Genomic DNA, 72089 nt, shown 5'->3' with positions numbered 1-72089 from the left:
GCCTAATAAACACTGTAGTAATGGTAGCTTTGTTTAAACAGTAAAATAAGTAAGTAAATAAATAAAGTTGCAAGGGTTTCCAGCAGAATTATGAAGTAATCCTTTTTCCAATGACATAGAGATGAGATGGAATAAAATGGAATGATATCAATAAGCAAGTATTTATAAACAGTGTTATAAAAAGGGGATTTAAAATGTCTTGTAAATATTGGACCAGATCTTTTTCTGTCACAGGTTTAAATTAACTTAAATTAATTAAGCAAGTTTATTCCAATTTAAAGATCTGAATTGTCTGTGAGATTAGAATAACTTTAGTACCTTTCTTTGTCATTGTTGATAATAATAGTTGTGGTGGGAAGGAAGGAAAAATTTTGGAAAACTTTAGAGTTCAATATTCGTATATTCTTAATAAAATGGTCTTACCTTCAAGAGAAAAATGCTCAGTACTGTTGAAAAACATTACTGTTTTTTTAGGAACATTAGTTTGCTTTGCTTAGGAGAGTCTTAAACACATTATAATTTCACAGAAGCTGATATTTATGTGCATCACTGTTATAGCTTTACGACAGTAGTAACCCTAAGTATAATTATGATCCCAATCCAAAATTAATAATATCTGAATGGATCCCCATAGATACCTTGGAGCTTCCCACAGTTGACAATATAGCTGAATGGGGCTTAATAGTGAATTAATGATTTAACTTAAGTGTATATATAAAATGTGTTTTCACAATGCATTATAATCTTTCTTCTATAATTTTTTAAGAGAACTTCTTACAATATGTTTTTGTGTGTGTATTGCATTTCTTGTTGCAGAGCAAGTAAAAGTAGGTGAAATAAATGCATTTTCAGGATTTATTAGTTCTGTATTCTGTAATATTTATAGAGAAGTCAAAGTACTTGTGGAGCTATCACTGGGAAAAAGGGTAAGGTCAATAACATTTTGAAAAATCAGCATTTTACTTAGGTTTTTTTTTTTTTTTTTTTTAACTACTCTTGTCAGAAATTTCCTGGTGAGTTTTCCCAGGGTTTTATTGTCTATCCAAAAAGAAAAAAAATATATATATTCTTGCTAAAATTTTGAGATTACGTATATTGAAGGAATAAATAAAAATACGGGGGATAAATCAATAGTATAAAACAGTCTGGGTTGTGCATTGAGGTAAGTTTATATGTTTTGTAAGCTCCAACTGAAAGACAATGTGTCTGCTGTGAAGACCATAGCTTTGTGGATATGAAATGGAAGAGTAAGTAATAACTGCAGAAATTATTTGAGAACCACGGACAATCAGTTAAATATCAGGTCCCAACATGATTAGCTGGTGTCCTAATCTGGTCTTTGAATGTATGAACAAAAGAATAGTCACGGACATAGCTAAAATACAATATGATTATAGAAATGATTGATGAGTCCCATTGTGCTGTCGTGGCTTGAGCTCAGAGGGCAACTGAGCACCATGCAGCTGCTCACTTCCTCTTTCCCCCCCCAGTACTAGGAAGGACAAAATAAAGCACAAGGCTTGGGAATTGAAAGAATGACAGGGAGAGGGAGACATGACTCACCCATTACGGTTACATAAAAAGGTCACAGGCAAAAGACAGACTCCTTAGGGGAAGGAAAAAAGAACATAAATTTAATTCAGACACTAACAACAACACTTAACAGACAGAGTATGACAGTGAGAAGCATTACCACATTTTCAAAACACCTTCCCCATCTGCCTTCTTTCTGGGCTCAGCTTTGCTTCCAATATCTGTACCTTCTACAGTGCAGCAGCACAGGGGTCAGGGGACAGTGGGTGCAGTCAGTCCTGCTGCTCCTTCCTCCTCAGGGTGGGGGGAACTCCTCACATTCTCTCCTGCTCCAGTGTGGTTCCCCTCTCACAGGAGACAGTCCTCAAGAAACTTTCTCTGCCATGAGTCCCTCCCATGGATTGCAGCATTTTCCATGTTGCTTTGGCATGGTTCACTCCCATGTGTCACAGTCCTCTCAGTGCCAAACTACAACAGCAGGGACTTCTTCCCATAGAGTCCCAGACTCCCCTGGGCTCAACCACCTCCTCTGGTGTGGGGTCCTCCACAAGCTGTAGGCCAGTCTCTGCTCCACCGTGGACCTCCCTGGGTGGCAGCAGGGTCAGCTCTGCCCTCTCACCACAGGCTGCAGGGCAACTCTGCACCAGCACACCTCCTCCCTTCCTCCTCCTCTCTTCCACTGACCTCAGTGTTTGCACAGGTATTCTCACAACTCCTCCTCACAACTCCAGCTCCTGCTCCCAGGTTCTCTTCTTAAATATGTTATCACAGAGGTGCAGCCACTGTCGCTAATTGTCAGCTCTGGCCGGGAGCGGGTCCAACTTGGAGCCAGGGGGGCTCTGAGAAGCTATTGACAGGGGTCACCGTTGTAGCTCCCCTCCTCTGCTACCAAAAACCCCACCACACACACAAACCCAGCATATCTGATCATTTGCAAAGCAGTAGTTTCAAAAGATTGTCAATAGATTATAAGGATTCTTCCCCCCTCCCTCCCCACAAAGAAACAAACAAACCCCACTGTAATCTGGCAATTACCTGTTTGCATAGTCAGCATGTGCAAACGTTCATACATTTTGACTTGTTTGCCTTAAATTGGAAGTAAAGAATTTTGAACTACTGAGTTTATCCAAATATCAAGCCATCTGACCAATTAAATGGGGAGCAGGCTTCTGATCAAAGATAATTCCTTAACCTGTCAGAAAAAAAACAACATAATTCAGAGAAGATTAGATTCAAAGATTGAAAGTTGAAGCTAAAAAATGGGGACAAAATGGAACACAGATTTTTAATGACAAAGGTGATTAAATTGGAGCAATTTGTTCAGAGATCTGGTGAATTTCATGCAATGTAAGCATTTCATATCAGGACTGTAGAGTTTTATGAAAGATGTGCTATAGACCAAAGAGAAGTTGAGGGCATGATATTGTAAGGCTCATTATTATTTTGCATACAAGATTTGCTATTCTCTGTTTCTAGTATTTGAAATTTTAAACCTGGTATTTATTATGAGTGTGGTATTTAGAAGAGAAATATGGCCCATACAAATAGCCATAGTGCTGTTTTGGCACTCACAACACTTCTCACAAAACAAATAAATCCTGAAAAGACAGCAGTGACAATGGCAACAGAAGGAACTCCACCTACATAACAGAAAAAAAAAAAGAAGACACATCTCCCAAAAGAGCGGCACAGTTCCATAGCTGGACACAGCATGGAAGTGGGAGGGTGAGCGGGGTGGAGAAACTGAATGTTGTTTACTTCACAGTATCTGGGCCAGATTAGAGAATCTCCCTGTGGATATCAGAAACGCCACACAAACACAGTGAGTAATTTGAGAGTTTGGCTGAGCTGGAGGCAGTCTGTAACTGCTGAATTCCTCCAATGTGTCAGCTCATCTGGAAACACCCAAGCGTGAGTGATAAGGGTGGGTAGGAGCAACAGGTTGCTTCTGAAGAGTGATGGTATCTTTTTAGGGGCCATTATTGCAGCTAATCAAATGTCAGTTTCTTTGAAAAACTGGCTCTGTGTTGGAACAAAATAATAGGAATTAAAAAAAAAAATACTATTGTAGGGAAATAAAATACATTTTAAAATATTTTGAAAAAAATAATGTAGTTAATTCAGGAATACCTAGATGTCTTACTGTCTTTGTTTTTCACTTTTTAGGAAGGACCCCAGGGTTTCTTGCCTCTTCACTGTCACCCATGCAACCTTGTTACAAAAAAATGGTACAAATCATACAGTTGTTTCTCCATACTAATTAGGTTAACTGAAGCAAGACAAATATACATTGGGCTGTTTTATATAAAATTAACATTTCACATATGAAGGTGCTTTTTCTAAATGTATATTAACATCTTCTACACCATCTGGAAGATTCATCTCCCTAATAGGCTTGATAAGGAATTTTAGAACTGTTCAAATTTCAAAGTATTGGGCTCACCCTTTTCTATAAGTATGCTGTCATTGTTTGCACACTTAATAACACAGATCCTGAAAAAGGAATAATTCTTGGACTTGATTTTGTGTTTTATCACAACATGTTATAAATACAGTTTCTTTCACTTCAATTATGCCCTGCAAGCACCAGGGTCAGAGAAGGAAGGGGAGGAGGTGCTTCAAGTGCTGGAGCAGAGATTCCCCTGCAGTCCCTGGAAGAGACCATGGGGGAGCAGATATTTCCCTGCAGCCTGTGGAGGGGACCATGCCGGAGCAGGTGGGTATTACCTGAAGGATCTGTGGCCTGTGAAGGACACACACTGGAGCTGGTTTATCCTGAAGGACTGCAGCCCTTGGAGAGGACCCATGCTGGAGCAGGGGAAAAGTGTTAGGAGGAAGGAGTGTCAGAGAGAAAATGTTATGGACTGGCTGCAAACCCCCTTCTCTATCCCCTATAAGTAGAGAAATCAGGAGTGAAGGAATGAAGTTAAGCCTCTTTTTTTTTTCCCATGATGGTAACTGGTAAGTGATCTCCTTGTCTTTATCTCTGTCCACAAGCTTTTCAATCTTATTTTCTCCCTGGTCCAGTCCCAGAGGGGGAGTGAGAATGTGGCTGTGTTGGCGTCTGGCTGCTGGCCAAAGTCAACCCACCACTCACTAAAATGTTGATCGGACTCTCGTATAAGAACAATTTTTTCCTTGAAATGTGTTGGGTTTTTGATAGGTGGGTAATTATTATATTATGACTGCTGATCTTACATTAAGTCTTATCAGCTCACTTCTATATTGTGTTTCCTACATTTGAAATGTGGCAGCTGACTACATGAGCACTACTACTTGTATGTAATGAGAGCTAAACCAGGTTTACTTATTCACTATCACAAAAATATCATCAAACCATACCTTTATACTTCACCTTTAGATTTAAGGCACAAAATGTTAGGCAATAAATTTTTATTAGTAAGATCCCCTTGCTTTCAACCTGTTTTTGTATATTATTTTTCATATTTAATATGTCTTATTATAAGCATCATTTAGAAACCATCCTTTAATGAAATACTATATTGATGACTTGCATATGAATCATGCAAGTGATTTGCCTTCAATGAATTTGTCATACAAAATAAGACATAATTTTTTGTTAATCCAATGAATGTAAATGAGTAAATACCTGTTATTGGAAAGTAATAAATTTCCTCAACATGAACGAGCATAACAATGTCTTTCTATGGTATGGAAATAAAGACTGTAGTATGCTATTGTGGTAGAGACTATATTTGAATATTTCATTAACTTTTAATTTCAGACAGAATAGTTGGTTGCCATGTTCTTTAATGCTATGACAACAGAGTGCTGCACTTCTGGTAATAAAGCCAAATGAAAATGGTTAGAAATCCACCATCTAAAATAACAATATGAGAAGCCAAAGATATGTCTAGACTAGACAGTGACACTTACAGTCAAATAAAGGAGACTTGCCTCATGGTTGGAGCAGAAAATATTAAGCTGGGCACTCTTTTCATGATGATGTATATACCCATATTATTTTGGAAACATACTAGAAACATGGTCCAGTTCCTGTCTCTGCACCTAACACAAGACTTCAGAGGACAAGGTGCACTGTTCTGAGTGCATACCATTAAGCTGGATGTGTTTCTCAGCAATCCCTTCTCTCTCTCTCTCTCTCAAAGCTGTTCCTGATACAACTGAGTGGTCCATCCATCAAATCCGTGTATTTCTAATTTAGAGACAAGGATGTTGTGTGGGACAGTGTCAAATGCTTTGCACAAGTCCAGGTAGATGATGACAGTGGCTCAAATCTGATCAGTGTCATGTCAATGAAGAACTAATGTCAATGAAGAACTAAATTCCGCTGGTTTTCTTTGAGAGGAGCTGTAGACTGTCAAAACATTCGGACCTTATTCTATAGGTATTTTGTTCCTTGTTGTTGCTCGGGACCACAGCCAGTTCTGTAATGGGTTTTGCTGAAAAGAGTATAAAGGTTTGTTCAGTGTCTGTATTTTTCACTACCTGCAAGTTCTTGTAGGCCTATCACCTGATGTAATTTCTGTTTTACACAGAAAATTTGGCCAAAGGTTCTGCTTACTCTGTGTAGGGATTATCCTTAGCTGTCAAATCTAAACTGCTGCAGCCCTTTCTTTTATATTTTGAATGAGAGTCAGGTGGAGGAATCTTATCTCCCCTGAAATCAGTATCCGTTAAGTAAGCTAGAACAGGAAAACATCTAGGGTCAGCTCCTCTCCCACCAAGGAGCTCCTGTGATTAAAACAAATCATCCTCTTATTTCTCATGACTGATAGAAAAGGCATTTTTTTTTCTGTGACCAAGAAATTTTCTAGAGCCCAGTGTAAACATCATCACAAAGGGGAATCTGAACATGCAACACTGAAATTCCTGAACTACCAGTTTGATTTTTAATTTTGAAAAGCAAATAATCATCTCAAACTGAGGCTCTCAATGTTTCTGAAGTCCCCAGTTCCAAAGGGAAATGCCATGGAGGAGTTGTCTTATAGATCTAAAAATCTCTGCTCTCCTGCGATTCACCGGGCAGTTTGGCAAGAATACTAGGAAAGGTTTTGTTGCATACTTTCTGTGTTTTGGCAAGCATTAGCTGAAACAGATGTTTATATACATTTTTATTTCTGAAACATGCTTCACCTTAAAACTAGTTTGTTTTATTGCCCTTGCTACTCCTATTGGAAATCTGTTACAGAATATTCTGGCTCTGAGGATTACAATTTTTAATTTCCAACCTAAGTATATCTATGACCCATCTAGAAGTATTTTTATTAGGTCAACATTTTAAATAGCTTTTCTTCCTCTCTTGTGTTTACTCCTAACCTCTCCATCTATTTATGTAGAGCAATCTTATTGCATCTCAGTTCACTTTAGTAAATTAAACAAGACAGGACTTTTTTGTCTTATTTCCTATGGCTTGCTGTACTCTGGGGACTTCATCACATACATCTTAGAAGTACATTTGCTATTTGATGGACACATCATGTTATTGTCAGCAATAACCTAGCTGAATCATACTGTGTTTCTTCTCTTCCAACTGTTTAGAGCAGAATTTACTTTTGTTCCTCCTTAAGTGTATCAACTTGCTTCAGTGTTGTTCACCGCCATATTCCTCCAGTTACTTCCATATCATGCTCTGGTCCGCTTCACATTATATTACTCAAATTTTAGCAGATAGCCTTTACTTTTTGTGTCTGCATGAAATGTAATGTAATGAAAATATTAAACAAGATCTGTACCATGACTAATCCTTGACTAACGCTATTAGTAGTTGATCCCTGGCTTGATTATTCCCTTCTCAGATCTGTCAGTTGCCAGCTGTTTTTCAGTCAGTTCACTATCTGATGCACAATTCTTGCATCAGCTCTCATGTTCACCCACTTGTTAATTCCCATAGGTGTTCTATCAGATGTTTTACCATATGCCTGATAGATCAACTATATTGTTATTTCCTCACTTATGTTATAGGCTATAGATACGAGGCTAATCTGATTCAATGATTATTGGATGACTTATTCTGGGTTTTATTCCTTTTCCACTTACCATAGGTTCTGTATTACTTCTTTAAATAAATTCATTCTTTACTTAAAAATAACTTGGTTTTAACCTGTAATTTATGAAATACCTTCAGATAAAGAGTGGATTTAAGTAGAGTAGGGAATTCTATGGGGCTTGTGGGAGACATATGCTGGAATTCTTTTTTCTGTCAGGATAAAGACTTCAGATATGTTTTCTTAACTCTTAAATCTGTCAGGTTTTTTACACAGGATATGCTAAACAATGAATCTCCCATTTCTCTTCTTCTGAATCTCCTGCCTTTCAGATAATGTACCTAAATAGTCAGTGGAATACAGAATGAGAACGTAGAATGAGTCCAGTCTGACACTCTTTGGAAAGAGGAGGCACCTAGCCTCCATGCCTAGCCATAATGAACATTGAATTACTTATACAAAATAAAACAGACTAGACAGGACAGATTAAGGGGACTTCCTCTCTGGTTTCCCAATGTATTTTTAACTTGTTGGGCCTCTTGGGAAGTGAGAGCTGGAGTTTTGACACTCAGAGGAAGACAAAATAATTGAATTTGAGTGCTCTTACTAGTAAGCAACTGATAAAAAAGAAGTGTAAAATAACATTTCATCCCCTTTTTCTCCTAATTTCTCAGAAAACTTGAAAAAAAAAGGTACTGTTGTAGATCTAAAACAGTTGACTGTTTTACTTCATTTATATTTGTTTAATCATGAAGGGAAGTGACAGTGAAGTGTACGTTTGTTTCTTTTGTCAAAAGGTTGATAAATAGAAGTGGTTCATTTACCAAAATTGAGAGTTAAGGGGAATGTTTTATTTTGGCTTGTTCACCTGCTGAAATGAAAAATCAGTTCATACATGGCTACAAACTACAGATTTTTGTTTCTTTGTCCAGCTTCTTGGTTTTCATAGAAATATCTAACATGTTGAATTGTATTAAATATTTCTTAATTTAATAATCTTGGAAAATATATAAAGAGTGGTTCAGGATTCTCATTGATGCAGACACATATGTCAGGATCTGTATGCATCTATGGATCTATATACATTACTTACACTATGTGCACTTTCAAGTGTTATATTTTAGTCATCTTGATGTTCTTTTTGAAGTATAGGATCACCAACAACCTTTTAAGGACAAAATCTAGTTGTATCTATGAATATAATTAAATGGATTAAGCTTTATATATGACTTCATATTCCTGAATTAAAAACAAAAGAGATGTTTTCAAAAATAGCCAGGAAACAGTTTACTCTTATATGTATATTACAGGTATATTACAAGTTCAGTTTGTCTATTTATTAATAATAATACTTGTGATGTAAAAAAATCCTTACCTCATGTTAATTTACATGCTGAGAATGTTCCCAAATTGTACAGTATTATTTCAACATTCAGTTACTACTACTTGGGGAAAAGATTAAATATAAATAAATTAAGATAATAATAGGAGGGTATAAGGAAATCATTACATTGTAATAGTGATACATTCTTTTAAAAGATGTCTTACCTTTTCCCAATTATGGAAAATTAAATTAACAACTTGATGTTGCCTTATAATGAACACAATTACCAACTTGTCAAAAAGAATCTGTATTTACCCTTCAGAGAGTAATGATTCACTGTATTTTTGTCTTGGCTTTTCATGCAAGATGGAACCCACACATGAAACTGCTATTTCCTTTATAATAAACTGAATAAGCAATTATTACATATAACATAATCTGGTTTTTCTTCAATCTGTAATTAAACAACCCTTTCTCACCTTGGAAAAAAAAATATGTTTTCAGCCTCTGTTCTTAGAATAATAACCAGAAAGCTCTGATTGCATGTATGTGACAAAATAAAATCTTATCACACAATATGGATCTTCAGTTACCAGCCGCTAAAGGATGCTGCAATTAGGCCTGAACACTTGCAAATTATCAAAATGTTGCTTATAGCCTTGGACTCCTTACTAATAACTGGCCTTATTTTTATTATTTCATTGAAAGCTCTGAATTAACATTGTTTTTTACTGTTTCCTTGCATAACCTTGGAAGAGACAAATTGGACTTTTACAAAACCTTTAATTAGTGTGCTGCATTTTAAGATGGCAGTTTAATTGTTTGAAAAGATATGCAGCATAATTTCTGATTTTTTTTTTTTATTCCACTACTTTCTTGTTCATTTATTTGAAAGGTTATACTGTAGAGTTAGAAGCATTGGGAATATATTTATGCAACAGTTAAAATTGCACAAAGGAGACAGTGTACAACAGGCAAAATTATAGGTAAGACTGATATTTCTGCACCTGCAAAAAGGTTGATGAGTTACATTCTCTTCTGGTGGAGAATTTGGTGAGGGAAGTGTGGTAATTTGGTCAATGAGGAGCAAAGCACTGTAGTTTCCTATGGAAACAACTTCCATCTAGGATCTGTAACAGCTGGAGCCTCACCTCAGAGATGAGTGTGAAGTGTTGCTACCAAGTAAACCTACATAAAACCCAATGTGAGCTTTAGTCTTTTGAACTGGAGTCATCTGTTTTATAAAGAAAACAAAGCAACGTTCCTTGACAATGTAATTCCTGAATAGTTATCCACTGAAATCCGCGGGTGCTGTAATGGCTCTGCTGCATAGATATATAGAGCTTTTTTATTTTTTTCTATTGCCATCACAGGTGCCAGCATTATTAAGCTGGATAATGATATTGACTTCATAATGCTGTTGTAACATTATGTGATTCTATTGTTCCCAGCTGAGCAGTTACTCTCTATCTAACTATATGAAATACAAAGATGGGGAGAAAAATATTTTTTGTAATTTCAGGCCATTTGAATGCCACTTTCAAAAGAAATGCTTAAAATAAGAGATTATTGTATACCTTTCCATGAAAAAGAGGCTTTTACTTTCTCAGATTCTCAAGAGCTCTTTGGGAAAACAGATTCTGATTTAATATAGCTACTTTATCCAATGACAAATAGAGGAGCTTTACTTGTTGTGATAGAAAATTATGTGCCTGTAGACAGTGCCTGGAAAATGAAGAAATGTTTACATCTTTCCTAAGGTTCCTGGACAACCTTTTGTCACAGCAAATCCCACAGGTCCCTTAGAGTTTCAAGGAGCAGTCAACCAAGAGACAATGTGTTTTTGAAGAAAATATTTTACTATTGCCTTCAGTATATTTTTTTCTTAACTTTCTGTGCAACAAAAAGTCAGAATTTGTCCTACACTTGAACATGGAGAAGAGCATGCAAATAATGCTTGAAAATATATTCTAAAATTTTATTCAGTATAGAACTGACAATTGTACAAATGGTCCTTATTTTGTATAAGAAAATCAGTGCTGTGCTCTTTAGAGTTGTGTGTCGGTTTCTAAGCATTTGCAGGTGTCTAGAGTTTTCATGCATTATTTCAAGAGGGATGAAGTTACATTTACTATATAATTACTAGAAATGTCTACTTTTAGCACCACACTTGTTACACTTAATTTGTCAGGCTCCTCCCTAGAGTTGTTCAATTACTTTTACTGATGTTTTCCAGTAACTCCCCTGTTTTATCAATATCGGAGATTTGAGTCTTAATCCTCTAGTTATATGTTTCTAATTCAGTAAAACCATTAAGAATGCTAGTACTCTGAGTCAGCAGGGTTTTGTTACACTTCGAACAAAGTAAATGACTATGTAAATTACCAGACAGAAAAGAAACAGATTACTTTTCACTTGCACCCTTCTAGCTACCTATTTCTAAGATGGAGTCAAATATGAAAAATAAATTAATGGTAATTTCACAATTTCTTTTTCTTCAATGTTAAGTTAATTTTCTTTCAAAGAATTTTGATGCTTTTCTCCTTATTGTTTAGATTTCAAAACTTCATAGCATTCATCATTTCTCCAGAATTCCTTTGAGGATCCCATATGACAGTTGAGCTTCTCTGAAAATCTGCTGTTGAATATCAGACAAGATTTATATGTGCACTTGAAATATTGCAGCAAACAGACCTAAGAAATCAGTTTAGGTGAACTGGTCTGGAATTAACCCCAGACAAATGCCTGCTGACCTTGATTTGTTATTGCCAGTTCTTACAGTTGAACTGTGGACAGCACTAGCTCAGCTAAATTGGCTGTGAAAATAGATCAAGGATGGATAAGACTATGGACATTACATTCTTTCCTTTTCTCATTCTAACTCAGTTTTTCCGTAATTTGTCAAAACTACTGTATGTTTTGTGACTGCTTAAGACACTCATCGACTGGTCATCTTTTCTCCCTTCCCTTTCCTCTTTTCCCTCTCTTTCCCCCTTTCCTTCCCCTTCCTTTTTCCTCCTTTCTTTCTCTCTTGCTCTCTTTCTTTCTTTGCTTCTTTTTCTGTCTCTCCTTTGCTCTTGTCCCAAATAATCCTACATTCATCTGTGAATTGCTAGCTGCCTAAGCTATTACTTGGTTTGATGGGAATTATTCCATTCTCCATGATGCTTGAAATTAGAGAAGAAAGCCTGCATAAAAGATTTTGCTTCATGAATGACTGTGTTACAGATTCATAGCAAGAAACTTCACTTAGATTCTCAGCTCCTGTTACCTTGTAAAAGGTAACTGGGTCCCACAAACTATTGACCAGATATGTCATGACTGAACCAAAGGTAGCAGGCCATTATGGGAGCAATTCTTTCCCTCCTCCTCAACCAGTAATATGCATTGTTTTTTAAAAGTATATAAGGGTTAACTAAATAAGGTCATTAACAGCAGAGACTCACATTATGACCACTGCTTTCACATATAAGAGAAAATCAGAAACTTCCTGAGTTTCAACTTTCATCTTGTTCAAGAAGAATTGTGGGTGGGAGGGAAGGAACTGTGGCCTTGTGAATCTGGAAAGATGAATCCACAAGAATTCTGACTTATATACAAAGACATTTATAATGGAAGCTTGACCCAAAAGCCATGGACATCAATAGAAAGCATTATGGGAAGTAGCTTGAATCCCTGTTTCATAATCTGTCCAGTTTATTGTAGTTTCACTTCTTTCAGACAGCATTTCCCACACATTCTTCAAAGTCCTTTTTTAACATCTTTGGCTGATTTCCAAGCCTGTTTTTTAAAACAGACAATTTTCTGTAACCACAGTGAATTTTGATAAAATAATATTTTCACAGGAAATTAATAATCTAAACAGTCTCTTTAGTCAGCTATACCAAAAGGGAAACACAGTTTTATTTGAGATTATACAGGGATATGGGTTAACATGATGGAAAATGCAGACAATGCTTTGAAAGGACAAGCTCTATTTCTTGAACTTATCATTGTATTCAGTACTTGACAGGTTTAATACCTACAAAAATATCATCCAGGCAGGCAAAACTGGAATAAGTGGTATAATACAAAATAAAGCATTCTGTAGATATATCAGGTGAAAATAGGATAGATGGTCTCTTCTGCAATACAGGTTTTGTAACTCATTTAACATCTGTAATTTGGTTCTGTATGTAACCCAGATCTTCTCTTGTAGACAGTAGCTCTTAATAGTAAGTGTAGGAGATAAGCATGACAACCAGACTCTTTCTTCTCAGTGAACTTCTGCTGTATTACAAATAACCTTTAACACAGATTGGAATTTTTGAGAAACAATTTTTTAGAAATTTTTAGAAAAAAATAATGTGTTTTTTTTTTTTTTTTTTCAGATTGTGGCAATTTAGCAAAATTTTCCTCTGTCAGCACTTTATATTTTTCTAGTTGAAAATTTTGGGGATTTTTTTTTTTTATGGGAAAATGGAATAATTACAATAGAGAAAAATATTAACAAACACAATTAAAACATTCTTGAACATTCTTATGAGAGAGGAAACTTCTTTTTCACCCAAGTTCACTACAACTCCATTGACTTCAAACTACGACTTAAGGTTCATAATTATTATTCAGGAAAACTTATTTTGTATAAGGTAAGGTGTTAATTTAAACTAGTTTAACTCATCTTGGTTAAGTCCATCTGCAATTTCTCTGAATCTAGAAAATGTCTTATTCCAATTATTTCTCATATTCTGGAAACTGAGGGTTTCACACATGGAGTTAATCAGGAAAAACAGCTGAAGAACAGCTGTTCCAGAGTAACCTCTCAGGTGGAGAGTCCTTAAAACAATGCCTGAAGGTAATAGGATTGGGCTGGTGGTAATGGACTCAAATCCATCAAATACTGAAATCCAACTCATTCTTTCCAAGATACACGACTCTGTAGTTCTGGCTAGGGAACAAAGCACTAACAGCTATTTTTATGACATAAATTGGTAGCTTTTGCTCTGTGTAAGCAATAAGAACATGTCCTGGTTGGGGCTGGCATAGCGTTCCCGTTGGTCTGGCAGCAGGAGGAGCTGCAGCACCCTGAGACCCCAGGGGCTCCCCAGGTCCCAGTGCCCTCACCTGTGTGCGGGGCGGGGGGAGCACAGCTGGAGGGCTGGGCCCCGATTGGCCGATATGCCGTGTCACGTGACATTGTGCTCACTATATAGAGGCAGGAGTGGGGCAGGAGGGGCTCTCACTTCCGGGGGTGTGGCTGTGGGGCCTTTGTGTTGGGGATTGCCGGCTGGGAGCAGGTGGGTGTCGGTGGGTGGGTGGTGAGCAGCTGTTTTGTACATTACCCGCTGATACTGCTGTCAGCGTGTTGTTCTGTCACTGTTATTAAACTGTTTTTATCTCAACCCGCGAGTCTCCCTTTGCCCCTCCGATTCCCTCCCTGTTCCCAAGTGGGGGGAGGGTGGGTGAGCAGCTGCGGGGCGTTTAGCTGCTGAGCACAGGCTCAAACCATGACAGAACAGATCTGTTCTTCTTATGTAAGCACTTCTTTAGGCTACAGTGGATGAACCTGTTGCCCCAGGAAAACATTCCGTATGCCTCCTGCTCTGTAGTAGCTGTATTTGTACATACTTGGGACAGGAGGAAAAGGAAAGTAACACAAGCTATGTTATCCCCCAGTGATAACTGATGTTATAGTATATCAGTGATCCAAATCTCCACTTTCTTCATTTTATTTGAGATAATTAGTAACGATTCCTGAAATGTGCAGAGTGATTTAGTAAGCAAACCTACATTTTTAGTTACCACAAGTTTCCAAACCCTGAAACATTGCAGTTTGGACAGAAGTAGAAACTTTAGATCAAGTACACAGGTATCAAAATTTATGTTGTGGTGAAATTGTTCATTAAACTTGCTCTGTATGCTAACATTTTAATCTATTCCTATATAATAAAAAAGCAAACTAAAAAAAAATACCTATTGTGTAAAAGCTAGAAACTTTTCCAAAAAACTGTCTGCAAAACGGTCTGCAACTGTAGGAGAAAAAAAAGGTCAAAATCCGTGAGTAATCTGTAGCTTGTTTGTGTGTATTCTTACTCTCAGTAATTTACATATAGAAGCTTATCATGGTTAAGTGTGGTTTTGATACTGTTCTTGCCTGAGGCCTTCTTGGCAATTGGCTAATGATCAATCTGATCTATTCTGCCACCACCACAGAGAACATAGTCAAAAGTCTTAGTGATGTGTGAAAATACAGAGTTTTTCCCTTAATGTATTTTTTTTAATTCACTCTTACTTAGTAATGCTCATTTGTGCTGTATAACAAACTCACAGAATTAATATATGAAAGGTTGTCTACACAGAAAAGTATAATTATCATATCTAAAGCAGAGAAAATTTTAGTTTTACTCAGGAAAAATGGTGATTTAATACTGACCTTTCTGACAGGAAGATCCTAACAATATTGGGGCTCACATATATGGTCTGTTTATAGGCCCTCATGTTTTGCACTGAGGTGGTACTGGTTCTTTTTGGATCTCAAGAAGAAAGGTGTGGACACCCAAGGTTAACTAACTAGTTTATTGAGCAAAACCTAGAAATAGTAGAAAAGAGGATAGCAATAAAGTGGTACAAAATGTGATAATAATCATATGTCCATTCTTATGTTAATAGGAGCAATAGAAAAGGCAATAGCGATCTGATGCCCCTGGTGATTCTGGGAACACTGGTTGCTGCAGCATCAGATAAGCCCTTTCGTGTTGATCGTGACACAGTGTGCAGATCCTGTCCATGATGAGGGGCATCACCATTGTGGTGTTTACAGATTTACAGGATTTTATAAAGGTAAACAAATCTATTAATAATTTCTGCTGTCAGGTTAAGAATTTATGTGCAGGTATGCTGCTTAATCTCAGGGTAAGGCAAGGTTTCTAGATGGTGTCATCCACATGTATTAGCTGGGAACCACATACAGGCTTCGCCATTAATCAGCTAAGTTCATCCAGCAATCACTGAGGTTCACTGAGAGAGGTATGCTCCTACACATTGTCATAGGAACAAATCAAAGATAGTCACAGTACACAGACTTTTTTCTTCTTGATAACATGAAGGACCTTATTTCTGTTGAGATTTGTTAGAAACTAGGACAGAAAAAGCAAAGAGAGGGTGTTTGTTTGCAGTCTCAGTTTAAATAGTATTTTTTGATCTGGTGATATTAGGTGAATATGAAGAGCTCAGCTGGTTTTGCAACTATTACCCATGTCAGCTTTAAAGCTGAAAAACACTAAAGGGATCGATTAGCCTGAGAGTTGCATTATTTTTTTTTGTTGAGTGCTTTGCATGTATGTCTAAATTGGTATTGCAAAATCCATATTTTCTTCCTAAAACCAGAAAAAAAATAGGAAAAGTCCAGACTCTAGGCAGTAGATAGAAAGATATGTGTTTGGATAATTGATTTGAATTTAAAATATCAAAATGTTATGTAGACAACAATAAGAAATAAAGCAGTAAGGATTCTCCAACTGAAAAAATTGGAAATGGGAGTAGGCTCAATCGTATTGAAGAATCCTGTATATTGACAGTGCTGTCTTTGACTACACTTTTTACATCAGTATCAGACATGCTATTGCAATAGTAGTAACAAAACTAATTGAAAGGGGTCTTGTACATGTACAGATAAAAGGAATTTAATGCATTGTAAAAGATTAAAAACACAGTGGGTAAGATCAATAACAGGAATTTGCTGCAATGGATTGTGTCTGATAAATGCTTACCAAGAGTTAATAAGTGGCCTAAAAGCATTTAGAGACAAGGTTATCAGTATGTTGGCTAAAGATATTTGATAATGTGTAACTTTATATGAAAATTCTATTGCTTTTCTCATTTCATTGCATGTGTTGCCCTGTGTTTTCATATATTGTCCCGTTACTGGTCTTGCGATGTAAAAAACAACACAAAGATGAGTGTTGGGGTAGAAATCAAGAAATCTTACTGGTTTGTAATTCTGTGCATTTTAAAAGGACTTTTTTTTTTTTTTTTTTTTTTTTAGCTTAGCACAATATACTGTAATACATGATGTGCATTAAATAAAAATCCAATTAGGGATGTTGGCATTTAGTGAATCTTTTTCATATTTGCAACCTAAGACAACAGAATATCAAGAGATCTTGGATAACAAGTTGGAATGTCTGTAACAAAGGATAAAAAACTTTCTTCTTCTGTATGTTCAAATATTTATATTGCTTAAAAGAACTGGAATTATAAATAGACCATTGAAAAAAAGAGTATCTATCCCAAAAATTAATGTCAGTCTCTAAGACAGGATGTTTTTTTTACCATGTGTGTTCACAGTGATACGTACATTGGGCAAAGATTGGTATACAATGGATGCAGTTTCCAAAGGGTAGGGAAGTTCAGAAGTAAAAGACACAGCCACCCTTTAGTCCCCGTACTTACACATACCTATGAGGCTAATGAAGCTACAGGCCTTCTGAAGTCATTGGGAGTACTGTCACTGATTTCAGAAGACAATACTTCACCATGTGACTTTTTCTATGAGGACGACTGATCTGTCAGTGAATATAATATATACTAGATCAACATTTCTCAGTTTTCTAATATTGATATAAACATTATATTTTTTTTTCTTTTGCACATGTTTTCTGCTGAACTTATCTACAGAGTGAGTGTCAGACCCTAATCTTATGAAGCATTTTGTAGGTAATCTTTCTGCAAAGAGAATTTTTTGTTTCAGTTCAATTACTTGTAACAGCTTTCATTTGCTAGGCCTCTGGATCTTAAAATGTAAGTCTGATGAGAAATGCAGGCAGCTACCTTTCCTAATAATATAATGCGCTCTCCATGGTTTTTCAGGGATGCAGTGAAACTAGTTTCAAAATGGGTAGAGTGGCTGTTTGTAACTCAGGATGACATCCTTCCATCAGTGGATGTTAGTAGATGCTTTCTGAAGAAGAAAAAGAAACTACATACTTCAGTGGAGGAAAAAGAAATGCCCTTGTTGCCAGTCATTTTGGTTTTTTTAAGGGTGATTAGAAGTAATCAGAGTTTGGATTATTTTAATAAATCTTTCATGACGCATTAGTGAGCAAGAAAGATCTAAGAGTACAGGATTAATTCCTTTTGCTCGTAGTATTTTATCACTGCATGTCCATCCAGCACATGCAGTGGTGATACACAGACAGAAAATACCTATGAATAGCATTTTGAACAGCAGTATTAAATCAACTGAGTAAGACTGCAGGATAAAACTATCAAGGAACTTGCAGATAACATTAAAACAAGCATGTAAGGGCATACTTTCAAAACCTCACTGTAGAAGTTCTTATATCATCGAAACCAAATGGTGTTTTTATATGCAAAAATATGTTTCATTTAAGAACTGTTCAAAGCAGTACAAGAAGTTCTAAACCATGGTGAATTTTTACTTTTTTTCCTTTTGCTTGTCTATACTAAATTGCTTCATTATTGCTACTACTTTTTATTTTCTCCCATATAAGAAATGGCAACATAAGTGATATTTACTTTGAAAATATTTTTGGGTGGGCTGGATTATTATCTTTTTCAACTTGTAACTATGTTGACTATATCCCAAGTCCTGTAATCTACTGATGATGTATTTTTTGTACTGGGAAGATTTCTGTCATAGAAAAGCAGCTGGCATCACCTTCACAGAATAATTTTTAGTTCTCAAATTGTATTTTTTCCTTTCTATGGTTACAATATTTTTGTGGTTCACCCTCCTTGATTATCTAAATCTCTTGGTCTTGCACAATTTAAACAATTGGAGTTTGTTGACTTCTAAAGACTAGAAGCAGCGTCTTTCATCTTTCTGCAATTTCATTAAAATTAACATTGATGAGTAGGATCTGGTATAGTGCTTTTGTCTTTTAACAGCTAAGCACTCAGTGAAAAAGGTCTTTCCAACGACATCAGGACTTCTTTTGTTTTTGAAGTGTTCATACTCATTATAGTGAGTAACTCTTTTGCCATTTGAAAACAGGGATACTGCCTTTTTTAAGGACATTTTTTTCACTTTTTCATCTGGATGGATTCCTAGAAGTCATTTATTATTTTTCAGTGGAATGCTAGTGGGTATTTCATATATATGCCAATTATTCTTCTATGTTTAGGTTCTTTTCTAGTCTTAATTAATCTATGAATGAAATAATTTTGTGCTGCATGCTTTGAGACCCTTCTCTTTACTGCCTTTTTGTAGAAGGGAAACTATACTTACATTTTCTGGACTAAGTTTTCTTCTTTGTGTTGTGCTATTTAATTACTGAGAGCTAATGAATGGATTTTATTCTGCTGATTGAAGAAAAGTTGTTGAAATCTGCAGTACTTTCTAGATTTTGCTGAGGGTTTTTCTCCATGATGCTAAAAATTTGTCATTTGTACAAGAGAGCTTTACTTCTGAAATTAATAAAGGTTACTGTGCGGTTATTGTTACTTGAAAAAAGCTTTATTTGCCCCAGCCAAAACTTTTATTATTTTTTTTTTTAATGGTACGTTATTTTAGCCAGAGAGGTAGAATTTTGATTCATTAAATGTCTTTCACTGTATGAGTGATGGGAAATGGAAGGTGAAGTTCTTACTAGTCGGTCATCATTTATTGAGGAAAACAAGCCATCTTGTCAAAAGTTATAGTTACAGAAAAGGGTACGCTCAGGCATCATTACAAACAGGTAAGAATATGGTACAGTATGTGCAAAAAGGAAGACTGTGAGGTTAACCAGAGCTCAGCATTTAGTCTGGTTCTCCAGGTACAGAATTTGTCATAAAATTGCCAGTACTTTGCACTCACAAGCATTTCTTAATGATGGGGTTAGAGCAGCATTGCAGCCTCAGAAGAGACAGTCAGACCTTTTGATCTTAGGTTAGCACATGTAACATGTGGCAGTGAGTTACAGAGAAAAGCTGGTACTTGCAAAAGAAAGGGTGAAAGCCCTTTGGCCTGATCTGCCTTGAGATAAACATGTTCTTGAAATCCTTCCTTCTGAGAAATGAAGTGGTTCATGATGTGTGTTCTGGATGGCAGTCCACCCACATTGGGTTCTCTGGGTAAACGTCATAAAGAGACTGAGAAGATGCTGGCTTTATCTCACCATTCATACTGCATAGCCTGCTCAACCTCTGCACCATCCATTGTGTACCTACCTGTCTGCAGTTCAAATGGGACAGTGCATTCTTGTCTCTAGAGGAAAGTAATGATAATCTGATAAACCCCAAATAGCTTGGCTGAAAAGCATGACTACTGGTAACCTACAGTTATGCAATAGAGTCATAGAACATCCTGTACATAAACATTTGTAAATCTCTTTTCCAGGAGCAACTAATCTCTCTGTCACCAGGGAGATGACCTCTGCCAGTGTGATTGAAAGCCAGAAACCGATTGCTCTGCTCAACAGACCTATATCCTATATTTCACTTCCTTTGTGGCAATCTCTATTCTTAGCTACTCTCTACTGTATTATAGGGCAAATCAGTCTATTTCAGTGTTTTGGGGTTTATTGCTTTATGACTTTAGAAGTTATAAAATGAAAGATCCAGTCTTGCAGACATGCACACAAGTAAATTAATTTTCTTCATGTCATTTCATTTACCTCCATTGGAAAACTAGCTCTCATAAAGCTCTACGTGCCTGTTCATGTTTGCAAGATCAGGCCCTGAGCAACTGGACAGTTTTCTACAGTTTCTTTACTGTTAGCTGTCTACTTAATGCACCTAGAGCTGTAAGTTTGATTTAGAGTGAAGTGCTTTACGGAATGACTCTTGGACAAGATACCATTTTCAGTCACATTCCTTTAAAATGATAGAAACTCTATAGTAACAGAGACTTTTCTCAGCTTTTTCACTTTATCTACCTTTTATCTTATAGGTGCCTGCCTATGTGCATATGTCAGAAGTTACATTAAGAGTTTTACAGGAAATATTTCAGAGTTGAAAAATAAGTGGGGTTTGTGTCATTTCCAAAGAAATTTAGGGGTTGATATATCCACTGTACAAGGGATAGCCAAACCTTCCTTAAACTTTGGAGAAACAGATGAAGTTGACTCTGCACACATTACAGTACTACTTTTCCCTGGCCCCTGTGGGGAATAGGTGGGGTGTGTTGAAGAGTTTGCGTCAGCAGATTAACAGTGTAGGACCATAATTTGTTGTTGTAATAGCCTAATAGCAAACGACTGCTAGTTTTCAGCCTAAGGAAGAGTCTTTTAGGCTGCACCTTAAGATATAATGTTATTATACCATCATTACAATAAATTGTGTCTCATGGGTATAGTATAGCCCTTACACTTAAAATTATTTTTAAAGTAAGTGCTATCTTCATGCAAAAAAATACCAAACCAAAACCACTGTTTACAAGAAAGAATTTCAGTAAGAAACAGTAAAATTCAGTATTTGGACCTCAGAATGGTTAAAATAGACAGTAAGAAATGTGTCTTGGAACTGGTTTATTTAGACTGTCTTTATTTTTAATCTTCTTTTCTTCTTAGGTTTAGATCACGTGACTCAAATGCTTCTTCTTCAAACAGCTAAGACAATACTCAGTAATATCACACAGGTAAATGAATCAGGAGATTCAATGTGTTTATAAATGAAGGGATATAAGCTGAGCTCAGTGCAATTACAACAGTTACACCAGCTAAGGATTTTCCTCAAACTGTTCAAGAGGAAATTAGACTTGAACAAGGTTATGATGAGAGTTCATTTTCCTGCATGGCTCATTTCATGCTAACATATTAACTAAGAATACAAAGTAGTATTATACTCTAAAAATGACTGTAGCGATCAATATTTTTACATTTTTCTGGGAAAAAATAATGCAAAGTGAAGCAGAAAGTGAGTGAGAGCTATTGTGTCAATTCATCCACCTACTAATATATGTATGTGAGGATTGCTTGCAGTTATGCTTTGCGACAGCACAAGAATTTACAATATATTCTCAGAGCTGTCACAAACTAGTCACAACAAAAATACTCAATTTCATTTTTTTTATAGCATGTAAACATTATCGGAAGAGGCTTGCTTACAAAGCTGTACTAAATTCCTAAAAAATATATTCCTTTGAATTACTGAATATGGGCTATTTCCCTCATACTGTCTTTAAATTAATCTGTAAATTGAATCTAATGACCCAATTCTAGCTCTCAGAAGTCACTGTATCAAAGGTACTGACCAGGAAGATCAAGACAAAATTTTTCTTTATATTTTCTTTGAACTTTCTGGGGCTTTATTACACTAAGTGTTATTGAAAGATAGTGCTAAAATATGGCCACTGACCCAAGAGGCCTACAAAATAAATACGGAACAAAGAGCAGAGAAATTCAGATGGCAGGGGAGATGGGAAATAAGACAGTGCTGGTCAGTAGGATTAGTAGTGATCTTTGTGAATTATTTTCTGGATGAAGTTTCTTGTAGATATCTGTATTTGATTTGTGTAGCAAGGTTTTTTTAGTGGGGGGGATATAGTGGTGGCTTCTGTGAGAAGCTGCTAGAAGCTTCCCCTACGTCTGGTAGAGTCAATGCCAGACGGCTCCAAGATGGACCCACCACTCGCCAAGGCCGAGCCCATCAGTGACAGTGGTAGCACCTCTGGGATAATGTATTAAACAAGGTGAGTGAGTGGGGAAACCTGAGTAAGACCAACAGCAGCTAGAAGAAAAGAGTGAGAATGTGATGGAAACAACCCTGCAGACCCCATGGTCAGTGAAGAAGGAGGGGCAGGAGGTGCTCCAAGCACCGGAGCACAGATTCCCCTGCAGCCTGTAGTGAAGACCATGGCCAGGCAGGCTGTGCCCCTGCAGCCCGGGGAGGTACACAGTGGAGCAGACATCCACCTGCAGCCCATGGACGACCCCACAATGGAGAAGATGGGTGTCCAAAGGAGACTGTGCCCACATTGGAGCAGACTTCTGGCAGGACCTGTGGACCTCTGGAAAGAGGAACCCACAATGGAGCATGTTTGCTGACAGGACTTGTGACCCTGTGATGAACCCACACTGGAGCAGTCTGTTCCTGAAGGTCTGCACCCTGTGGGAGGGACCCACAGTGGAGCACTTTGCGAAGAACTGTAACATGGGGAGGACTATCTTCCATGGGAGGGACCCCACACTGGAGCAGGGGAAGAGTGTGAGGGGTTCTCTTCCTGAGGAGGAAGAAGCGGCAGAGACAATGTGTGATGAACTGACCACAACCCGCATTCCCCATCCCCCTGAGCTGCTAATGGGGAAGAGATAGAGAAACTGGGAGTGAAGCTGGGCCACAGAAGAAGGGAGGGTTGGAGGAAAGGTGTTTTAAGATTTGTCTTTATTTCTCGTTACCCTACTCTGATTTGAATGGTAATAAATCAAACTAATTTCCCCAAATCGAGCCTATTTTTCTTGTGATGGTAATTATTGAGTGATATCCCATCCTTATATTGACCCACAAGCCTTTCATTATATTTCTCTCCCCTGTCCAGCTGAGGAGGTGGAGTGATAGAGCAGCTTTGGTGGGCACCTGGCATCCAGCCAGGGTCAACCCACCACCTCACCACAAAAGAGAAGAATTTTAAGGTGGCTTTAGAGAAAGAGAGAACACTATCTTCCCAAATACTTCTAAGAATAACCTTCCACTGTATGAATGGCTGTGGATATTGTTTACACGGACTTTATTAAAGCTTTTGACACTGTTTCCCACAGCGTTCTGGTGAAACTGTCTGCTCATGTCTTAGACAGGTATACTTTTCACTGGGTAAAAAACTGGCTGGATGGCTGAGCCCAAAGACTTGTGGTGAATGGAGTTAAATCCAGTTAGCAGCCAATCACAAATGGTGTTCCCCAAGGCTCTGGATTGTGTCCAGGTCTGTTTAATACCTTTATCAATGATCTGAATGAGAAGATCAAGGTCACCCTCGGTAATTTTGCAGATGAGATGAAGTTGCGTAGGAGTGTTGCTCCGCTTGAGGGTGGGAAGACTCTACAGAGGGATCTGAACAAGCTAGATCAATAGGCCAAGTGAAATTGTTTGAGGTTCAACAAGGTGAAGTCCTGCACCTGGGTCACAACAATGCCATGCAACTCTACAGGCTTGAGCAAGAGTGTCTGGGGAAGTAGATGGTGGAAAAGGACCTGGGGGTGTTGGTCAACAGCCGGCTGAATATGAGCCAGCAGTGTGCTCAGGTGGCCAATAAGGCCAACAGCACCCTGGCTTGTATCAGAACTAGTGTGACCATCAGAACTAAGGATGTGATCATCCCCCTCTACTCAACACTGGTGAGACCATACCTTGAATACTGTGTTCAGTTTTGGGCCCCTCACTATGAGAAAGACATTGAGGTGCTGGAGCATGTCCAGAGAACAAGAAGCTGATGAAGGGTCTAGAGCACAAGTCTTATGATGAGTGGCTGAGGGACTTAGGGTTGTTTATCCTGGAGAAAAAGAGGCTCAGGAGAGACCTTATCACTCTCTACAATTACCTGAAAGGGGGTTGTAGCAAGGTGGGTGTTGGTCTCTTACCATTAATAACAAGTGATAGGATGAGAGGAAATGGCCTCAAGCTGCACCAGTGAAGGTTTAAATTGGATATTAGGAAAAAAATTATTCACTGAAAGGGTTGTCAGATATTGGAACAGGCTGCCCAGGGGAGTGGTTGAGACCCCATCCCTGGAGGTATTTAAAAGATGTGTAGATGTGTCACTTGGGGACATGATTTAATAGTGGACTTGGCAGTGTTAGGGTAATGATTGGACTCAATGACCTTAAGAATATTTTCCAACTTAACTGATTTTATGATCCTATTTATGTTTTTATATTAGTAAATACAAGAAAGTGCATAGGGGGTGGCTGACCCTGAAAAGCAAATTGCATCTGAATTTAAATTTGCCAGTAAATTTGCCCATGTGACAAGTTTGTTGGGAGAAAAAAAAAAAAGGGCCAGGAATCAAACATCTGGATGAGGATGGAGAAAAAAATCCTCTAAATGAAGAATGATTAGGGAGTATGAAGAAATGGAAAAAAACTGAATTTCAGAAAAAGAACAAGGACATATTTTAGGAAGAAAATTCTAATAGGCTGTGTTAAAGCAGTGGAGAAATTAAGAAAAGTAATTCTGAATTCTCTTTAGGAAGGGATCACTAGAGATAATGGGGAGTAGGATTTTATTAAAGCCTGCTTAGAGAAAGTATAAATAAGAGATAGGGAAATTATTGCATTGGTATCTAGCACAAAGAAAGAAATAGATAAAATTTTTTGCATCAAACAAAACCAAGCCGGTGTGTTAATTCATGCGTGCAAAAATGGAGGAAAAAATATGTTTAGTCTAGAATGAATTTTCATTTAGCTTGTTATATTTACTCCAGTTTAATCTTAAAATAATGTTAAAACTTGTAAAAGCAAACATTTATACATTTTCAGTATTAATACATCCTACCAATAATTTGGTTTAGTGTTTAGCTACTTTTTTTTCTGTTTTGTTTTTGTTTTTTGTTTTTTTTCTTTTTTTTGTTTGGTGGTTGGTTTTTGGTTTTGGTTTGTTGTTTTTGCTGCTGTTTCAAATCACAAGCTAGTTGTAGTTTAAAGAATGAATTCTACCACTCTAGGTAATGACTAAAAATAATACATTTAATAAAAGAGGACATTGATACATGGGTATACAGATAGACTTAAAACTGTGTTCCTAAAAATTAAGAGATCATGGTCTGTTTGTATTTTGATTAAAATGAGACAGAGGACAAATAAAAGTTTTAGAAAGATTAATAAGGAAGAGGATAAGTTAAAGTGTAAAGGAATTTTTGGGAAAAGTGGTGGTGTAAATTAAAGAGTTACAGGTATTACAGAAGAGCAGAGAAGAAACTTCTGTAGCTCTGATGAATAGGAAAAAAAAAAGACGACATCAGAAGAGAGGTTGAACGAGAAACCCAGAGACACAGGAAAGTCAAAATACATTTTTTAACTCTCTCTTGAAAAGAATCAGTAAGTTTTTGTGCAGGGACAGACAGAGGTAGGAAAAGGGCTATTTAAAGCTAGTCTGGCACATGAAAGGTGCTTAGACTTGTGAATGTGTGAGGTGATAACTCAGAGCAAGGAAGAAATGACAGAGGGAGGGAGGTATTACTGCTGTAGAATGTTATCCAAGAGTAGAGGCAGAAGTAGTAGGTATTCAGATATTGCCAAGGTAATGGAATAGAAGAAATATCTTCTGAGAGAGAAAGAGAATGTGAAAGAGTGAGAATTATAGCTAGATTACATAATCATACTAGTGGAAAAACCAGGAGAGAAAGCAAGAAGAAGAAAGCAGAAAGTACGCAGAAAATCAGCAGTGGTGGTTTATAAATTAGTGAAAGCATGAGTGGAAAGATATAAGTATTTGTTGAACAATGCTGGAAGAAACTGAGTGATGGTTGGAGTTAAGAAAGTTAACAAAAAGGAAAATCAGAGACCAGTGGTTTAGGAGATACTTGGCTAGTTTTGGATAAGTAGCACTATATGGAGTTGTTATTGGAAGACAGTAGTGTTAGCATACTGATAAACAAGACTAGTTAACTCAGGTGAAGAATACACTGTGAATAGCTGGGATAGCCCTTAATTAATAGCTGTTTTGGGTGGTCTAGAATACCCTTTGTTGTGTGAATGGACCTTTTAATAATCAGATGACTTGAACCAAAGCCATAAGGCAAATAAAGCACAGAGGATGAGGAAATCTCTGGCTAAAAGTTTGGAAAAAAATATTATTGGAAAATAAGGAAGTTTCAATCCTGACCAAACTTATCTAAAATAAGAAGAAAATAGATTTTAATTCTCAAGTACCGTTAGCCCATTACATTGTAAGAATCAATATTCAGTAAAATTATAAAGTAAAATATTTGTAAGTAGTGTCTAAATACATGAAGGTACAAGAATTTGTTCTTCAAAACAGTCGCTACATTTGTCTTGTTACCAAACAAGATGTGATGACAGTTCTGTTGTAGGATTGGGATTCATCAAACAATTCAAGCATATTCTTAGCATTAAAAACTTGGATAACTCCAAAACTATAAAAAGTTTACCTGTCTCACTTGGATCAGGAGTCAAAAAAAAAAAACTTAAGTCTTTTCTATTTTTTTAAGAATAATAAGCAGCACTATAGAAATTGGAAAGAAGAGTATTTCAGAAAAAAAAAAAAAGTAAAAATAAAGTGTGAAAGGAGCAAGTAAAGTTATTCACAATTATTTGTATGATGATTAAATATTATATCACCAGACATTCACTTAAACAATGATTAAATTAATTTTAAATTTTTATTAAATTATTACATTTAAATCTGGTTACTATTTAATAAACTATTATTTGAACAAAACTAAATTTCTTTTTCACTTATATAATTATAAACTAATTCTGCTATAACAACTTCTTATTTCTTTAAGATCATTTTTTTTTCCCTTGACTAGAAGAAGTAGCCATGTCCTCCATCAAATCACTGTTCTCACCTCCTGGCATAAAGAAGTGACTTTTTTTGGTTACTTCATTGGAACTGCTACTTAGTGGAATCAGAGTAGCAACAGAGTACAGGATTTGTATTGTCTCTTGTGGTAGTAAGACTGGCAGCATGTCTTTGACAGAACATTTAAATAATTTTTTTCTATCATTTCATAAAGATGATAATGGCAGTTAATCGAAGTGTCACAAACTTTATTTACTTTAAAATTATGGCTAGACTACCTCTAGTTATAAGTAATGGCACTAAAATTAAGCACAAATAAGGTTTTCCACTGTTATCTTTTGCTGCTTGTGTTAGCAATTGCAATCGCAAAGAAAACTCATCTACATGAAATAGATAGCTCCACCAAAAACGTGTTCAACAATAGATACAAAGCACAACATACTTATACACCTTTTCAACAGTCATGGTTACATAAGTTTTTTTACATAAAAATGCATAGAATGCTTGCTTCTTAATTTGACCTTTAGAATGATTGGTTTTATCAGTTACCTCACTAATCCATATTTCTATTCTAAAGCACTCATTGGTTAACTTTACTGATTGTAATCCTTGATATTCAAATCAAAGAGGGAAAGGTAGTGATTAGCATATTAATATTATTTCCTGGAAATCATTATCATATGCAAATGTCGCTAATGGATGCGTGGTTATGTTGGATGGGGGTCCTCTGGTAACTGTCAGTAGTCTTCCTTACTGTGTCCATTAATTGATCTCCATCCTTGTGCATGCTCATTTCATCCTTTGGCCGATCTCCCACACCAAGGCCAGTTTCTTCTGGTACCCATTGTTTTAATTCAGAGTTCATAATGTTTTCCATAGTAATCGAGGCAAACACAATACTAGTTACTTAATCCTAAGACCTTAACATATCCTATGTTCTCATAGCTACAATAACTCTATATCACCCATATAACCAAAAAGTCAAAATCATATTCTAAGATGCAAGCTATTTCATTAGGGTAATGGTAACACTTGGAGGATGACTTAGGGTGTTCTGTGGGATGAAGATAAGGAAGGACAGTCAGGGTGTGAACATAGACCTCGTTGCTCCTGCCCAGTTGTTTCAGCTCTGTTGACTGATCTAGTTCATGAAACATTCCAACAAAAATTTATGCTCTCACGTGGAGTCAAAAATCTTCCAGGAAGAAGGGGATGCCATGAATCAGTACTGTTTTCCCCATATCATGAAACTACAGCCTTAACTTTAAGCATGCAAATTCTTTTTCAGAACTCAAAGGTTCTAATTCTGTCAAATTATAGATGTTACCTCACCCTATCAACCCTGAAGAAAATTCTCTGTAGAGGCTTAATTTAGGAGTTAGAAGATAGATGAAGATTAACTGGAAAATGCATACCTGTTGGTTTCCAAAATCCACAAGAGTTGAAGACCTCAGCTGATTAAATTGTTTTTGAGCCATCTTCCCAATCTTCACCTCTTCTTAGCTACAGCTCACAGTCCATCATATGTGTGCAGCTTTTCCCAGTTCACAGAGTCATAACCTAGTAGGTTACATCCAATGTAAACAGTGGTTTTGGCAGCCAGGTTGCCCTACCCTCCCTGTAGAGATAGTGGACATGCAGCTGCACTTTTAGAGGTCAGTTCAGTCTGTTAAAATCTGAGTAGTAATTCAGTGTTTCTCTAGATCAACACTGGATGAAGTTGGTATAGAGGCAACCTAGAGCAAGGAGTCTTTGGAGCTAGATATTTCAGTTAAGAGCTTCAGATTAGATGGATCTGCTGGAAAAAACATTCAAGTTGTCATATGAAAGTTACCTATGCAAGGAAAGGCAATCTTTTGCAGCATCTAAATTTGAATAAAGTGCTAGCAATGAAAATAGAAGTTTTACAACCTAGAACTGGATATTCAACCCTTTGTATTCAGACTAGGACAGCTTCTGGAACCATTCTCAGAGACAGAGAGGCATTTGCTGACTTCACTGGGGTGACTCATACAATACAGTACCACTGTAGTACAAAGTAAATGCAGGTGGTGGACCATGGACATCTGTAACCTGTAAGGAAGTCAGCTCTCCAAAAAAGGGACTATTTTCCATTCTTCCATTCCCCAAGACAGGGTCAAAGTTATTGAGGAGACCATTGAAGAAGAAATGTCACTCAGATGACACATGCAGCTGGACTGATGAGTGTAGTGTCTCTTTCTGTATAACTCTCACCTGCAACATTAGAGTGTGTTGAATGCAGACTATCAGAATACTAATAATCCATATTCTGTGTGTGATTCTGTGATTTGGCTTAAATTTACCCTGATGTTTCATAATATTATGGGTGATTCTGAGATTATTGATGATGCAAAATTACTTTGGGAAAATAACACATCTTTGTTTTCCATTCAAGACCTTGGAATAATTACAGCAATCTATCTGATAGTATTTTGATGACAACACTACACTGCCAAAGCTGAACTATGTAGCTGTTCTTAAGCGATATAATTTAGTTCTTTCATGGTTTGAAACTTAAAGAACTAATTTTTCCAAAGTACTTTACGAAATACATTGAAAGTAGAAAAGTAATGAAGACATTTAGAAAGACAATAAATGTATTGCCCAGCAGATTCAGTCATCAGAAGTTGAGTGACTTGGGTTTGTACTTTAATTCCAGTCAGCGACTAAACCCCATACAGCCACTCACTCACTCCTGCTGTGTGTGCAAGCAAAGCAAATTCAGGAATTAATTCACTGCTTTCCATCTGCAGGCAGGTGCTCAGGTTCTCCAGGAGAGCAGGGCCCTGACACATGTAACGGTTACTTGGGAAGACAAATGCTATCACCCTGAATATCCTCCCTTCCTCCTTCTTTCCCCAGCTCTTACTGCTGACCATGATGTCATATGGTATGGAACACCTCTTTAGTCAGTTGGGGTCAGCTGTCCCAGCTGTGTCCCCTCCCAACTGCTTGTGCAGCTCCAGCCCGATTGCTGATGAGGTGGGGTGAGAAGCAGAAAAGACCTTGATGCTGTGAAGTGCTGCTCAGCCATAACTAAACCATCAGTGTGTTATTAACGCTGCTTTGATCACCAGTACAAAACATAGCCTCATACAAGCTACTATAAAGAAAATTAACTCTATCCCAGTCAAAACCAGTGCACAAGGTCACTGTCCTCTTTTAACAAAGGTCAGTGCCTTGTTGTCTCAGTTTTCTTATCGATAAAAAGAGGGTGATAATGTTTACTCCTCTTAATTATGATGAACTACTAAGTATGGTTTAAAAACATTAAAATAAAGAAAAATTTATAAAAGTGTAGTTTTAAAATAAAAATTGATATTGTGTGCCTGCTTATGTGTTAAAGAATTTTTAAGGTTGTGAACCCGATCATGAGATTTTATATAAGCAAATTCTTCCATTTGATATATCTGGAATAAATAAGAACAAAATCAAAGCAGCTTCTACCAAAACACTAAATGTCACCCCAAAACACCCATATTTTCCAAGCTGATGAAAGAGAAGTGTATACAAATTCTTGCTCACAATCAATTACATTAGACTACAGTTATGGATAACATATTTACTTTTTGTTTAATTTTTCTTTGCAGCTTTGTAATATTAGCTTTCATATTTAGTCATTATATTTATTATGAGTTACGTAGAGAAAAAGCAAAATTGGAAGATATGTTTGGATACATATAGTTTAAACATGGTGTGCCAAAGCTAAGGATGGTCTCAATTTTTTTTAATTAGCAGAAAAGGTTACATCGCTGTTTTTCAGTAGTGTTCCTACACTATGAATTAACTAGGTTCACCAGCAAAATGAATGTTGTGGCTATATTTATGCCACCACAATGCAGTTTAAACATCCAATCCATTTTCAGCACAAAGCATCTGATGAAATGAAACAGGAACTATCAGAAATACAATGGATTAAAATAGAATGAGAGAGATTTAATTTGAATATCCAGTTAACCAGCATGTTTCACAATGGTGCTGGATCTTGAGTTAAGATCGTAAATCTGTGTCTTGTGAATTGTTTTGGTTAGATAAATTAATTTATTATGTCTCAGGTGACAGCATACTTAGATATGCCAAGGCATGCTTGATCTGCAAATCTTTTAACATATTTGGGAACTGCTTTTACAGTGTTTTACTGAGTATCATGAGTGACATGATTCTAGTTAGTGAGACAGGTTTTGGCGAGGCAGTCTGAGGTACCCCTTAAAAAGAATCTTAAAAGTCTGAAAACAGCTATAGTTTTTCTTGTTCCATCCCATTTAGGTTTACTTCTGTTCTTTTCTATGCATCAGTTTGCTGTTATGTGTAAAGGAGGCTGTTGAATTTGAAATTACACTAATGTGCAAATAACAAATGTCAGCAAAAGGGTTAAGTTAGTGTCAAGAAGTTAAGAAAAAATTGGTTTCATTGTTTTGATCAATTAATTGAGAAATTTTAGCAAATGTGCTCCAATTAAACAGTTTTCGTCCATCTTTTTGAAGATACTGTGTCGTTTAAGAGGTATTTGTCTCATCTAAGACAAAAAGTATGGTCCAGGAATAGGCCCCAAAACAGGATACTCTTGTAGCATATGCTAGTGTTTATACAGAGTGTAGTGCAAAATAGGTGACTATTACAGTCCTTTAAATAACAGGCCTTATGACAAGAGATTTCAGAACTTTTCCATTCAATTGTTGTTAATAGAAACTCATTTCTCTGAAATACCAAAACCAGTGAAAGGTACTAATGTTAAAAGAATTTGCAACCATATAAGTTTTTCAGTGGTGCATATTAATACTAGCAATAGCTTTTAAGACCAATAGTGTTTACCAAGGACAGATATTAACTGTACCTGTTTGGCATATGAAAACCCTCTCTAGTGTTAGAAAGCACCATTTGACATCAGCATTGTTTTAACTTATAAATAATATATCTCGAGATTTTTTTTGTGATGAACAATGCTACTTGTAAAATACTATACCTGATACAAGGAAGAGCACAGTGTAGACATTTAGTTCCATTTTGAAATGGAAATTATTTAACATTAGAAGAAGCACAACACAGGGAAGTTACTAACAGCTATATCTCTGCAGTTGCTAAAGATTGTTGACATAAACTTTTTGTCAGCAGAAAATTGTGTATGCATGAGAATTCAGAGTTCATGAAAGATTTTTGATTGACATCCTTAGAGACAAGTCTACAGTTGGGAGAATTCACTTGACCATTACTGGTATTGTATTCCACTTATATGATGCTGTTAAAAAATGAAAGAGTAGAAATATGTAGACATTTCTGGTGAAACTTAGCCTGTATATTTAGGAGAAAAACAAACCTTGTTTTTTCATTATACTGCATTGGAGGTAAAAATAAGTCATGAGGCCACTGAAGCTTCATCGGAATGATGTCTTAAATAGTGGTCTAAGCATGGTGGTCCTTCAGCAGTGCCCTTTTCTGTTCTCTACAAAAATTATGTATAGGAAAAGTGGGTAGGAAATGGACAGGAGAATCTATGGCTGGAATATGCTGCATGGAAATGCCTGACAAGACAGACTGCAATCTGATACAACTTCAATAGCTCAGGGATAATGATAAATTAAGTAGGTATAATTTAACTGTATAGCAGAGCAAATGACACTGTATTTGCTGGTTTCAGACTAGTGTAGTGGTTATAGATGTCACTATTGATCTAAATATATCAGTGTAGAAACAGGGCAAGTCATGACAACACAATATCAATATGTGGATCAGTAAAACAGGAACATATTTTAAAAGATTAATTCAATTTTAGAGAATTATATTTCAGTCTACCAGAAAAGCACTTTTGAGACGACTCTTCTGGGTATTTAAAAGGGAAAGAACTTTGTAAGGCTCTTTGTTAAGAGCTTTATGTGTGTCTTGCATTTTTCTCATTTGTAAAGTTTAATTTACAATTTTTTTTGTCACTCAAAATGACTTTTGTGTTTTGTTTGCACAGTTCAGAGTAGTGGGATGGGATGCCAGGATTTGGGTGCCTTTTTTTTTTTTTTTTTATTATTCAAAGAGCCTCCAGTTCCTCTGTGAACTGAAAAGTCAATTAGTAGTTGCTCTCTATATTAAATAAATGTAAAAAGATAAGCTGTTCATAACCATTCCCACTCCTACACATGTATTGCAAAGGTGATGAGTGGAAATAATTTTGCCATCTTGTATAAGTCTGTGTTAACTGAAAGCTATTGTTTTTCACATTAAACAATTACAGCTGGAAATGACAACATATGTTGGCTCATAGTGATGTGAAAACATCTTCCATGCTCTTTAAAATTCCCCCGAATGTCTTATGAAATCATAGGGCTTGTATTTTTGGATCTGTTGCTTTGCTCCAAAAATTGTTATAAATCTAAGGAGTTTTATTTTAAATAATAAATTAATAAAATCATACTGCTTTGTATGTTGTGAGCATTAAACGTGGATAAAGTAAAATGCCCTGGCCATGGAATTTGACCACCTCATTAGATGTTTTGTTTTTTTTTTTTTTTTTTCCGAACAGACGTTAGTTAAACAGCATATGGAAGTTTACCATGCAGATCTCATGGAGAAGGGAATATGAAAGTCCCATACATTGTTCTCTAATTACTTTACGTAAATGCTGTTTCCATGGGGATTTTGTTTTGTAAATCATCCAAGAGAAGACACATAAATCTAAAATGTTGAGAAACATTATTCAATTTATTTCCCAATCAGTGCCTCTTTTGAAGATACATATTGTGTAGTTTATAACATTATTTTTCATACTCAAAATATAGATGGAGGATATTTTATGAGTATAATTGGGTTAGGTCAACTTGTTTTCATTGTTGTACACTAGTTATTTTGGAACATACCAAATCCTGCTATTTGTTGTCTACCAGAAGATGTCTGCAAAAAGTAAGAAGCTAAGAAAATTAAACTAGACCCCCCCCAAAAGACATTTTAATTTTTCATTAATTTTCATCCTAGGAAAAAGGGATAGAAAACCCTCTCTAAGTACCAGTCATCAGTGTGACTGTGACAGTTTTGTCCATGTAAACTCGCCTGAAGATACAAGATGTAGATATACAGCTGTCATTATGTCTAGAATTAACTTGAGAGATTAAAATCACTTCTGCTACTGATTCAACACTTCCTTTCTGTAGGTAATCAACAAAATTCAGCCTGTTAGAATTTTCTTCCATTGATTTATTGTTTGACATGGAAATGTGAATAGCTGTGTACATTTATTAAACTAAAAAGAACCCTCTGTAATGGTTAAGTGCTATTTTGGTGACTTTCCTAGGTGTTGATGCCATATTTTATAGTCTTGAAAAGTTAGTAAAAAAAATATGTTTTTTGAAAGACTAAGTGTTAGTGCTAGAGAATTCAACATTTTGGGTGGAAAAAACTTGGAAGCAAAATATTATAACATAGCTGGAAATCAGTAAACATTTACTGTTCCCATTTGACAGTGATTCAAAGGGGATCTTTCCAGACTCTAGAGACAGCAACGAAGCCAAATGCTTTCAGTGTTTCCAGAGACTAGAGGCCTGAAGTGTTTATCCTTATTTTTAAAGGATAATGTCAAACCCTGTACTGGGTTCAAGTTAGAAGAACTAAGTTCCTGTCTGTTTCATGATACAAATGGTTATTATAATGTTATATTGAGCCAAGTTATTTTTCCCCTCATCTGCAAAACTGTGGAAAATGGATTCATTAATGCGTCTTTCTTTCAATGATTTGGTTTCTTGTTCTCTTCCACATTAAGAGTAATTACTTTCCCACAACCTGGCCTCTTTTGATGGGGACTACTGTTTTCCAAATGTAAATGGTTATTGATTTGCCAAAAAGGGTCTAATTTAGAAGTCTAAGAGTGTTGCACAGCTGGGAAGAAATTGAAGAACTGTCCAAGTCATTCATATTGCACTTGGCAGTCACAAACCCAAAGCAAAGACTGATTTTTGAACTTGTTTTCCAGTCATCTATATTTTAATGATTTTGCATGGTTTTAATACCAAGTATCAATTAAAAATCTGTCTAAAATTTAGAGTACAGATTTGTGTTATAATAGTAACTATCCACTGTGCCTTTTCATGTTCAGAATCTCACAGCAGTGAGATGGCACCTGTTTTTTTCAGATTAGTGGACTTACACATCATGTTATTTTAGGAGATTCCTATATTAGTGTCCTCACTGATACCATTACAACCATTTCTGAAGTAAGATTGAAATACTGCTTTGCAGGATTAAATGAGGCACAGTTTCTTCATCTCTGTTTCTAGAGTTAGAAGTCAAATTGTCATCACTGTTTGGTGGTGTGCTCCTCGCTCCTTTCTGCTTAAGCAATAGCCACCAGTGGTGGTTGTGATGGCTGCATCTGGTTTGAGTTGGACTCTGGGGAGACAGATAACAACACAATAGATAAGGGCCATAAATTTTGCTCAACAGCTGAGAGCTAGTTGAACATGCACCAGTGGAAATATGGCTGGCATGCAAATATGACTATTAACTCAATCATCTTACTCCATAAACAGTGGACATCCCCAGGGCCCATTGAGCTCTCATGTATGGCAGCAGGCTGTGTGCCCGGATCTCCCCTTGAGTAGGGACGCCTCTCAAGGTTGCGACACACTGTTATACTGAGTAAGAATGAACTCTTGCAATAGCACAGTTAGCAAAATGTAGCTATTTGAAATTTAAGATATTTTCAAGTGACTGATAGTGTCAGAATATGGTCCCTGTAGCATCAGAAAAATTCTGATCTGTGATTCTATTATTCTGACCTATTCAGATATATGACTGATCTATGGATCAGTCTATATTTTCTAATGTTAATGTTACAGTATATAGGCCTTTTTAAAATTCTACAATGATCAAACCAGGTAACACAGGGTATAGGAATGTTGCAGATAAAATTATGAAAACATCTGAATCCCACTTTCAAGAGTTATTTAGAGAAGGGAATAACTGATCTGTAGATAAATGGATGCATCTCAATTTAGCAGGTTATTCAAGAGCATGTTTGTATGTCCTTTCTCTTTTAGAATTTGGCAGCTGTTTTTGAAAATAGATGCCTAATAATGTTTTAAGCATCTAATATGCCTGAAATGGGGTCCTTCAAAATCTGTCTATGAAAAATCAGTGAACCTAGGATTCAAAGGGTAGAGTCATCTTCACTCTCCATGAAAAATCAATAAAAATATATTTTGTCACACAGTGGGGTATTTGTCTCACTTCTTGGCCTCTTATTCTTCAGAGAGGAATCTATAAACCTCAGTTTAGGACTCAAAACCAGGTTAAAAAGAGAAACGTGGTTATTGTGATGTTCAAGATCATGTAGTCCTCAAATTATACCGAGTGGGCTTTACTATGGGGAGCTCCGTGCCTTATCTCGTGTGGAGGGAATTAATGAGTGTGAGCATGCTTAGCAATGGAAAATATAAATGAACTGATAGAACTGGGAAAGAAAATAGTTAAATTCTAGATTTCTTCTTGACCTAAGTAGCTATCTCAGTTAGGTGCCACTGTTAAAATGAGATACAGAGCTTCAGAGAAACTGTGTTCATATTTTTTTGTACAACATAACTGTAACTGCGTAGTAACTCAGTTCCTGGGTAAATAGTCTTAGTCATCAAGCATAAAGGTATTCATTATTAGAGTGTTTGCTTTCTCTCTTCCTGAAGGCAGTTTGCATGGCATACAGGAATACAAGGTTTCATTCAGAGGCAAGTGAAATTCTAAAACCATAGCTAGGGGCTTAGGATGTTCAGCTGGCAAGAAGACACCTAGACTACTTATATACTACTAAAAAGAATGGTGCGTGAGTGTGGTCTCAGATATAATTATTGATACAGTTGTATCAATATATATAAATATCCCAGACCTCATTGTGACTTTTACATTATACAAGAGCTGGATTGGAAAAAAAAAAAAAAAAATCCAAGGAGGCTGAATTAAAGTCTTAGATATGACTGGTCTTACAAAAGTATTGTAAATCTAGCTTTTCATGGGGCTTACACATAATGATACACAGGTTAGGATGACCCTCCCTATCTTTAAATATCTCCAGTGCATATATCTGCATCTGTTCTGATGATTCCAGGAATTGTCTGTAAGAATAGAAATAAACTTATAGAATTACATTAATCTAACCCATATTAGACATCTACAGTAAGACAAAGGAGAACTGTATTGCAGAAGTACCTCTTTTTCTCCACTAGCACAGGAACTTTGAACAACAAGCTTGGATGTAGGCACCTTTTCATGGTCTTTTGAATACTATATCCACCTTAGGAGGGAGATTAGCTGCTATAACATAAGCTCAGATTCAACAATACTGTTGTTGCCAAGACATAGCTATACACTCTTAAGTGCATCATCTTCTCTCAAGGAGTCGATCGTTACCTGCTTGCTTTCTCCAACTGCTCCACACAACTGGTTGTCTAGATTGGACACACAGGGCTTCCCATCTGTGTGTTTCTATCTTTGAGTCTAGGTAGTCAAAATTATCTGTGTTCACAAAAAAACCTAATATTTTAAACAATTCAGGCTAATAAACTTGATTTTGACAGTAACTAGCTGTAGATCTCAGCATCCTTTATTACCTGACAAAAACAAATCTGAAAACTCATAGACCTGTAGGAAGTGGATAATGACAAGCAACTGGGGATTGTAATTGTGGATATAAGAAGCTGTAAAATGACTGGCCAGATGCCAAGCCAGGTTTTGTACTTAGCTACCTATGTAGTTTGTCACTATCTTCTTATTTACCTCTTTGATAGGTGACTAACCATCAGCTTGTTTCTGAAAACATCTCCATTGCCAAAATATATCTATGAACAAAGCTGAGTATTAGCATAGGTGGGAAGACCCATGCAATTCAGGTGCTGCAGGAATCAGTCTTCAGTATCTGTATATCTTCAAACTAATGGCCTTAGATGTGATGTTGCCCATGCAATATCATTTACTGATCCTTCCAGTTTTCTGTGATAACCTGGCGAATTTGATGAATCTTCCAGACATGGTTTGCTAGACTTAAAAACTATACTTGCAACAATACCATTGATGTATATAAACTGTACTTTGTTAATGCCATTTAAAGACATCATTTAGTTATATCTCCCCCTTAATAACTATCCCACTGTGATTTCAGCTATTTTAAAAAAACCTTTTGGTCAAAGTACATATGGTATTACATTACCAGTGTGCTCAGATATCTGCTAACCAATATGTTGCTACAGTATGTGAGGGTAAAGTGATATATGCAGTTTAATTATTCAGACTCAGTTTGTCAAGAAAACAAGCGCGTTATGCATCCATAAATTACCGCATCCCACATCAGAAGTAACCTGACAGAAAGCTGTGCTTGTTGTGTACTGTACTGAGTCCGGGTATGTGAAGGGCTAAAATAATTGCTCTGAGGAGTACAGAACATGCTCAAATGCTTAATTCATTAGTGGTGCAATTACCAGACAACAGTGTCAGCAAAGGCAGGAGTAAATGGAATTCAGTTCTTACCTCTATTAAAATCTGTATGTTTCAGAATTGATCATAATATGCCAAGGGGAGAGGGAAGGCTGTGTTCCAATTTATTTTAGTTTAGATCTATGGCTCTACAGTGAACTATTTAGGAAACCTCACACTGTATGTCCAGTCGTTCTTATTGTATTCAGTAGTACAGGTCTCATTCAGGCAGGACTATTATGATTGAACAGATAAAATTTAAATTAATGTATTCCACAGAAATCAAAAACATTGTCTTGAATGTAGGTCTCTGCAGTTCACTTCAGCTTGTTAATATAAGCTGTTTTGCTGTGTGGTTATTTTTATCCATGGAGCAAAGCCCTAATACACTATACCAAGGAAATAAATTAATTTCCCTAAGTCATTTTTGACCAAACATACTTACCTCCAGATTTCTCAGTGAACAGTTTATATATTATACACTGAAGATGAAAAGCAGTTCTTGTGCTTGACTGCTTGATTACACTGAAAACGAGACATTTGGTAATACATTTGTAAGGATCTAAATCACAGAAGTTCCACCTTGGCTTTGGAGCAGTTCTTTTTTTCCTGTTCTCTTATTAGATTATGTAAATCATTATAGTTTTTGTCCCATAGTGAAGCTGCCTTTCATTACTGCTTTAAAATACTAAAAAAAAAAAAAAAAAAAACAAAAAAACAAAACAAGCTACATTTAAACCCATGTTTTTTCCTTGCCCAAAGCTTTTCTTGCTTTGGAAATGAAGAAATAACTTACTTATGTTTTTGGTTTGCAGAGAATATTAAACAAAGATTTCTCTAACCCTCCAAGTTATATGATCATGGGTGTGCAGAGCAGAGGTGTATTTGACAGTCAGGCATATCTTCTATATTCATGCTTCTATACTTTGTTTTCATGCTTCTATATTCATGCTTCAGAAAGTGATGCTCAATGCAGGAAATTGTTGAAATACACCAAATGAGACCACAAGTTGTGAAGGAAATTGAAGTGATGCATTTAAATATTAACTTCATATCAATTATGATTTGGGGGGGGGGGGGGGGGGGGGGTGGTGGGGGCGGGGCCGCAACTACAGTTTCTTTTTCCGGACACTTGTTCTCAGAAAATACCAATTTTAGTTACTTTGCTTTTGTCTTTAGCAGATGTTTTGGAACTTGTATCTCAATTCCATATTTTATCCAGGCATGGTGTTCTCAATAGGCTTTTTGGTACCTGCTACTCATGTTGTAGGAGCTGTTACAGTAGTCAGGCAGCCCCTAGCTTTGCTTCCAGTACATACAGAAACTGGTTATCATTGATACTCCTGGTACTTTATGGGGGAACAGCCCTGTCATGATTCTCAGAAATGTTGATTGCTTCTTCAAAGCTGCACTGGAGTGTGGGAGGGGTTTGATTTTGTCTCTAATTTCATATGTTAGTAGAAAGCAAATCTTCTGAAATAAGCATAGTTGGATTGATGAAAGTCTGGTGTTGTGGTTTATTAAGTACCCTATAAATGCCCCAAATAACTCTAACTTCTCAGGATTTTTTCAACATAATAATCAGATTCCTATTCAAATCATTCAGTAGTAAGGGGAATTTGGAGTATCTGCTCACTAGCAAGAGGTTCTTGTTTTTTCACATGCACTCAAAAGAATTTTCTGAAGGGGAAAAAAATATTAAGTACAGATGTTCTTCTTTTTATTATCCACAGATCTCTGGGGAAATAAAACATTTTAATCTAACTTGAAAGACTGTTTGCAAACTGCTGAGCTAGAAGAAAAACCCTAGAAATCATTTGTTAGACAGCTTCTTACAGTTCTACTGAGTAAACTGTTATGTAATTTCAGTTAGAGACAGAAAATACAGTGAAGGTATGCAGATCTAACATTCATATTCTGTCAAAAAGTACAAGAGAAAATACAGGATATAGTTGAACACCAGGAAAAAAAAAAAAAGTACACAATAAACTGATATAAAGCTAAGTACACATTATTCCAGTCAATCCCTGCTAAAAAAACGTAGAAAAGAATGGGCCTTGAAGATACAGTTTAAGAACCAACGGAAAGAAAGAAAGGAAAGAAGAAAATTAGTCAGAGCTAAGTAAAAAAAGGATAGTTTATTTGTGATACTAAAATGTCCCTTGGGTATAAGATCTCTCCCAAGGTACTATGAGAAAGGAGGACCATCTTTATACACTGAAAGTTCCTTTATGTGACATAGGTTTGAAATATCTTTTTCATTTTTGTTGCACTTATCAGGATAACAGATATTACTTTTTTACAAGATTAATTTTTAGATTTATTTTTCCACTTATAAACACTATAAGGGGTTAATAGAGCATTATTATTTTCTGCTAACAGTGCTGAAGTGTTTCTCAAGGGCAAACTACTAAATGTGGAGAGGTTAGTTCCACTGAGTATTAACTAGAGAGAGAAAAATCATATTTTAGTATTGCTGCTGTTATGTTTTAGTCATATATGACATCAGCTACACGGGACTGATTAGGCTCAATTTGGAGAAAGGAAAAGGGTTAGCTGATGTTGCCCTACCCTGATGAGAGTAGATAACACTCTCTGAAAATGTGCAGTATGTTCTGATAAGAGAAGAAAACAAGGATAACCTTTCACATTTGTTCCCTCTGGAGTGCGGTGACTATTATACTTGCACTGGAATACCAAATTTAGCTGCTAATGATACTTACCTATTTATATGTTTCTTCAGAAGTATTTTATCAACACTCTTGAGAGCAGAGATACCCTTTCACTGATATCACATAAATGGAGATGAAAAATGTCAGCTATTAACATTTGTATAACTAAATTGCCTAGAGATCAACACAGTATTTCCAAATTTAATGAGAAGATATTAAAATGCTAGCAACAGCCTGCCTATATTCCTCATGTCTCTTGAAATTCAGTATTCCTATGGAATCCAAGGATTTATTGATTTGTATTCCACAGTTGTGATTGTGAATCTCTCTGTAGAGGTGAAAGGATTCACCAGAAACAGTGAATTCTTTGTATACTGTTCTAATTTTTTTAAAAACCCAAATCTTGGCTCCTCTTCTGCATGCATATATTAACACTGATTTTGGATGAAACAACATGCCTGTTTGATTTTTTTCAGATGTGGAGCCAACAGGGATCTCTCTGACTATGGATCTGTAAAATGATTGGAAAATTTTTTTGCATTTTACTCTAGAGATTTACAAGTTGATTATCAGGAGTGCTGTGTGAGTGGACGTCATAAGATGGTTTATGACTGGGTTATGTTTATTTTGGGCTTCAAACTGACACAGCTAGCCTAAGGAAAATAGCACAAGTTTTCTAGCGGTTCAGATATTTCCTGGAAAGACATGTGTTGAGCAGAGAAGTTTTCTAGGAAAATATAGATCATCTTAGTTTAAAAACATGGATATATCTAAAAAGGACATGCCTGATTCTGATCTCAGAAGTAAAGTTCTAATTTTTGGTTGAAGTAACAGGGGCAGAAGCTGATCTTCCAACCTGAGAATTACATATTAAACCTTTTGAACACCCTCCTGATATTAATGCAGTAGCAAGTAAAAGCACATTAGGATTACAGCCATATTGTATTGTATACACCATAAGTACACAGAAAGGCATAAATTTACTGTCTCCTACTACTTTTTAATGTAATTTGATTAAAGGGATAATACACAGAAAGATGGAGTGCAGTGATAAGGTGTGGAAGAAATTGATAGAATTCAGATTTGTTTAGTTAGCCAATAAAGCATAAATCAACAAATAATAGAGGTACCATTAACTGTCAATGACTACTGAAATACAGTCATTTTAATTGAAGATTGTGAACAAGTAGATAACTTCTTCCCTACAGTAAATTATTTTAGTGCCTATGAATAGATATGTTAGAGGAATACTCTAATATGTTTGGTTGGAGTTCCATGTACTACTTTGCTATTGCTGTTAAAATAAACTTTAAAAAGAAAGTAAACTGATTTTCAGATATAGAGAGTTTAAAATCTAAAATTTTGACTCTTGCTGTTTCTGATTAGTAGTGAACCCTGAGTCATGGATAGACTTGGCAAAATGTCTTCCACAGTAGTTAGACAATTAGTGTTTCATAACATTTAGAGTATGGAAATCTTCTTTATGCCATTTCTGTTAAGATAATATCATTTTGTTTTGTTTTCATACACAGTATTCCAACAAGACACTAATTATTTTATTCTGCTAGTAAGAGATACAGGAGGCATAAGAGGAAGGTGAAAAATCCATGAAGAAAATATGAGCTTTGTTTCATTTCTTTTTAAATTTTCTGCAAAACTTTTGTTATCTTCAGTGAGCTTGACTGAACCACAGCCTTAAAATTTTGAGTTGAAAACAACCTGGACATTTCATCTAGTAAATCACTTACACAGAATTTTCCTGTTCTCTGTTCCCACAAGCATGTTTAATCTCACCTGCTCAGTGAAGTCATTAGACTGAACTCCCTCTCTAGGTAATTTATTCTATTATTCAGTGGTGTTCACTGTTAAAAATCTCTTCGTGATATCTAATCTAAATTTTAAATTCCAAGTCATTTATCTTTGTTTTATAGCTCTGAATCTCTACAAATAGGTCTCTTCCTTCTACTTGGCTAGACTTTTTTTTTTTTTTTTTTTTTAAAAAGCTTATTCTTTATGAATAAATAAATAAGTCTCACTGGAGATTAGAGTTACAGGCAACCTCTCCCATTTCAATTGGGCATGTCACGGTGAAACCTAGAACCTTCTTGGAAGACCTTCACACATTACATGTATTTTAGAGGAAAGAAAAAGATAGCAGTGGCTTATTAGTAAATATCATGACAGCCCAAGAATGTTCTCTGGCAAAGACATCTCAAGGAGAAAGGACTTTGAATGTTGACAAGGAGGTTTTGGAAGTGACTGGGGGGTACAATACGGTGGGAACAGGCTAAAGAGATAAGGAATAAAAGGGTTTGGACAGTGAATATAGGAATAGGACACAGCAGTAAAAAAAAAAAAAGTAAAACTAACAAACAAAAAGTAGATAATGTGTGAGTTAAAAAATGTGTACTACTTTTTTTTTTTAGTGGTTAAAATCAATATTAATATCACAAAGCCAAGGATATATTAGTTCTTTCTGTCATTGTTTTTTTAAAAATGTGACCTTCTCTGGAGCATTTTTAAGGGTATTCTTAGTACTTTTATCCCATTTGCACATGGAAATATCTTTTTATTTTAACAATTATATATCAGTGTCTTATCTCAATATTCTATGTTGGATATAATCCATCTAAATTATACTCCTCAACTGTTTCATCTCTTCCAGTGATTGACACGGTAATTTATAGTCTTCCTATCTGCTGACACTTCACCTTTTTTTTTTTTTTTTTTCTGTAGAAATTGCTCAAAGTGACTGCTGGTAGGACTTTAATTTTATCTGACAATTACTTTTAGAATTTCAGTGATTAACATGTCAGATACTTAATGGATCCAAGAAATCTTCTAATTTTCTCCCTAACAACACCTCTACCTGAAATTAATATTTTTTACTTGAGATTAATATTCATTTCTCTGCACTTTCTTCTCATCCTTTTTTTAATTATTGCCAGAAGAAAGGTAGTAGTGATTAATCACAGACAGTTTAGTTTAGGCAGTAACATATGTGCAAAAAGTAATTTTACCCACTTCTGGAGTATACTGTTCTAATGTTTTTTAGAAGCAATATGAATATTCTGTCTTACGCACTTTATGACAAGGAGAAAATAATGTTATATTAAGAGGGCTGTTCTTCTATCCATCCTTGTAAAACTTAGTCATGGATTCTGAATGGTTTTAAGTGTTTCTAAAGTATAATTATAGCCTGGCACAAAGCCACCCTGTGTATTCAGTGTGCTCTTATCAAACCTTTGGTGACTCAGACAGGACACAGTTACCAAGCTGTGTGCCAAGGTTCTGTTGTCTTTTCTGAAATGTTCAGCTGTTCCTCTCAAGGGTAAAATATCAGCAGAATTGCCGATAGAAATTAGAGCAAGAGAATGGGAACAGTAGGTTGAACTCAAAGCCTGTGGCTTCCATATTCTTGATTCCTATTTTACTCTGACCTCACTGTTACCTTTGATAAATTCACAAAAAAAAATTTTTAAATATAAGCTCTAATTTTCCCTGCAGTGGAGCTAAAAAGGTAATTCCTAGGACTCTTGGCAAATTTCACGTGTGCTGAAACCCCTCCCCTTATTCTTCTACTTTCCACTCACATATTTTTGCATCTCTGAGCCCTGGATACTGCCCACTGTAGTTATCAGTACAATAAAAAGGACAGTTATTGAGCTCCAGATAGGCCTTGTCTCTCCCTCCTTCTCTTCTCCCATGGGGCCACCTGAAAATAATACCAGCTATCAGATTCAATTAAATTACTGTCAGTTGATGTGAACTTTATGGGGATCAGGTTTACCACATCACTATCCTGGCTGTCCTTGTCCTCCCTGAGTAAGAAACAAGGAATACTTGTGCTGAAGATTTAGGTGCTGCAGTGGTCCCAATGGAAGCTCCTTTTTTTGACTTTTATAATGATACCTGATTGATGATTTAAATTTTTTCTGGTATGTTCTTTTGGACATAGATTTCATCCTTTCTATATTGAAATGTACCCAAAGCCTGAAACAATTACACCAAAATAAGGGAGTTAGCAAGATGAATGTTTGGGCTAATAGTAAATTAATGGGCTCATTTAATATGTGTACTGGGACTTTTAAATTCTGTTTGCACTCAACTTGTTTTAGAAATACAGCTGAGGCATTTTAAAATGATTCTTTACTATTATTAGCAGTCAAAAGAGACATAGAACAAAACAGATAAATTAAGTCTCAAGCTCTTGGAGGAAAATATTTCTGGTTTTGATTGTGGCCTCTCCAGGTAATCAATTGAATAATTCATAAAGGATAGTTATTAAATGCAGTTTTATTATCTGATAAAATTTTATTGCCCATGGTTTGTGGTGGTATATTTTATTCAGGAGTATATAAATTAAATCATGCAGTCTTGAAGGGATTATGAAATAATGCAGTAACTGAAATTAGACCATAAAAGACTAAATAATCAAAGAAAAGATTGAGTAATCAGAATTATTTCATATTCATTTAAGAAGAGGTCAACCATGAATTCATAAAAGGAGAAAGACAAAGAGAGAGACAGAGTGTCAAGGTACTAGAAAATGTTTTATTATTAGGGCACTGTTTTATAGCATCGTATCATTGTTCTGGAATATATTAAAAAAGAATATTATGAAGTTTTGTAAATATAAATATTCAGTTTTTATATCAAGTAAATTTTTACCTGAGGCTAAGGATGATCAGTATATCCTTTGTTTCTAAAGGAAAAATATCCTAATAAGTTATCAGTTTGTTTACAAGTGATAATGTTAATTATAGCAATGAATAAACTCAGCAATCAGGACAATCCACAGTGTTCAACACTGAGAATAACATTCATGTAATTAAAAATGAATGTGTGGATGTGGCTAGGCAGCTTTGATAATAAAAGTAAAGAAAGCTTCATTTTGTTTATGCAGTAATTAGCTCAGTCACTGACATTTGGACAGATACTTGTATGATCCTACAAAGTGTGTTTGCCACATTACAGTCCTGCAGACATAACGTCGGTAATATCCTATTGTCTTCTCATTCTTGAATGTAAAACTCAAATCTCATCAGTGTTTACATCACCAGAATGCTTTTGTTTTTCCTCGGAACTATCCACAAACTTCTGTTCTATTTATAAAAGTTGAAGCTGTATGATGTACAACACAAAATTCTAGTGAAAATTCACCATATATTGTGCTTAATCTGATGACAAGTGTTGTCAGTGCTCAGTTTAAAAGTGACCAGATGCCTTTCTGTGATGAAGAGTGTTAGATTTCACCAAATGTCCTGCTGCTATTGAAAGGACTATTATTAGATTTATTATTTATTAATGTTCTTAAAAAAGGACCCAAACCAAGAACAAACACAGGAGTAAGAAAAGCACTACCTCAAAAAGAAGTTGTATTAGTTCTTACCTTCATGTTATCGATCAACCCTACAAGGCCTTCTCTGTGCATAATGGGAGTATCAAAGGCATTGTAGAAGGAAAGTTCAATAATAAAAAATTAACAAAGTGAGAAAGCATGCCCTAGAGATGAAAATAGGTGCATAGAAAAGTAAATAGGTTAGAAAAACCCCACCTCCAAAAAACCCCCAAAGCCATAAAGGCTCCAAGACCCAAACATCAAAGTTCCAGTTCTGGTAAAAATTAGCTTGCAGTGCGTAATACAAAAAATATTTAACAGGCTTGGTTGTATACAAGTAGCCACAAGAGACAGTGGATTTCAACTTGCTTAACAGAATTCATTATTGCTTCTGTCAATTAGCATGTTTTCTGGTGAAACAAAAACTGGCATAAAGACAAAGGTATTCCCAATTTGCAAGGTCAGGAACCAAAATGGTGGAGGGTTTGCTGCACTTGTCAATCATCTGTTTAAAAGACCCACTGTGATATACTAAAAGCTGAGGTAGCTCCTGGACCTTACTGGTACATTCAGTACAAAATGGTGAAGTTTGAAGGCTGTCTCAGCTGGGCATGCTGAGATGTAGTCAGTCCTCAGCCCAAAGCAACCCTTCCTACAGCAAAACTGAAGATACTGTAAAGGACTGGGGAGAAAGTCTTTCCTTTAACCTCAGTGTTAACCTAAACGACAGAAGGTTCATCAGCCCATTAAAGTCACTAGATCATACTATTAAGGAAGTTAAATGTGCCAGGATCTGTCAAAAAAGGGGAATTGGATTTCTCAGGCATTAATTTCTGAAAAAGGGGGGAAAAAAAAAATCAGACCCTCTCTCCCTCTTATTATTCAAGCCAATATGCTGAATAGAAATGGTCTGTCCTAAAGTTTCCTGTGAAGAGGAATCAACCAGTGGGTTTCTCAATGTACAGGATCTGAAATATTAATTTCAGAATAAAAGTAACTTTGCTCCAAATATTTAAAAAAAAAAAAAAAACAGGAGCTCCTTATAGTATACATCTTTAATGAAAACATTAATTCTGAGGTCTGATTCTCCACCTAAGTATGCAAGTTATAAACCAGTGTATCATCACCATTTGCAATAGACTTAATCCCAATACACTTCAGTGTTAGCTGTGGAAGAAAAGTCAAGTTTCCATACTGCTTACTGAAGCTTATCAAATTAAAAAGTATAACACAGCACAGATTTTGCTCCCTGCTTAGACAAAGTAAAACATTAAATTTATTATCGTTATCTTCTCATTTTCTTTGACACTTCTTAAAGGACAGGATAGTACAAGAGGTATTTTTTTACAGAGAAATTATTCCTGGTTTGGTGAAACAGAAGTATGAACGGAGTCCATCAGTGAGAGAAGTCAAATGTCAACAGAACAGACATCACACTGCTGCTATTTAAGTTAAATTGTTCCATAAGAAGCTTGGGACTGCAGTGAAAGCCAGCAGTCATTTCACTGCTCTGTTCTCTTTATTCTCACAGCAGCCCTCCCAGATTAACCATCTTGCCCACTCTGTTTTTTTTTCTGTAGATCAGCATGCAGCTGTTAATTATTTCTACTTGGCAATCTTGTTTTTCTTCCTACGCCTTCCACTTCCTCCACTATGACCTATTTAGGTTTCTTTCTTTTTCCCCCATGGAAGAAAAAAAAAAAGTCAATCTGTGTATTTTTTTCTGAACATTAGTTACCCTGAGAACAATTTAAATACATTATTAAAAGCAGCAGGGATAATTTTCTGAAACCCTAACAAAGCACTTGAATTAGCCAAGTCATTCTTTTATTAAATATAACGGTAAAGCAAACAGGTTTGGTACCCTTTCAGTTAAAGCACAGTTCTGTGCACCACCAAAGATACGTTCTTTAGAACTTGCAAATCACTGCCTTGTCAGCGATTTCCTAAGAATAAAATAGTTTTGATCACTCAGTTTTATTTTTTAGTTTTTAACTGCCTTCTAGTTCTGACTATTTGAGGATTTTTCCTCAGCATATTCCATTACTCTCCACAGCCTTCCTAACCAGACCCCACCTATTTTGAGCCATATACTCTGGCAGCCAACTCAAAAAGGGCAACATAACATGTGGTTTCACATTATGCTCTATCCAATACAGCAGTCAATTCTTAATGAAAAGAGTGATCTTACTTTTTCTCGTGTGTCACATGCAGATCACGTAACCAATCTAAAGGAAAAGAAACTAAATATATCTGTTTACTTACACACACACTCACTTATGCACTCACACTCTGATCAAGTTCATAAAGCCAGAAGATCTGATATGAAGAAGAGTTTGGGAATAAATGTCATCAGGTCTAGGAAAGTGAATGGGGGGAGTATAAGATATGGTCCTCTTGTGTAGCCAGATAGATCAGATGATATGAATATAATGTGATACTGCATCCTTGTCCTGAGTAGTAGCCCATATGGTACTGTGTTTTGCATTTGTGGCTAAAACACTGTTAATAACACATCAATATTTTGGCTATTATTGAACTATGCTCACACAGCATTGAAGCTCTCTTTTTTTCCCCACTCTGTTCCCCCACTAAATAGGCTGGGGGTGGGCAAGATGCTGATGCTGGAAGGGAACACAGCTGTGATAGTTGACCCAAACTGGACAAAAGGATATTCTGTACCATATAATATCACGATTAGCAATAAAACAGAGGAAGTAGGTGGATGGAGTGATTGGTTGGCTTCCAAGGTGGGCAGTGTTCAGAGAATGACTGGGAGTCTGTCGGCCTGTGGGAGATGGTGAGCAATTTCCTTTGTTTTTCTTCCTTTTCCTCTTTCCTTCACCGATTAAGCTGTCTTTATCTTGACCCATAAGTTTTCTTGCTTTTTTTATTGTTTTTTCCCTTTATCCCCCTGAGGGGGGGGGGGGGGGGGGGAGTAAGCAAGTAGCTATGTGGGTGATTGGCTGCTGGCCAATGTCAATACTCCACCATCCTTTAACGTACAGATTATTCAATGTGCATGTCTGATGGTGCAGAAGACAGATAACCTGCCTACCTCTGACTTTTCCAAAGGGAGATGATACTTTCCTTCCAAAGTCTTCCTGAGCTAGGAAATTACAGAAAACCTCAGTGGAGAAGAGAAGGAAGAGACCTGATTTTGTCCCTCTACACCAGTATAAGAAACCTCACAAATAAGTTGTTCCACATTATTTTTTCATGACTGTGCAAAGAATGCAGATTATTGTAATGAACTTATGGCTCTTAAGACAAAAAAAAATTGTGGTCATTTTTCAGAGGATCAGGAGTATGACTGATCTCACAGTACTAGCAAGAGTTTCTTGGTTGTTGCATTATTCTTGTTGTCAGCAAACAGAAATGGATTTGTCTATGACCTCCTGTTATCTCTATGAGCAGTTTGAAGTTGGCAGTCCCGCCTCAGGAACAGATCTGTATGTTGAAAGTATTGGGTTACTAAGTATCATGGTGCCTGCTCTGCTGGCCTCTAAATCAACCATTTTTCAAGTAAGGACATACATGATAAGGTAGTGCCACCGCTTCAAGAGGACTAAAGGAGGGGAGTGTTGAGAAGGGAAGTTAATTTGGACCAGCTCCAGGATTCCTCCCAGTGTCATGAATCCAACATTTTCTGTGAGAAGTCACTGCAAAAGACAGTATTTTCACAATGGTATGGTGCCTGCTTAATGAAAGAATGTTTTATTGAGTGAGTACCACCACTGACTTTCGTAGCTGTGCCAACACTTAGCCTAAAAGAAACTAAACTACCATTTGAACGAGTTTTCCACAGATTAATTGTTCAACACAAGAGTTCTGACAATAAAAATGCTTGTGCCAACATTAAAACAAGCTTTTATTGAGAAGAGAAAAAAAAAAATAACACAAACCAAACCAAACAAAATCCTCCTGATATACAGTTCCTTTGTTCATATTTTGCACAATGTTCTGTCTAATTCACATTAAATTCAGTACGATTTTGAGATCAACTTCGGGTCATCATAAATTTTCAATATAGGAGTAGGACATTTGGTACTTGTTCCTAGCAGAAGCTTTTTCTTAATATGTTTATGAAAAGCATCTCCATCTATCTTATAATTGAAAGTCCATCCCATAAATTACACTTCCATTTTGTATCATGTAGAAGTCTATCAGGCTTCTTCTGGAAATCTGATAATTATTTTTTTTTTAATTCTCCAAACTGTATTTGTACTTAAATGCAACTGCAAAGCAGTAGATATGACTGGAAATAACTACTGAAAAATCAGGCCTTATGTCCAAATTAATTCCTTTGCAGCTGATGGAACTTCTGCCTAAATGAATACTCAATTTGGTACAAAATTATTCCTTTTTGGCTTAAAATAGATGGTTCTTTGCACATCCAGTCTTTCTTTGGGCCACATATGAGATAACATCAACACATTTTGTACATTGTTGAACCTTATTGTTTTTCAGCTACAAACACCAACTAATAACATCTTGTTCACATCCCGCCTTGCCCCTGCCCCTGGCCTGCCAAAAGGTATGTTATAGCCAGCTGAAGTTTTAACTCTGCAGCTCCTAGTGTGAAAATAAAACCACTTTATTATTCCTTCAAACAGAGAGCTCATAAGAAAGAACATACACAAAACCACAACAGAGCTATTTTATTACACACTAAAAAGCCAAATAATCATTAAAATATTATGTAATAGATTTTAACACTCTTATTCCTTGTAAAATGTAACAGGATATAATACCTGAGTCATCGAATCTAAGAGTAACTCTATGTTAATAAACTGATATGAACATAAATAACATGTCTAGAATCTATGCAGATGGAAACTCAACTTGATTTTCTCTTCTGAAATAAAAAATGTATGTCATTCTGTAAGTATTTGACAAAGATTCTAATCATACATACAGTCACTGATACTACATAGTTTTCTTTGCAGAAATATTCACACCTTTTTCCTCTAGCAGGTCTCTGATTTTGAAGATTAGCCATTCAGCTTTTTAAAGTCATAATACTTACTGTCCCCTTAATTTTATAATTGAAATTGCTTATACTGAAATCAAATCTCAAATCCAGGAATTTATCCTCTTTAAAACAGTTTACTCAGTCTGACTAGGTGTCTGTGTACTTCATTTTGGTGCTGTCACTTCTTTGCTACATCTCTGGGCATATGAATAAGAAACAGGATGTTTCTTTCTTAGTCAGATAATAAGCACATAAAACAAGTGTAGGATCTCAGTGTGATTCTTGGCTTGCAGCATAGTTTTGAATAGTGTCATCTGACAAGAACCACAGGCTATAGAAACAGGTTTATGAAGAAGCTTGCTCTTAGCTATTCATTGTAGGTCATTCCCTGTTTTGTAAACTAGATCTGCTTGTTCAATATATAGATATATAAAAGTCATGTTGACAATGTCTAATTGGGATCAGAAGTTTTCAGATTTTTGTTTATCCTCTTTGATGATAAGATGTATTTTCTCAGACATATGACAATCCACACAAACGAAATACAGTCTAATTTATAATGTCATATCAGAAAGTTTGTCTGACTTTATAACTCCTCAAAAGATAACTTAATTCCTTCCTGATACAATACAATTACCTGGTTTAGAGATAATTATAAATGACTGAAATTATATGCAATAGATTCTCTGAGATTATATTTTATTTCCTTTGGATGAGCACAATATAACATCCAAGGTGTGTCCACAGTAATGAAGTGCAGTAGGAGTGTCATTTTATAATGATTATGTCAATACTTAGACTTAATACCTCATTTCAACAAAGTGCTCCCAAGAGATTTCTGTAAATTACATATGCACAGAGGTATGAATGTACATTAAGACATTTATATAAATACCAAAAAATCCAAGTTCTTGAATACATTGAAATCCAGGTAGTATTCGAGAGGACCTAGAGGGAAGCTGTTTTCCAAATGAGTTCAATTAATCCCATATTTGTCTATATGAAATGCAAGGAAAATAAAATAATACGAAGAGAAAAACAGACCTTTGAGATGGGCATTATGGTCATGACAAGCCTTCATTCCCCTCCCCACACACTAAAATATAAAGGGAGATTGAATATTCTGAGAGAAAAGGGGAAAAAAGAGTCCACCATTACTTGACAAACACACATTTTAATGATTTCTCTTCAACATATAATATATCATCAGAGGAAGAAGAGAGAGATGTCCTAAGCTACAGCACTGGTGAGAAACACCCCACAGACAAATGCAGACTTGACATGACAAGCTTCTGCTGCTGCATCCCTCAAGTAAAGAGTTGGAGGTGTGAACCAAACTGCCACCTGCACTCCACTCTCAGGGGGAGGGAAGAGGCAGGGAGTGGCTGGAGACTGAAGCCATCACCTTTGTGTACCATTTAACAGTAGGTAACACATATTGCTTGGATCATAACCTAAAATGATATTCCCCAAAACTGATATTCTATTAAAAGGACTACTATAACGCATGTATCTAACCAGAATCTTTCCTCCAACTGTTATTCCTTACAGAGACCAATATCTCTGTCTTGCAAGTGTTCACATAAGAGTTAAAATAAATAACAACAATGGTGAAAAACCAAACCATTCACTCTACTTCATATCTTTCATTATGCATACAATCTAAAAACTTTTCAATAGAAAGCCAGAAGTCCAGTTCTCACCTCAAAGACTGACAGCAGCAAAAAAAAATCTTATGTTGGCCCTGAAGCCCAGCTTAGCCTTAGTTATAATGTAAAATATCTACTTTCAGGTCACAGAGTGTAGGAGGGAAAGAACAGAGTCATCTACTTACGGAGACAAGATAGCTGGTTGAAAGCATCCTTTCTGGCATCTGAGTTCATTCCAGCATTTTAAGAGCTTAAGAACAGTCACTGGTTTCTGGTATTTCTCATGCCTTGAAGGTCAATTGTGTCTTAGTACTTAATGCATCAACCCGAGGAAAACACTGTGTCGTCTAATTGCCTATTTTAGAACCTATTGTGAAAAAATACAGGTTAAATGTTTAGTCAGAGAGAAAGAGATTGATGAGTTGCTTGGAAAATAGGAATAGCTCCAGTCTGGATATAACGTCCTCCACAGGTGTGGGCACAGCATTTCTGACAGCTCAAGGTTTATTTGTCGGCGGTTTTTATTTTTTTTAACTCCACAGCAAATACTACCTTGTGTCACTGGGAGATAGCAGTGAGTATGAGGTGTGATTTAGGGCAGCTGTCCATTTAGGAGGAAACTCATTCAGTTAAATTAATTGGTGTCATCAAAAAAGTAATACAGACTTTTCAACTTGCCATTATTTAGACTACTGGGTTTATCAACTGAGTTCAAAAATATGTAAAACTATGGAGGGAATACATATATCTTCTATAAATACTTCTCTCCTAAGTATGTATCTAACTATTAGTACCTTTCTAAGAGAGGAATCTGTATCCATACAAAGGCCTTTGTCTTTTTATTGCTTTTTGTTTGCTTGTTTTTCCACCCAAGAAGTTTTAAAAAGTATCCCCTTTTGTAATGTTGCTATGCCTCCATTCAAAGATGACGAGTCAGTGAGAGTGTTTTAAGGTGTCCTTAACCACCTGCTGCAAGACTCCTTTATCCCTCTTCTCTTGTTATAACAGAAAGCCCACTAAACTAGTTAATCTTCCTAAATTGTCCCTACTGTCCTGCTATATTCAGGGGACATTTAATGTAGATGTTTAATTCTCATTTCCTGAAGATGCAGTGAGCGTGAATTATATACTAAATGAAATTTGCTCACTATTTCTACCAGTACTTGATATACACTTAATATATGTAAATTAATATAGAAAACAGATAGATACAATGTCCTTTTCAAACCAACATCTGCTGGCTGCAGGGCGACTTCTTCCCTTTATGATTGTTAAACAAGACATTAATAGTATTTTCATTCTGAAGCTGATGTTCCACTGACTTGAACTGCTGAATACTGAAAAACAGTTACTGTGGAAGAGGATGGTGAAGACTGTCATGTGGAACAGAGATTTATGGACCTTATTTCCTTGACTTCTCTAATTAAACGTTATTTTGAAAGGCAAAAATTGGCAACGAGTGGCAAAATTACCTGTATATATGTATGCCTGTATATATATATATATATATATATATATATAACTTTAACAAAGAAGAATTTTAAGAAATGCACAAGGATAACACCCACTGTTGCTATTGTCAAATGGTGGAATGGTGGCTCTTCTACCACAGCACTTTTCACACTGGATGGAAAGAGAGAGGGCAAGCTGCAGCTCTACAAGAGAAGAAAGAGCTGAACAGCAAAGACAGTCAAAACTCTTACCTGAATCCTCTGGTGCCCAAAACCAGAATGTACAAATACTTCTTTTTCCCTAGTCTTGCCTATATTGGAATCTCCCTTAGGCTTGCTCTCTTTTTGACACTGTAATTGAGACAAGTCTTAAACGTTTTGTTGCACACATGAGACAGGTTTACATCAGGTGGAGAAAGCTGAGTCACTATTAATACAACATTATAAAATCTTCCCTAACTTCTAAGAGAGAGCTTTGCAAAATTCTCTTCTACTGTGGTGGCTGTCAGGTGCCCACCAAAGCTGCTCTATCACTCCCCTCCTCAGCTGGACAGGAGAGAGAAAAATATAATGAAAGGTTTGTGGGTCGAGATAAGGACAGGGAGATCACTCAGAAATTACTGTCATGGGCAAAATAGACTCAACTTGTGGAAAATTAATTTAATTTATTACCAGTCAAGTTAAAGTAGGATAATGAGAAATAAAACCAAATCTTAAAAACACCTTCCCCTCACCCACCCCTTCTTCCTAGGCTCAGCTTCACTCCTGATTTTCTCTACCTCCTCCCCACCAGCAGTGCAGGGGGATGGGGAATGGGGGCTGTGGTCAGTTCATCACATGCTGCTGCTCCTGCTCCTCCTCAGAGAGAGGATTCTTCACACTCTTCCCCTGCTCCAGTGTGGGGTTCCTCCTACGGGAGACAGTCCTCCATAAACTTCTCCAATGTGAGTCCTTCTCATGGGCTGCAGTTCTTCACAAACTGCTCCAGCGTGGGTCCCATCCATGGGGTGCACTCATTCATGATCAGACTACTCCAGTGTGGATCCTCCACAGAGTCACCAGTCCTGCCAGCATACCTGTTCCAGATGAGATCTTCTGCATGGGTCCACAAGTCCTGCCAGGAGCCTGCTCCAACATGGGCTTCCCATGGGTTCACAGCCTCTTTCAGACATCCAGCTGTTCCACCTGCTTCTCCACAGGCTGCAGGTGGAGATCTGCTCCACCATTAATCTCCCTGGGCTGCAGGGGCACAACCTGCCTCATCATGGTCTTCACCATGGGCTGCAGGGGAATCTCTGCTCCGGTGCCTGAAGCACCTCCTCTCCCTCCTTCTTCACTGACCTTTGGTTCTGCAGAGCTATTTCTCTCACATATTCTCACTCCTTTCTTCTGGCTGCTGCTGGTGTGCACAGGTTTCCCCCCCCCCCCCCCTCCTCTTAAACGTGTTATCACAGAGGTGCTATGACCATCGCTGATGGGTTTGGCCTTGGACAATAGTGGGTCCATCTTGGATCTGGCTGGCATTGGCTCTGTCAGACATTAGGAAAAGTTTTAGCAGCTTCTCACAGAAACCAACCCTGAAGCCCTGCTGCTACCAAAACCTTGCTATGTAAACCCAATACATCTACTAACCCAAGTGCATCCAGGTGTGTCTGTGCTTTAATTCTGATATGCTATATTTTTATATTGACTGCTTTGTAAGCATACCCTGTCTCACTTACATGGAAATGTTTTTATCTTTATTTCTCCTTAGGTATTGCAAAAATTCTGTATTTAGTCAGGTTTTGGTTTTCCATTTGGCAATGGAAAATACATATTCCCTGTAGCATGAAGTCCATATTTGTACTGGTCATTACTGCTGCCATTTGTATTAGCACTCATTTGCCACATTTTTGTTTTCTTAAAGCACATGTATGCCTAGAAATCTTCACAGGATCCTTACAGCCCCCTGGTGACAAGCTGTACTGGCAAAAAGGATGTTGTAATGTGGATTAGTAGAACTAGTACCCTTTGTGTAACCATCTGGTGCTAAGCCTGTGGGGTTGATTAATAGTGCATTGTTGGTTGTCATCACTTTCACAGAAAAATCGAGACAGCTTGAGGTCAGGTTCACACAATACCCTCTGTTACATGACACAACAGCAATTCTGAAAAAATCCTCTCAGGTAATTCATTGCATCCAACAGTCTACTCTTGCATTTACTGATTTTAGACTTCTTTGGTTTCTGTTTAGCAGAAACTTGAATGATGAGTGAATCACTTAGAGTCACCTGGGTTTATGATATCAGACTTTTTTTTTTTTTTTTTTTCACAGATACTTAATTTATCAGATTAACAGGACACACATTAAACCCAGAATAATAGAGGTGTTCAGCCCAAACTTCTGTGACATATTCTGAACAAAAGTATAACTAAATATTTTAGAATATGCCAGATGTAGATTTAGTAACACATCAGCTCAACAAGTGTGTAGCTTTTATCAGAAGAAAAACATTTACCTTGGGAATTCCTTTTCTAGCAAATTGAAGTATTTAAATATGCTTTTTAAGTCCAAGTGACATGTCTTAATATATAATGACTATGGCCCACCAGAAGAAAAAGTAATATAGTTATTGCAAAATCATTCTTCTCTAGTGTACAAACACACTTTTAAAAAAAGATGTAAAGCTGCTTATAATCTTTCTTTGCTAAACATTTTATTAGAAAAAAATAAATTATAAAGGTTCTAATTATAGAGGTCATCTCACATACACACCCACCTACTGAGGGAATTCATCTGTTTGTAAATCTGTTTCAGGTATCTTTTCCTTGGTATCTTAACAATTACTTATATCAATTGGGGGGGGGGGGGGGCGAGGTTAAAATATTTTTCAACAAGCTTTTCTGTTGCAATGACAATTCCTTACTGCTTTTGTTATCTCAGATCTTGGGGACAATTCTGACTTTCTCCTATACAAAAGATATTATCTCCTACCTCAGAAGTAGTAAACTTTCCTGACCCTACAAGCTACACATGGAAACACTTACAAAGCATCTACGAAATACATTGGAGAGGTAAGAAGTGGTGATCCTTAGTAATTCTTCCATCTGCAAGTGGTGACAGAATTTTCTCAGGTGTGCTGGAATGGTGTGGGTATGCAGCTGGTCTCCAGAGAGAGCAGCTCATAATATCCTCAGCACCTTTTGCTATCTCATTTCCAGTGTAGTTGAGGATTTGGACTCAGAGTCTAAAACAGCAGATCCCCTCTGACAGCCATGTGGTACAGCCTGGCACTGGCATCACAGCTGAATTGCTTATGGCTCATTAGCTGCAAGCCTGCTGCACTGAACTTTTTTAACACATGAAGAACCTTCAATCTTTGCATTTCTCATTGGCTGTCTTCTTCACTCTGCATTGATCTTGATATTTGACCACAGTATTTGGATCAATGAAGGAGGTTCATATTAGGTCAGAAAGGTTTTCCTAGATTTGAATATCCTTTCTGTAAAGGAGAATACTAACTCTATAACAACAATGGCCTGATACTTAACTGTGGTTGTTTATAAAACCTCAGAAGTGTTCCCAGGCAATGCTTAAAGGTTGGATGATGTGACATTTTGAACTGGCCAGGAAAAATACATCAAAAATTTTCCCTACAAAATTATTGTTCAAAACTCCTTTAAGTAAATATTGTATATACCTAAAAAAATTCAGCAAAACTCCTTAACAATAACATACTACACAGCAAGTATTCAGCTACTTGCCAACAAATTATCATTTAAAAACATGTAATTATTCTATACTTACCAAGGAAGGCAACAGGTTTTTGTGAGGTATATAGGCACTGTAGAATCATGGTATCCTGGTACACTTACATTAAAAGAAAAAAAAAATCTCCTTTGCAAAGTCAGTGTAAAGAAAAGAAACTTAGTTTCATGTCTTCATCATCTGATCTAAAAAAAAAAAAATTTTTTTTAATAATACAGCATATACTGTACAACAGTTTTGCCAGATCTTTTTGTATGTAGGTCAGTCAATTGTCTTCATGCACTGTAGAATAATTACAACAATAATAATATTTTGTTTACAATAATAATAATATTGATTTTGTTTATTTTGGAAAGCAAGCTGTAAGATTCTGTAGGTCAAGATTTTTTAAAATCACCTGTTATATATAAATTTAAAAGCTTGAGCTACTCTCTTGAACAGCTAGGCAATGGTCATATGCATAATCTTTTTCTTCAAGAAACACTAAGAAATGTTAGGAAACAATGTACCAATCTGAATGGAAAAAAACATCAAAACAATCAGGTGAACCTTCCTGTCAATAAATGCTCCTTTAATTCCTTCCTAGGGGCAAACACGAGAGACAAGGACCTACAGTCATCAACATTTTCTGCAGTTAATATTTACTTCAGTGAAAGTCAGAACCTTGAGGTGAATCTTTCCACAGCTTTTTCCTTAATATGAGAAGATTAAAAGGTTTTGCAGACAACCATTCTAGGCTTTACTGCAAAAAATCCCTCCTGAATAAGAGAAAGTTTAGGTCTTCTGACCATCAGACTTAAAACAAATCTGTGAACATTTTTGTGAAATAGGTTTCCTTTAGCCTGGCAGTCAAGCCCATCACCCTCCTTCAAACCAGGTAATCTGTTCAAACTCTGTAGGTTGTTCTGCCTTTCCATCATCTCAGAGGCTTGGATGCTGGTCCCTGCAGACTTTTTGCTTTGTCTCCTAAACTGTATTCCAGAACTATCTTTCAGCTGTATATGCACATTTGTTTACATCCAGGAAGTTCTCTTGATCATTAAAGAGCAGCAAACAGCATAGTTAGGCTTAAAAGAGAACATAAAATACCTATTTAACAAATAGCAAGCAGAAAAATAAAGCAAATGTGGTTATCTGCCAGATAGGCTACCTTCAATTCAAGCCATTTTTAATGTGAAGCTCCAGAAGCTTCTCAGCTAACAGTATCAACACATTCTTTTTATTTCACAAAATAAATCCAGGAAACTTCCCTGCCCCAGTCATGTTTCAATGAAACATGCATACATGGTCAGAGAAGGTAGATATGATATCCATTTGCCCGACCAAAAACAATTCATATACTCTCTTTCACATATAAATAAGAAAGCAGTTACGAACCACAGAACTGTATTTCTCTGCTTCAGGGTCCTGGTTCACTCCTCTAGTTCTAAAAGCTGCAAGGAATGAAGCTTTATTCACTATTAAGGGCTGCTACTGAAAGCAAACTACTGGTGGTCTCTTCCTCTCTGTTTTATCCATGGGTCAGTCAAGTATATACTTGAATAATGGGTGACTAAACTTTCAGCTGTTGAGCTTTTCTGTTACCATCGTCACAGAAAGTACATGACACTGTGTAATAGGTTCTTAAACCACTCTAATGTATCTCATTGCAGAATTATTTAAAGGATTATTTTTTTCAGTTGTGGAGACAGTAACAGAAAGACGATTCTACTGTGGTGGGAAAGCCAGTAGATGATTAAGAGGTAGATGATTAAGAAAGACCAAAATCAAGAAGGCCTTAACACAGAAACAGGAATAGAAAGAAATCAGCCTGAAGTGGCAGAAAGTTAACAGCAGAACTATGGACAGACATTTTCTCTGCCTTTCCATAGACCAAGTCAGAGGACATAAGGAAACTGTAACAGGGAAGAAAAAATCCATAAAAGCTGAATCATATTTATGCATCCAATATCAGTTGAATTCTGACAGTGACCTACTGTCTCTTTGGTATGTTTCCTCCATTGTATCTTTGTCCCATCCACAAATATAGAAAATTCAATAAGGGATAGCTTACTAGCTAAAGAGTCAGGCCTTTGCCTAACATGACTATGTTGGCTCCTTTCAGTGAAGATAAAAATGCCAAAGATACACTGTGGAAGTATTATGTAGGTTTCAAGTCATTACCTGATATTTCATCTGCCTAGCTTTGAAAAAGCTGTATTAAATCACTTCAAACACTTTTGTAGCAGACTGCTAATAATTTGTTTTGAATGGAGAAAATTTTGTAATGAGACAGGAATCATCAGACTAAAAAGAACTGTCACATGTATGAGATTGTGACACCAACATAAGACTTTATAAAGAGGGAGTTGATGAGTTTAGGGATGAAAATTTTAATATTGCACAATTATCTGCTAAACTGCAAGAGGCAGAAGTGGACAAAATAACTGCTGTCTGTACTATAAGTTGGTTTTCATAGTGCTCCTTTTTCAACAAGTTCTTGATTCCCTTTTCAGCCTTAATTGTGTGGTGTGCAGAGCCCTTCTAAGAAGGGCTAGTGAAACTGAGAAAGTGGATTTTAGACTTTAGTGACTGAAAAATTTGTGTAAACCATTTGAAATAGTGCTAGTGTTTTAGAAATTGTGCTCAGTAAGGGCTTTGCCATGATATTTTGACTATATAGTAGAGGTGTTATGGCATCTACTTTGAGGAACGTTCTTTGTTCCATTCCTTATGCAGGTGGAAACTGTCACTGTAGCCAGGGCACACTTAGTGCAGGCTTCTGTTCAGTGCCTGGTTTCATCCTGGGCTCAAGAGTGTGAGGCACCAAACACTCTGGTCTACTACAGGATGGCCAATGAACATATGCTTAACTTACAGTTTATAAATGCATGCTTGAACTCTGTTGGAGCACTCTGTGCATGACCACAACTAAAGCCTGAACCAAAATACTTGTGGTTTGTAGGCAGCGATCCCACCGCATGAACCATTGTGTTCTTTGGACAAGCTTTTGGTAACTGTGCTAAACTGCTCTGGGCTGAAATCCACTCTGTTACTCCTATTGTTCCCCTGTATCTCTGCCTACTGCTTAAACTTTTCCAACACTGTGCTATTTTCCATGTAAGTAGCAAGAGTGGAAATGTCTGACTTAACTTTCTGCTTCCATCAGATGTATGTGCTTGTGTGGAGCATGTAACTACAGAGATTTTTGGTGCCTGTCTGCTTTTCTTGAATTTGGAAATAAACTGCCACCCTTTTAAGTGCAAGGAATACTGTCTAGCAGTGGGAAGCGGTCATGCTGTGAGGTTACTGAACACAGAGGCGGTTACAGGGAGAGGGGTTTCGATGAATTACAGGCTTTCCGATTTGTTTGTTTCTGTTTTCTCCCCTTTTACTCTATGAGAAGTCACCTATAAAACACATATTGTCTTTCTGTGTATGAAGAAATACAACCATTCATAATTTCCTGGAACAATGTGTGGAACCTATTTAGTTAAAAGGACCCCATCCAGCTTTGCAATATTTCTCTTTTGTAAAAAGAATCTAATTTCCACTGGGAGATGGATGTATTGAACTACTAGTAGAACAGTAAAGGCTATTTTGCCTTGACACAGTACCTGGTTTCCTAGGTGAAAGATCAAAAAGAATCGAAATACCTTTATTTTATAACTGATTCTGTGGAATTATGTATAAATCTGTTGGAGGTCTTTACAGGATATTTTTTTCTAATTTAGGTATGCCCACATCAATCTTTCAGGGCCTTTTGTCTCTGTCTCTGTAGCCCTTTGCCTGTCCTTTGATTATATGTAATTTCCTTACTAAACCAATATTTATATGAAGTGATCATGACATCTTTTTTGACATTTCTTTTGTAACATTTAATAAAGGTTAGAGTAATTGTAATGCCAAAATTACTCTGTAAAAATTCACTGCAATGTTTTGCAAAGTGCTATAATATGAAACAATGGGAAAAAAAAGGGGGAGAATAATTCCCGTTATGTAAAACTGTAATTCTGATTTAACTCACACAAGGCTATTACATGTGGTTTTATTTTGGGAAATGTGTTACACCATTGTTTTCTATAATGTCTGCCACATGCTGCCTGTTGATTTTGCATAGAATAGTATTTTGTACTCCAGACAAAATAAAGCTAATTTATTTTCATATTTCTAGACAAACCAGTGTTGTGATAGTTAAAACACTGCCATTACTCATATAATTTCTGGTTAAAAGAGTTGGTGAAGAGCCAAAAATGCCTTTTTCATGGGATTTTGTGCTACTTAATATATGTAGTTATGTACCCTGGGTTTTCTAAGACAGTACTATTTATTTATCTTAAAGTGCTTGTATGTAACTTTGAAAAAGTACAGGTGGAGTTATCGGCTTGGTTTAAGAATGGCAGGGCTAAAACTAAAGTTGTAATCCCTGTTTTCCCTTGTCTCTGTCACCTTGGATTACATCACTAGAGGCATGGAGTCTGGACATCTTTGGCTTCATCTTTGCTTTCCTTCATGACCTGTACATCCAGATTATGTCTGCATTTACCATGTCTAGTTACATAAACTTTCAACTTCTTCCAGATTCTAAGGATCTTCAGGTCCTCTCTCATTTCATACGTCATATGCTGCATCCTACTTTTTCTGCTTTTAAGATCATACAAATGATGCTTCAAAATGCTTCTGTGAGAATAATCTTGATTCTTTCTTCACCCCCTTCTTTGATGTTAGCTTCCTTTCTTCTCCTGCGTTAAATTACTGGCTTTACTGGTTCATATCCTCAATATTTCACTAAACACTATTTTAATAAGTTCTGCTTTTCTTTCTTTTTCTTCATCTCTATAACCCATGCCTTTCTCTTTGCCTCTTCCTTTTTTTTTTTTTTTTTTTTTTTTTTTTTTTTTTTTTTTTTTTTTGACAAAAGAGTTGGAGGTTGAAGTATAAAATGAAAATAAAAGGTTTTCTTTGCCTGTATAATAACACAGCAGGATCTGGGTATTTTGCCTCTAGGAACTAGAGTAAAACAATAAATGAAGGTCAATCAATGCAAATTCTGATACACAGAACAAAGAGGAGGGAGGATAGCCTAACTCATATAGCAGTGGTCTGAAATATATTTTTTCAGTGATCTGTTGTTGTATTATCCATTCATGTGTACAATATCTCAATATCTATTTTTCCTAAGATTTTGCGCTGCAAGAGCTGATAACACTGGACCTGCCACCTTAGTAGGGTCTTGATGCTAAATATTGTTTGTACAAAACCAAAATTTCTTTCACAATATCATACTTAGAAAATATCAACAAACTGTATGAAAAAAAATAAAAGTACTTTGACCAAAATCTAAGCATTTATGCATTGCAAAAGTCAGTAGGTTGATTTCAGACTTTCTTTAACACTATGAAAATAGAATCATAGAATTGTAGAATCGTAGAATGGTTTGTGTTGGAAGGAACCTCAAAGATCATCTAGCTTCAACCCCCTGCCATGGGCAGGGACACCTTCCACTAGATCAAGTTGCTCAAAGCCCTGTCCAATCTGGCCTTGAACCCTTCCAGAAAGGGGGCAGCCACAGCTTCTCTGGGCAATCTGTTCCAGTGTATCACTACCCTCATCATAAAAATTTTCTTCTTTGTGTCCAATCTAAACCTACCATTTTTCAGTTTAAAATTGTTGCCCCTTGTTCTTCATTACAGGACCTGGTAAAAATTCTCTCTCCATCTTTCTTATAAGCCCCCCTTATGTACTGAAAGGTCACAATAATGTGTCCCCAGAGCCTTCTCTTCTCCAGGCTAAAAAACCTCAACTCTCTCAGTCTTTTTTCACAGAAGTTCCATGCCTCTGATCATTTTTGTGTCCTGCCTCTGGATCCAACTGATGGGTTCATGTCTTTCTTGTACTGAGGACCCCAGAGCTGGACACAGTGCTCCAGGTAGGGTCTCACCAGAGCAGAGTAGAGGAGCAGAATCACCTCCCTCAACCTGCTGGCCACACTTTTTATGCAGACCAAGTTGAGATTTGCTTTCTGGGCTACAAGTGCCTGTTGCTGGCTCATATCCAATTTTTCATCCACCAGTATCCCCAAGTCCTACTCTGCAGGGCTGCTTTCAATCCATTTATCCCCTAGTCTGTATTGATATTGGGGATTACCACAGTTCCTGTTCAGGACCTTGAACTTGCCCTTGTTGAACTTCATGAAGTTCATATGGTCCTACTTCTCAAGCCTGTCAAGGTCCATATAGAAGGCATCCTTTCCCTCTAGCATATTAATACTTTGGACCAAGGAAAGGTAATAAACATTTGTAGTCTGAGAAAAAAAAATTGTATCCACACTATATTTTTCATGGATTGTCATAGTAATTTTGAAAATAGTTCTGAAATGTGACTTATTAAAAACTGAGCTTTTTTTCCCTCTGTTTATGCTGTTGAAACACATGTAGCACAGATGCTGCTACCATCACAGTATTCTTTACATGATTATGTTCTTTTTGACATTAAATTGTCAGAAAATATATAATTCCATAGAATGACCCCAGTAAAGTATATCAAATGATATACTTTCACTTGATTATCTTTTCCTTTCTAATAAGTACTTTCACACGTAGGCTCACTGAAGATGAATCACTGCCTGTGACTATTTATCTTCTGATTTGGAAAAGGGTATTTGTTTCCCCTGGTCTTTTTGGAAAAGGCCTTTAGAAATTGATTAAGAGGAATGAAATGAGGAACTATTCTAAAAAGCTGTAAAATATGGCACAGCATTTAATAGTGTTTTGGACTGTGCTCAAAAAGAGTAATTGTCATATTCTCACAGTTGTTAAAAAATTATTTTGTAGCATCTTTTTTTAACACATGATGTCAAATAGGTATGAGACCAGAAATCATCTGACTTATGCAATTAAGACTTGCTGGGGACAAAACAGCTTGTGATTTTGCATATGGTTTAGGGGAGAATATGTAAATGATGTAAAATTTTGTCACTGCTTTCATCCTGGCGCTTAAACATAAAATAGTGGTTCTCTAGTTCACAATGCTGAGGTCAGGTTACAATAATTGCAGGAATGGCTGATATAACAAGGAAGCTCATGTCATCTGTGCAAAACCAGAAATGTCCTTATGTCTCAAAACTGCTTTATACCTTTCTCAGAATGCCAGTTGAGCAACCAGAGTTGTTTGATGATATGTAAAGCATGATACACCATAGTGACTATAAAATCTTGACTGGTCTCTCTGGTGGACTAGTATCTTACACTGAATAAAGCTGAATAACAAAAAGTTAGCTAAATAGGACATTGTAAGTGACAGGAGAAGCTTAATATTTTGGAGGTGGATCTTCTCCTCTTGGTGCTGCATAAAAATGTTGTGCCGAAATGCCTTTAACCAGCTGATTTCTTATCACAAAGCTGTTTCGGTTTTCTTTCTCATTGGCTCCATCTGGAATCTTCTTTCCAGTAAAACTTGTGAAATGTTTCATTCAAGAGAAGGTGGGAAACCAAGAAGAAAAGTTACTGTTCAGCTATAAATTATAGCTAGGCTTCTGTCATAGATCCATATATAATCTATATTTTCACAGTGTCTTGAACTCAAAGTTTGGGGTTTTTTTTTAATAAAACAAAATTTACAGGTTTATTATCAGCACTAGAAAAGATATTTTTTGACAGCTGAGGACCTTTATGATCATCTAGCTGCTCTTTATAAGAGAAGGTATGGTATTTTATTTGAAAATTTGTGCATTGAATTTGGAACTTTTTGACTGAGTGACAATTTATCTCTTAAAAAAATATCTAATCTTCAAGATTTAAGGTAATAGATTAACAACTTCCCCATCAGTGTCTTGTTTCAGTGGTTAGTTTCCTAACCATCTCCCTCATCCTAGCCAGGTTTCTTTTTAAAATTATCATTGGCTAACTGGTTTTAATTTGCCTAGTTCTTGTTTCTTTTGTTGTTGTAGTTCATTATCATTTTCTTTCAGATCAAAAAACCTACCATCAGAAATCTTCTTTCTCTGAGTGTACTTAGAAAATGTGATTGTCTGCCTTGTAATTTGTTCTTGAAAAGTTAAATAAATTAAACTTATTTAATTAATTGAAGGCTGGCTCTCAAGACTGTGAAGCACTCCATTGCTGATTTTTGAATAATGTGCATGCTTAAAACATAGTATTAATTGGACAGTATATTTCAAAACTGGACTTAGTGATGTATCCTGTAAAAGATATAACACCTCACTTACTACTTTGCTAAAGTCTTCTAAAGGTCTGTCTTTTTTATGGATATCACAGTATAAAATGGATATGTTTGTTAGTATATCATCTCAGGCCTGAGACCCATATTTGCTTTGCCCATAGTATTAGCATTTGAAACTTTCTAAGAGAAAAGCATATGACTTCAGGAAAGTACCCCTGAGTCTAGCCAACCCCTACACAGCTGTAATTAGTAAGATGTTCAACAGTCAGTGAAGATTTTTAAAAAGGGACAAGTTATGGCCTTGTGTTTATACAAGGAGTATGTGTATGTGGTCCTTGGCCATTTCAGTGTGAAGTAAAAATGGATTAGTTTAAAAAAACACTGATGAAAACCTGGTTTTGACTCAGTCTGTTGACTAGATGAGTCTGATGCCTCTCCTTGGACATCAGCCAAGCTTATCAGGTAGATCTGATATACTATGCATATCTAGCATTTCAAAGGAGAAAAAGCATCCATAACCAGTCTGGAGTTTCATTTTCCTCTATAGTATACATTCAGAAACTAGTATGTTTAGAAAGTATCCAACACACAATGGAATTGCCTGGTCTGCTATTGGGAAATGACTGTATGGACTGTCTTTTCCCCTTTAACCTGGACACAGCCACTCATGGATTCACATTAATCTCTTTTGGTCTGGAGCCCAAACCCTGATACCATTTTATCAAAACAAAAATCTTCATTATAAGCTGTGTTACTGCTGAATAACGATAAAAAATGTGCAAACATTGAATAGATCAGACTGTATATCTTGGAGAGGCACAGTGAGTCACAGCTGCAACAAAAGAGAGAAGAGGATCCTTGGTTTTACAAAGCTTTTAATCAGTTGTGTTTCATAGTACATTTCACATGATTCAATCTAACTAGCTACATTCTGAAATGATCCTTAAAAAGATCCTGAAATTTCAGGAAGGGTTTTCTATTTTTGCCTATAACTATTCTGTAGTAATGTGAACAATAAGAGAGTGACTTCAGTTTGAAAAAATAAATGAATTGTTCATGTGCTCTGCAGTGCCATCTGCAGTATTTCAGTCAAGACTGAACCACATAACAGGAAATAATGCATGTTGTTCTATAAAGGAAGAGTAAAGTGGAAAGTGTGAATAAATCAATATTAAACAAACATTAGAAAATAGAACTATAAATTAACAAGAGACTTACTAGATTATCACTTTATTTCTGAAGAATTTTCACATGATTTAAATATATTTTATTAGAAAGAGTTTGAGTTGTTTAATACCATCTGAACATAATCGGCAAAGTTAAACTCCTGTGATACTGAAAAAAGTGAAATTATGTCATTTTATAGGAATATGGTATCATCATGGAAATGACAAATATTGCTATTACTTCTTTTAAAATAGATCTATTCAGGTTGTCTTTCTTTGTCTCTTACCTTCTGTCCTTATCATACCTGTGTTACATTTTCACAATTTTCTCCATGTCTGTGAGACCTAGAAGTGTAAAATAGTATATAGAAATAAGTTTTGTCACATGTTTCCATAAGCCTTAAAAAGATAAAGTCTCTTAAAAAAATAACATTAAAATTTTGAGAATTGGCAGCACTATTCCAAATGTTGAGAAAAGATAACTCTTTATGTTATAAACTAAGATTTCATTCTATTTAGATTGAAATAGTGCGGCACTTGACCTCTTATGAACTCAATTTTTTCATACGGTCCATGGGTAATTTTTCATTTAGATGCAAGCTTCTTTTTATGATTTGGTAACTATAGATGTTGTAGTCAGAACACTAATTTATTTTTTTCTTTAAGTCCTGATCTTTAAATACTATACAAACAGTGCTCCATACAGTGTATATACAGATGAAAAAAAAATTATTAATTAAAGTAGGTTTAATTAAGTCTCAAAATTTATTTCTGAACAAAGTAAACTGATGAACATTATTAATTAGAGGCTGGTTTTAATCATTACAACTAATGTAATTTGTACTTAACCATTGAGCTTAGAAGTCACTTTGAAATTTTTTTTTTTTAATTCTTTAAACAATAATATATAGAACAAAGCTATTATATATTCATATACCTGCTTACTACTGTGGAAAAGTTTCACGGGAATATGTATGCAAGAACTCTTTTTTTCAAGTAATCACTCAAAAAATAAAATAGTTACATGTAAAATATGAGGGCATGTTTTTCCTGGGTCTTGTTGTTTACTGTCCTCTAAATACTGTAGGACATCAAGCTTTGGTAAAGTTTGAGTGGGAAGAATTTTTCTTGTCTCTTGCTTAAATACTACTAAAATTACTGAGAACACTGGGTCCCAGTGCAAGGTCAGAACAATTATAATGTTCTTCAACGATGATAAATGAGAACTCAAAGTTGGATCTTATCACTATTGTGCAACCTCAATATAACAGTGAAAATGAAAGCTCTCTATGTTACATACCTCAACAGCTAACTCTAACAATTGACCTTAATCATAAAATTCCTGGGCATCTTGTAATCTCAGCAAGTTATCTTGTTACAAAAGTCAGAATCAAAATTAATTCATTTCATAAAAGGTATGATCTGCCTGTAAATCATTAAAAGGACCTGTCAGCTTCGGGTATTTCCCGTGAGCAGATGGGATACACTGGCAGATGTAAGTCCACTCTTATGATGTTTGAGGACCAAGATGCCACACTGTCTATGGAGGAGACTTTGAACAGAGGTCCTTTGACCATGGTTGCTAGATATCACACATTAAGAGAGAAGCTAAGGCACAGATCTGAAAGGGACTGAGTGAAGGGTTAACATCAGATTGACGGCAAGTCTTGCTTTTTTTATGGTAAAACACAAATAATAAGTTATAATAATACATGTCATATATGTGTATATTTATAAAAATAAATGTCCTGCTCAGTTGGAATAAAGTGTTTAGACACAAATATCAGTAATTATTTTGAACTGTGTATTAGCAATTCCTTGTCACCTTCCTTTAATTGTATGTATTAGCAATCCCCCATCACCTTCTTTTAATTGTTCTGTCTGCAGTTTATGATTCAATTAATTAAAAGTGATTTTAATAAAGTATAGTTCAAACTTTTAAACTTGTACTTGAGTCCTGGAAAAAAACAATTACACCTTTTTGTTTTCTTACAGTTTTTTAACTGTCTCTTGAATTGGACATAAAATTGCGGGAGAGGCACTTCTCTTTGCATGGTCTCTCTGAGGCAGCCAAAACCACACAATGATGGAAACATCACAAGAAAGACTATTCTTGCAAAAAAAAGAAAAAAAAAATGCCTGGTTGTCTGCAATATTTTTCCTTAGCCTGTTATTTCAGGGAAAGGGTGGGAACAGGGATGTTGTTCTTTGGGTAAAGTGTGGGTAGTGATTAGTATTGCAAAAGCTTACAGCTGGACTGCTTAGCTGACAGAAACAGAGAGCAGACAACTGCAAGAGGACAAAAAGTCAGGGGACCAACCCAAAACCTCTCCTATTTTCTTTTTGAAAGAGTCAGGAACAATAGCAAGTTAGGCTGTCAGCAAGTATACAGCCTGGGAAAAATGCTACATATTCACATTTTAAATGCTGCAGTGGGCACAGCCTCTAGCTACATGGGGATGAGGAGCCGTCAGCACAGCTATGACACTGCCACATGATGCAAATAATATTCAGGAGATCTGAACTGTTCTCAATGTGTGAACTACATTCAAGAGCAGAATGACCTCAGTTTAGATATCGAAAAACAGTTCATAATAAGTGATTAATCTCTTTACTGGAATATCTTTTTTTGAATTTGCATGTATATGAAAGTTGCTGTTCTTTTTCATAAGCCACTGGTCATTGTCTTCTTAGTTTTTTCATATATATAGCTGTACAGTTGCAGCTGGCTCAGAAAATACTGCTTTAGAAAAATGTACTGAAATGACTGTTTTATTTGAATGAATACACCTGTAAAAGAAGCTTAGTCCTTTATTCAAGAACAGACTTTTAAGCAGATGAAAGCTCCTCTAAGTATAGCTGGACTTATGTACAGTTCTGCTGTGCCTTTAGAAATAGAGACTAGAAGTACTGTTTGGACAGTGTTTGGAAGATAGACCATGAGGATAAATATCAAAAAAACCCCAGCTAGGCATGAAACAGCAAGCGTAATCCCATCAAAACATTTTAATAAAGACTAGAGATGCCCTCTGTAACTAGGGAATAATTAGGAAATTTGGGATAGCAAAACAGGACCATATGTGTAGGAAGATTTTGCTGCTTTGGTTAGTGCTGTCTCCATTATCTTCTGACTAGAGAGACTGAATGCTGGTCCTCATTGCTGTGGCAGCTAGGAAACAGGTAGGCCTTGAACTCTTCAAGGACTCCATCTTGTTAAGTGAGAAACCTTCAGATTCCCATCAAGGCACTGTGGCTTTTATCTTATATCCCAGCTCTACCTGTTTTGACCCTTTCAAAAGCCTTTCTCAATATATTGGCTTTCAGTGTCTGGTGCTGTGCAACTGATTAGTTCTGTGTTTTAAGTCCTTCATTTCCTTTCTTTTAATATTTCTTTTCTTTTAATTTACCCCTGTTACTTCTTTGGGGAAAACCCCCACACACCTGAAACACCTCTTGGATTGTGATTCCTTACTGTTCAAGTCATGCTATATCCTTAAAGAATCCACTAAGGTTCTAGAACTGGCAGCACTAAGCACAGAGGAATGAAGACTGCAAGCTAGTCTCAGAAACAATGAAGTAAGTTTTACCTATACAAAAAAAAAAAAAAAAGTGTTATCCCTAGAGGTGGCTAGTTACGTTGGTTTTTGAACTGAGAAGAGGGGAAAGAGGAAATAATAGACAGGTGAAAGGACCAAAAAGGGCTGATTTAAATGGGCATGCAAAAATTTCTTACTAAACTTCTGAAGACCCTAAGATTTTTGTGTCCCCTGTAAGAAATCTGTTTCTGCTGAGGCTGTTGGCAGGGAAATAAATAAAAATTCAAATTATTGAACCAGCCTTGAACAAGTTGGGCTGGGTCAGAGGAGAAAATTTCATCCCCTTGTTTCAGATCTAAGTTTAAGACGGCAAAACTGGAACAAAGTAATCTCAAACAATAAATTGCCAATCATAAATGTAATAACATAGAATCATAGGAAAAAATATGTCTGGAAGGGACTTCAGGATATTATCCTGACCAATCTCCTGCCTTAAGACAGGATCAAGAATACACTTCATTTCTGACAGAAGTTTGGATAAGATCCTGAAAAAGGTATCCAGTGAAGTTCCGTGCCTCCCCAGGAAATCTGTCCCAAAGCCCCACCACCCTTGCTCTTACAAGGTTTTAGTCCTACCTATAACATATTGCTTTATTTAACACTTTATTTTAAGACTTTGAGTTATTTAAAAACTATGATCACAACAATAGATTTG

This window comes from Tyto alba, unplaced genomic scaffold, assembly GCF_018691265.1.
Source record: "Tyto alba isolate M040663 unplaced genomic scaffold, T.alba_DEE_v4.0 Super-Scaffold_9, whole genome shotgun sequence".
NCBI lineage: Eukaryota > Metazoa > Chordata > Aves > Strigiformes > Tytonidae > Tyto > Tyto alba.
Note: the sequence above shows the minus strand (reverse complement) of the source record.